At 39.1% G+C, this 72,089-nt stretch overlaps 3 non-coding genes and 1 pseudogene across 3 annotated transcripts; 3 read left to right on the top strand and 1 right to left on the bottom strand.

Moving 5' to 3' along the window:
• Window positions 1-12,428: 12,428 nt before the first annotated feature.
• LOC145580357 (small nucleolar RNA R71) lies at window positions 12,429-12,534 on the top strand. The gene has a single exon (XR_014099419.1). It is a non-coding gene; the product is annotated as a small nucleolar RNA R71 (small nucleolar RNA).
• A 25,856-nt stretch (window positions 12,535-38,390) lies between these two features.
• Window positions 38,391-38,497, top strand: LOC145580356 (small nucleolar RNA R71). Its single transcript, XR_014099418.1, has one exon. It is a non-coding gene; the product is annotated as a small nucleolar RNA R71 (small nucleolar RNA).
• Window positions 38,498-46,199: 7,702 nt separating this feature from the next.
• LOC145580405 (small nucleolar RNA R71) lies at window positions 46,200-46,298 on the bottom strand (annotated as a pseudogene).
• A 17,714-nt stretch (window positions 46,299-64,012) lies between these two features.
• LOC145580433 (small nucleolar RNA R71) lies at window positions 64,013-64,118 on the top strand. The gene has a single exon (XR_014099479.1). It is a non-coding gene; the product is annotated as a small nucleolar RNA R71 (small nucleolar RNA).
• Window positions 64,119-72,089: the final 7,971 nt, after the last annotated feature.

Below are 72,089 nucleotides of genomic sequence, written 5' to 3'. Positions count from 1 at the left end.
GTGTGCTAGCATGGGCAGCAGCAGGCCTCGGCCAGCAGCCCGCGTATGCGCGTGGCTTTCTGGGCTGAGGCAGCAAGCACGAGCAGGCCCAGCCAAGCCCAAGGTCGCTAGCTGGGCACGCCTTGGTGCCCAAGGCTGGCGCCACGTGGCGCGCGGGGATTGGCCCGTGTGCCATGAGAAGGGCGGCTAAGTGAAACAAGGAAAATGTAGGTCGTCCTCTACCCTTTCCTAGAGTCAAAGAGAATTTATAAACAATCGACCAACCTAATACGAGTATATGATAAGTCAAGGGTCGAACCCAAGGGAATGAATAGGTGTAAGCTATAGCCTAGGTCAAGCTACTTCGAAGTTTGCGGAAGATGCGTTTGGTAACTAAGGTATCAAGAAATCTAGATGAATAGAGAAATTCAATATACTAAACACTAGGGATATGGGTTCCACATGCAAGCTCAATGATTATGCTAATTGAAAGATCACTCAATCAGTTCAAACATTGCAAAGGACAAACAATAGTTGCAATCAAAGGAATTCAAGGGCTATCTCCTATAAGCCTAGCTAGGGATCACTATGAATGGCTCGCTAGGAAAATCACAATCAAATTCAATCAATTAAAGCAATTCTCAAATCAAGGGTTCATGTCATTGAAATTTGCAATGCAATCTAGATTAATCTTATAGGTTGATCACTCCTAATCTAATTAATCACATGCACAACTATGTCAACCAATTTAATTGCACCATTCAAATCAATTTAGCATCATCAACTAGCAAAAATCATCTATCAAGCATGCTTCCCCTTCTCCCTAGCAACTAATCTACTCACTAAACATGGTGGAATTAAGAAACAAAACAAATTCAATTAAATTCATATTCATTTAAAGCTAAATCAAAAGAAAATCAATCAATCAACAATTTCTAAAGCAAGGGATGTAATCTCAATCAAAATCCAAGAAACTAGAACGAATTTCAATAAAAGTAAATCAAGGGAAAGAAATCTTACAAACATTCATTGAATTGAAGAAGGAATTACAAAATTAAATTGAAATCTAAGATCAAATTTAAGTACAAACAAGTAAATCTTAAGCTTCTCTCTCTACTTTCTCTCTCTACTATTTCTGGAAAAATTCTCTCTTTAGTACAAAGTTAAGTCGTCCTTCAAAAAGAAAGTCAAAAGCTATAAATAAGAAAAATCGAGCGAAGAGGGCCGCACAGGCTGAGCGCACGCACAGCCCAGCCGCGCGCGTGCACACTTGGGTCTGCGCGCACGCACCCCTGTGCCGCGCGCGCACCCTTGTGCCATGCATAGGCTTTGGCTCCTTCGCTTGCTTGATCAAACTCCGCGCTCCCGAGCATCCCCATCATCAGTGCATTCGAGATGATGCCCGCGAACATGGTAGTCCCAAAATGAGCAAATTGACTTGATTATTCACCTACAAAACACAAATAAAACAAAGAGAGGAAGCGTAGCAAGGTAAAACTAACACTAAAATTATGAATTATCAACTAAAAATATGAAAAACTCGTAAAAACCAATCGAGAACTAAAGTGAATTATAAAAATGGAAAATCAAATAAAACTAAAAGAATTATATGAAAATGATGAAAGAAAATAAAGAAAATGAACCTAAATCTTATTCTTTTGAGCGCCATAAACGACGCTCGTCAAATTCCCCCAAGCTAAACTTTTGCTCGTCCTCGAGCAAAACAAAATGAAACCCAAGGGAAAATGATGACACTACTCAAGAAAAGAAAGAAACAAGAAAATTAGGGAAGATGAGAATATACACTAACTCACTTTCGTAGGAATCACGGTCAATTTTAGCAACTAAAGACAAGCCATTTAAACCCCTAGATCGCTCTAGAGGACGAGTGATGCTCTCGTAAAGGTTTCCAAAGAGGTAAACCTATAACTCTTTTTATTAAAAAGGAGGCAAAGTAAAAAGAAAAGAAAAGAAAAAAAAAGGTTTAAAACCTTCAAAAGAAAAGAAATGCTTATACATAGGCCTTTTGCACATGATCAAGGCACAAAGGATATCAAGCTTTCTAAAACAACAATGGTAAGCACGTTATAAGATATCGAGGGTTGATTGAAGCATAGGGTATGCTAAGCGTAGAGAACTAATGAGGCGCAATCCACTTTCATCCCAACCAATATAACCGCGTTCTCCCTAATGGCCTCAAATCTTCCCTTAGTAAGCTTCTCTATGGTTCCACGAAGGAACCGGAAAAGAATAGAATTTGAGGGTACTCGACATCTCAACCTTGCATCCTTTTTCCTTAGGCTTTAACTCATAATGCCCTCCCTCGGTGTATGACTCAACCACTAGGTCGAAAGGACTTTCCCAAAGGTTGTAACGTAAGGGCAAAAGGTTAGGGGTAGGCTTAAAATTTAGAATTTGGTGGTACACCTAGATTACGAAGCAAAGGTTGGCCACACTTCAACACCAAAACCAAGAAGTCACCAAACAAAAACAAATTATGACCCCCAAGATTATTCAAAGCTATATCCACAAGCATATATACAAAAAGCGTAAACTCTTCTCCCCCAAGCTAAAAGGAAGCATTGTCCTCAATGCGAGAAAAGGGAAAAGAAACAAATCATCTTTTTTTTTTTTGTGTAATTTTCATTATATCAAAGCAATTGTCCTCGCCTCTTTTAATTTTGGACGGCTTTTTCGAGGATATTCAATTGCCATTATTTACAATATGTACAAAAGACGAGTTCGCATACAAATAAAACCAATTTCCAACTTTATAGATCACAAACTCCAAAAGCATGACCATTTGCTTCACAAAAACAAATAAAGGAACGAAAAGAAACAAAAGGTGCAAAGTTCTAAAGATGTGCTTTGAAAAGAAGGGGAATGACTCAAATGGTTAGCAAGATGGGAAATGTAAACCCAATGAACTAAAAAGAAAGAAGAAAATCCTAGAAATGAAAAATTACCACCCCGAAAAATGGCCTTTGTCCTTCCTAGTTGGTTCGGTCTCGTGTTTGAGAATTATGAGTCAAGATTCAAGATTAGGGATGCAAAGGTGGAGGATCCATGCCGCACAATCAAGAGTGATGAAGGCTTGAAAAAGAGAAACCTCACACGGTTGTAGCAAAAACTTACTAAAGGTGTCAAATCCACCAAAGGAAGCAACTCCGTGTTACCACAAACCAAAAGAATCCGGCTTCAAGGCCCCAAAAGATCTAAACCGCTACCTTAGCATACTCTATCCTAGAATCAACCAAAGATACTCTCAAACCGTGCAAACCATTGTATTTAGGAAGAAAAATAGCCAATGTGCAAGTTCAAGTGGTATTAAATCCAAAGTAAAAGCAAAAACATTTATTCATATTCACAAAAACAAGGTCTTTTTTAAGTTTTTTTTTTTTAAGTTTTTTGTTTTGTTTTGTTTTGTTTTTTTTTTTACAAGAGAAAAGAGATAAAAAGAAAAGAAAAGAATAAGAAAAAGAGAAGAAAAAAAAGGAAGGCAAGAAGGAAGATGAAAATAAAAGAGAAAGAAAAAGAAAAAGAAGAAAAGGAAAATGAAATGAAAAATAGAAAGATATAGGAGAAGCAGAATGCAAAAAGGAAATAATGCTAACACACATAAATCCCAATCAACAAACAAGTGAACATTCGGCCACAACGCCAATGTTCCCAAACACACTAGGGTGTTAAAAAGCAAACAACCTCGAACCATTCAACTTCTCCTAGAACTAATCCTAGACTAAGCAACCAAGGAAAGAAAAAGAAAAGAAATAGAAAGATCTCACCGGGCGCCAAAGCTTTTGCACAGTAAAAAGGTGAAAGAGCACCTTTATGAATCGTCGAAATCCAAAGCATAAGCAATAGAGCAAGGTGAGAAATAACAAAAAAAAAACTATATACAAAGAAAATTGTTAGTAACTTCAATACAAAAGAAAAGAAGAAAATAGAAAATAAAATGTAGAAAAATAAAGAAAAAGCCAATAATAGCAGCAGCAAGGGTGAGAATCAACAGACTAAAATAGTAACAGGAGATAAGAAATCAGACATGCATCATCAGGAATCATCATAATAAAGACACAGAGAAACTCAGCGGACAACAATCAGCGAAACAAACAACAAACCAATAACCGGGCAGAGGAATCAGCAGAAATACAGCAGCATCATCATAAAACCGAACAACAGAAAGATCAATACCAGAAACATAGGAGACTAGGAATGAACTACAAAAGCAGGGGGGAAAATATGGGGAAGCATAGAAAAAGATGCAGAAAGCACCCCCAAGCTTAGACTGGACCACCCCCCTAACTCTAAACCTAAGGGCATTTAGGCAATCGAGAAACATCATAAAAAGCACAGAAGAAGGGGGGGCATGGTAGTATCACTCCGCACTATGGTAAGGGGTAGAATGAGAACTCCCCTCACCGGTCTCCATCACATGACTAGAGCTAGCAATTTCACTGACGTTCATGGGAGCCTTACCCCTTAACCTACCATTCCTCCTAGCTCTATCATCCTCAAAATAATGAGACCAATCATCTAAGACCGGCTCACCCGACCTACCCCACCGCCCAAAAGTCTCAGGGTCCGGAAAGGGCGAAGGATTAGCCGGATCATATGTGTAATCACAACCACCAGGCCGCCGATAATCGTCAGGATTAGCCTAGCATGAATGGTTGACAAATCAAAAGTAGAAGGAGTAGAAGAGGGGGAAGGAATATGTGTACCTTCCGGTTCAACTGTGGGAATAGTTTGATCATTCGATGAGAGAGCATTGGTCGAGCGGCCTCTCGTTTGATTCGTCCTACGTCGAATAGAAGGAGCAATATCTCGCATTGGAGACCTCCAAGATAAGGAGTCTTTCACTCTTGGTCGGGTGGTTGCCTCTTTGCATGGGATTAAAAACCATTCTTTAACCCGAGAAACTTTCCAAATGAAGACATCATCCTTCTTCGTACGATCGAGGAACTTTTGGTTCACAAGGGCGGAGATGTTGAGGAAATGGGAAGAAGATTTTTCTCGAGGATCAATAATTGGGGGAAGCTCATTTAACAAAGTCTTATAGTCTTCATTGATGCACAGAGCTAGGATAGAAATCATCCCTCCCAATTGGATGCTCCCCGATAGGCTAACTCCATCTTGAATATCCAATAGTCGATTGATGAAGTGCTCTGTGAAATCCACCAACTTAATCTCAAAGTCATTTTGGTCGGCTATCCATAACAAACAAAGCTCCTCTCGAGAGATAGCTCCCAAAGAGTCTTTGGAGCAAAGAGCATAAGTGAGGAGACGGTTGAAATACCGCATAGCCGGATGAATCATTGAGGCGGTCTTGGAATTTTGAGGTTCATACTTCCCTTCCTCCGAGATACTTCTCCACCAACGTTGCTCATTATATCCATGATCCTCTGCCATTCTATCATGTGCCGGGTAGATACATTGTTCCGCGTCTGCGGCCCAAGGAAACTTGAAGTAAGAACATAGTTGAGAATCCGTCAATGAGTGATCATGATTGAAAATTTGGAATGTCAAAATCCTTGAGGAACCGTCACTCGATTCTCGGACTACCTCAAGAGAAGAAAGAAATTCATAGGTCACCCTAGCATAAGTAGGGGGGCTCAAATCCAAGAACTCTAAAAGATGAAGGCCCTTTACAAGAAGCCGAACATCCTCATCTATGCCGAGAAACTTGGTTGTTGCTTGATCGTAAAATCTTGTTGGTCTAAGCTTCCTCTTGGATAAACGCTTGAAACGATCCCAATGTGATTCCTTAGAAAACTCAATGCCATATGTCTCTTCTACCTCGGGTGGAGGTGGAACAACATGCCTTGGTTTGCTAGAACTTGATCTTGCCCGCTTCTTGTGACGGATTGGAGCCATCTACAAGAAGAAGAACAACTCATGAGCAAATCTTACATATGTTATATTTCAATAAGAAACATAAGTAATTGCTCAAGAATCAAGCACAAAAGCAATTATCTTAAAGTAGAAACAAGTAAGAGACCAAATCATGATATGGCTACATATGAACAAAATGCCATCAATATAGAATCATAAATTTGAAACAAGTAAGCATGGATTAAAGGCAAAAATGAACATAAGAGACCAAATCATGAGTCAAATTGAGTAAAATAACCTCAAGCATTGAATTATGAAAGCAATAAAACCATTATGAAGAATACCCATGAGAGAGAAAATGACCAACAATGGTGAATCAAGGAATCAAGCAAATTATACAAATTCATCATGAAAAAGCTTCAATTTAACACTCAATGATATCATTCAACACAAATTACAAGTTAAAGGAACCAACAATGGAGTTCTACCATGAAAGCAAAAACAAGGTTTCAAGCTTGAACAATGAGGAAGAAGATGACTAGAAAATAAGAAATTATACCTCAATGAAGCCTTTAATTACTTGCAAATTGCCCAAAATGAAGATTTAAGAACAAATAGAACACCCAAAGACAAGTTCCAAACCTCAACACAAATCCTCAAAATTCCGAAAATTAGCCCAAAATTTTCGAATTTTTTTGGTTCGAAAATCTGGAATTTTTTGTTAAAATTCGAAAATGTGATGTGTTTAATGTAATTTGATGTTAAAATGAAAATAAAAGAGGTGAAATTGATATGATTTTGCAAGAGAAATAATAGGGTTTGATGAGAGAATAGAGTAGGGAAAAAAAATCGGGGAGAGAGAAAGGGGAAATAAGGTGGAAAGCTTGGGGTTATAAGAGGGGCGCGCGCCAGGCTGCTGCGGCTGGTGCGTGCGCGCAGGAGCCTGGTGCGTGCGCACCAGCACAGGGGCTGGTCTTCGTTGGCCGGCGACAGAAGCTAAAAACCCCTGCCTACCTGGTGCGTGCGCACCAGGTAGGGCTAGTTATGCTCAATAATTCAGGCCAAACTCTAACCCCTATGGTGCGCGCGCGCAGGGATGTGGTGCGTGGGCACCAAGGGGGTACGGGGATGGTTCAAAAACCGGCAATTTTTGCCAAAATAAGTGAAAAATTTCTGACCCCTTTGGTGCGCGCGCGCAGCCTTTGGTGCGCGTGCACCAAGCAATAATATGTCATCCATGAATATACTCTCGTGTTTACATAAGAGGATATTTGAAAGCGCATTCGAAAAAGAGAAGAATAAAAATGCAAACATGAGAGCATAAAACCCCAACAATATTCCACCTAAACTTAACCAAACCTCGAGAAAGCTTGAAATAACATCAAAATTGTTGGAAATAAGAAAACAAATAAAAAGAAAGATAAATAAGAAAAATAAAAAGATAAAAGAAATATAGAAAAATGTAAAATCAAAAGAAAAAGGTTAGAAAACCGGGTTGCCTCCCGGGTAGCGCTTGTTTAACGTCATAGCTCGACGTCCTCCACCAATTAAGGTGGTTGCTGGAAAAGCAATGAGTGAACAAGGCCAACAAAAGCACCATCGAAATACTTCTTGAGACGATGGCCATTGACCTTAAATGGAGAAGAAGAATCCATCATTGAGAACTCTACAACACCACTTGGAAAAACACTCTTGACCAAATATGGACTGCTTCATCTTGACATGAGCTTTCCGGGAAACAACTTCATATTTGAATTGTAGAGAAGAACCTTATCGCCAACACAAAAATCTTTCTTCTCAATAAGCTTGTCATGTGTTTCCTTGGAACAAGCTTTATACACACTAGCACAATTAAAAGCATCAAACCGAAGCTCCTCTAACTCATGAAGATCTAACCACCTTTTCTCCCCCGCACTTGCCAAGTCAAAGTTTATCTTCTTGATTTCCCACAAAGCACGGTGTTCGATTTCAACCAGGAGATGGCATGACTTGCCGTAGACTAGGCGGTATGGAGTGGTACCTATGGGGGTCTTAAAAGCCGTTCGATAGGCCCAAAGAGCATCATCCAACTTATCCGACCAATCCTTTCGATTTCTCGCAACCGTCTTTTCAAGAATAAGTTTGATTTGACGATTAGAGACTTCCACTTGACCGCTTGATTAAGGATGATATGGGAGGCCGAATCTTTGATGGACCCCATGCTTTCTCAACATCTTTTGAAAGGCATGGTGAATAAAATGAGAACCATTGTCGCTTATCATCGCCTTGGGAACCCCAAATCTTGGAAAGATTATCTTCTTAAACAACTTCATAACCACCTTGTGGTCATTAGTTGGGGAGGCAATGGCCTCAACCCACTTAGACACGTAATCGACCGCCACAAGAATATATTGATTTCCGAAAGATGAGGGGAATGGTCCCATAAAATCAATACCCCACACATCAAACACTTCCAACTCAAGTATGGGTTGTTGAGGCATTTCATTTCTCTTGGAGATGTTCCCAACTCTTTGACATCGGTCACATGTCTTGACAAAGTCCCATGAATCCTTAAAGAGATGTGGCCACCATAATCCGCATTGAAGGACCTTAGTGGCGGTCTTAGAGGCACCCATATGGCCCCCGCTTGGATCCGAATGGCAAATTTTCAAGACACTAGCCACTTCTTCGATTGGCACACAACGTCTAAGTAAACCATCGACCCCATGCTTGTATAAGATGAGATCATCCCACACATAATGCCTTGCCTCTCTCTTGAGCTTCTTTCTTTGATTCTTAGAAAAAGAAGGAGGAAACTCCTCACATGCGAGAAAGTTCACTAAATCGGCAAACCATGGGAGTTCCCTTGCTTCAATAGCATACAAGAAATCATCAAGCATTCTATCCTCAATTGGAGAACCATCATCTTGAATTTGAAAATCTTCCAAACGAGAAAGATGATCCGCTACAACATTTTCTGCTCCTTTTTTATGCCTAATCTCAATGTCAAAGGTTTGGAGCTCAAGGACCCACCGAATCAACCTTGGCTTGGACTCTCTCTTGGCAAAAAGATAATTGAGAGCCGCATGATCCGTGAAGACAATCGTTTTGGAACCCAATAGATAACAACGGAACTTCTCAAAAGCATGAACTATAGCCAAAAATTCCTTCTCCGTTATAGTGTAATTCCGTTGAGCTCCATTTAGAGTCTTGGACATATAATAGATCACATGAAGTTTCTTGTCCACTCTTTGACCCAAAACACCTCCTATTGCCGAATCGCTTGCATCACACATCAACTCAAATGGTAAATCCAATCTTGGAGCTTGAACAATAGGAGTAGAGATTAAAGCTTTCTTCAACTGATTGAATGCCTCCAAACACTTATCATCAAACACAAAACCGGCATCTTTTTGAAGAAGATCATTAAGAGGCTTTGCAATGAGCGAGAAATCCTTGATGAATCTTCTATAAAACCCGGCATGCCCTAAGAAAGATCTCACTCCCTTTACGTTCACCGGAGGTGGAAGCTTTTCAATGACTTCAATTTTAGCTTTATCCACCTCTATCCCCTTATGAGAGATCTTGTGGCCAAGGACTATGCCTTCCTCCACCATGAAGTGACATTTTTCCCAATTCAAGACAAAGTTCACCTTCTCACACCTTGCAAGGCATTTTTCAAGGTTTTTAAGGCATGCCTCAAATGAAACACCTCCTACGGAGAAGTCGTCCATAAAAACCTCCATCTCCTCTTCCAACATATCTCCAAATATACTCATCATGCATCTTTGAAATGTCGCGGGAGCATTGCAAAGGCCGAATGGCATTCTCCTATAAGCAAATGTACCATATGGACAAGTGAAGGTTTTTTTCTCTTGGTCATCCGGGTGGATAGGGATTTGGAAAAATCCCGAATAACCATCAAGAAAATAATAGAACTTGTGCCTTGTTAGTCTTTCAAGCATTTGATCAATAAAAAGAAGGGGGAAATGATCTTTCTTTGTTGATGTGTTTAGATGTCTATAGTCTATACACATCCTCCATCCCGTGACCGTCCTCGTCGGAATGAGCTCACCTTTCTCATTCTCAACGACAGTCATACCTCCCTTCTTTGGGACAATGTGGACGGGAGAAACCCACCTAGAACTAGAAATGGGGAATATGATTCCCGCATCCAAAATTTTGGTGATCTCCTTTTTCACTACCTCTCCCATTTGGGGGTGTAACTTTCGTTGCCTCTCAATAGAAGGTAAAGCACCCTCCTCAAGAGTTATGTGATGTGTACATAAAGCGGGGCTTATACCTTTGAGGTCATCAATGGTATAACCCAAATCACTTCGGTGCTTTTTCAAAACACCACACAACTTTTGAGCTTGATGTTCACTCAAAGAAGAGCTAACAATCACGGGAAAGTGGAGTTGGGTCCCAAAAATTAATACCTAAGGTGGGATGGAAGGGGTTTGAGCTCAACCATTGGAGCACCTTTACCTTCCTTCGATGTTGCCACTTGCAATGCTTCTTGGCTAGAAAGGCTCAAACACATTTGCCCTTCATCATCCTCAAAGCTTCCATTGAGAAAATCTTCATACAAACCCATCTCCTTGTTTGGGGTACCTATCTTCTCCTTATTTAACAAAACATTCTCAAGAGCATCGTTAGAAGTGAGCAATTGCTCATGCATGGAAGACACAACATGATCGTGAGAATCAATTAGCATACAATTTTCTAGAGAAGAACTTGGATACTTCATGTTATCATTCAAATCAAATTCTATCACTTCATCCCCTACTTTGAGCGAAATTTTAGCACTTTTTACATCTATCAAAGCACCCAAAGTAGCAAGGAATGGTCTCCCTAGAATGATGGGGATATTAGCATCTTCATCCATCTCAAGCACAACAAAATCCACCGAAATAACAAATTTCCCGACCCTTAAAGGAACATCCTCTACCTTACCCTTAGGGAACTTAATTGACCTATCGGCCAATTGCAAAGTGATGTTAGTAGGTAAGAGTTCTCCTAGCTCAAGTCTTTGGTACACCGAGTATGGCATAAGGCTAACACTAGCTCCTAGGTCACACAAGGCATTCTCAATTTGCATTTTATAAATGGCACAAGGGATAGAAAAGTTTCCGGGGTCTTTTAGCTTAGGTGGCATCTTGTTCATTATGATAGCACTACAATTCTCGGTTAAGTTCACCATCTCTACACCATCACATGTTCTTTTACCCTCAAAATGTCTTTGAGGAATTTTGCATTGGGCATTTGGGTGACAACTTCGGTAAATGGTAAAGAGAGATGAAGTTGCTTAAGCATGTCTATGAATCTTCCAAATTGTTCATCTAACTTGTGTCTCATGAATTTTTGTGGATAAGGAAGCTTAGGTTTCACAATCTCTTTCTCCACTCTCACCTCACTAGGCTTCTCAATCTCAACCTCACTCATCTTCAACCAAAGCCCCTTTTGTGCCCTCTTTAGTCTCACTCATCCTAGGAAAACTCTCCTCAAGGATCTTACCACTCCTTGTGACAATAGCAGTAACCGGTCTCTTAGGATCTAGGCCTTGGGAAGGTAAAGAAGAAGGACTAGCATGGTCTTTCAAAGCATTAGCAAGTTGAGAAATCTGATTTTCAAGCATCTTATTATGAGTCATCATTTCATTAAATTTATTATCACTTACGGTCATGTAAGTGTTCAACAACTTTGTTTGATTTTCAATGATTTCTTCCAAATTTGTTCTATGTTAAGAAGAAAAGGATTGAACATAGGAATTATCATTTTGGGCCTTTGGAGAAAATCCGGGTGGAGGGCCTCTTTGAGCATTGTTTTGAAAATTGCCTCTACCTTGATTGTTCCAATTGCCCCTACTTTGATTTTGACCATAACCTTGATTATGGTTAACACTTCCTTGATTATGATTCCCATAACCTTTGTTTGGATTACCATAATTTTGGTTTTGATTTTGGCTACTATAACCTTGATTGTTATAGTTACCTCGAGAACCTTGGTTCCCTTGGTTCCTATAACCACCACCTTGGTTACAGTTGTCAAAATTGCCATGATTGTTGTAATTCCTATTCCATTGACCTCTTTGATTCTCAAACCTAGAATCATGATTATTTGACACATAGTTCACATGCTCATTCACATTTCCATCTTGATCATCACAAACATCCATACATGCATGAGGGCAACTAGAAACATCATGCTTATACGACCCACAATCATCACAAAACAAGCATCCACTAGGCATGTTACTAGAAGAAGGAAGGGGTTGAGAATTAGAAGATGTACCTCTCCCCTTAGTTTGGGAGGGAAGACTTGAAACTAAGTAGGTAGCACTTTCCAACTTTGCCTTGATAGCGGACATCTCCTTCCCCAAGTTCGTCATTTGAGAGGATAAATTGTTGATTGCATTTAGATGATCAACCGAGTACACCGAAGAGCTACTCTTGCTAGTTGACTCTCTTTCTCCATCTTGCCAATCTCTATAATACCTCAATACATCCTCAATTATGTCCACCACTTCCTCTTCCGTTTTGTTCATGATAGGACCTCCGGCTCCTCCATCTAAAAATGATTTTCCTTGAGGGCTAAGACCTCCATAGAAAATTTGAATGATTTGATAGGTTGGAATTCCGTGATGAGGACATTCTCTTTAATACTCCTTGTATCTCTCCCATGGTTCATAGAGGCTCTCATTTGGCTTTTGCTTGAAACCTTGAATCAAAGCTCTAGCTTCCGCCGTTTTCTTTTGAGGATAGAAACGGGATATAAATTCCTTGGTGACCTCGTCCCATGTCCTTAGAGAATTCGGCTTTACCTCCTTGTCTAGCCATTCCAAAGCACGACCTATGAGAGAAAAGGAAAAGAGCTTGAGGCGGATGAATTCTTGGGAAATTCCGTTCACCTTGATAGTATTGCAATACTTCTCGAACTCCTTGAGATGGTTTAGTGGGCTTTCATGCTTGGCCCCACTAAATTGTCGCCTCTCTATCAAAGTGATCATTGCCGGCCTTATTTCAAAATCATTTGTCGGTATTGTAGGTGGAGCAATCCCACTCTCAAATCTATATGCACCGGGAATCCCCAATTCTTTCAATGCCACTCTCGAATTTTCTCCCATTCTTGCTTGTTCTTCTTGTTGTGGCTCTTCTTCACTTGAAATGCTAGGGCTCAAAGACCGTCTAGCACTCCTCAACCTTGCAATAGTTCTCTCAATTTCCGGATCAAATGGCACTAGTGAATGATCACGTGCTCTATGCATAAAATCTCAAAAGAAATGGTTAGTAGCATGGCTGCAAATGTAGCCTTACAGAAAATCTTTTTGTATTTTCAATTAACGGTAAAATAGACTCAACAACTATAATAAAGAACCAATATCATTCCCCGGCAACGGCGCCATTTTTAACACGAGGAAAATGTAGGTCGCCCTCTACCCTTTCCTAGAGTCAAAGAGAATTTATAAACACTCGACCAACCTAATACGAGTATATGGTAAGTCAAGGGTCGAACCCAAGGGAATGAATAGGTGTAAGCTATAGCCTAGGTCAAGCTACTTCGAAGTTTGCGGAAGATGCGGTTGGTAACTAAGGTATCAAGAAATCTAGATGAATCGAGAAATTCAATATACTAAACACTAGGGATATGGGTTCCACATGCAAGCTCAATGATTATGCTAATTGAAAGATCACTCAATCAATTCAAACATTGCAAAGGACAAACAATAGTTGCAATCAAAGGAATTCAAGGGCTATCTCCTATAAGCCAACCTAGGGATCACTATGAATGGCTCGCTAGGAAAATCACAATCAAATTCAATCAATTAAAGAAATTCTCAAATCAAGGGTTCATGTCATTGAAATTTGCAATGCAATCTAGATTAATCTTATAGGTTGATCACTCCTAATCTAATTTATCACATGCATAACTATGTCAACCAATTTAATTGCACCATTCAAATCAATTTAGCATCATCAACTAGCAAAAATCATCAATCAAGCATGCTTCCCCTTCTCCCTAGCAACTAATCTACTCACTAAACATGGTGAAATTAAGAAACAAAACAAATTCAATCAAATTCATATTCATTTAAAGCTAAATCAAAAGAAAATCAATCAATCAACAATTTCTAAAGCAAGGGATGTAATCTCAATCAAAATCCAAGAAACTAGAACGAATTGCATTACAAGTAAATCAAGGGAAAGAAATCTTACAAACATTCATTGAATTGAAGAAGGAATTTCAAAATTAAATTGAAATCTAAGATCAAATTCAAGTACAAACAAGTAAATCTTAAGCTTCTCTCTCTACTTTTTTTCTCTACTATTTCTGGAAAGATTCTCTCTCTAGTACAAAGTTAAGTCGTCCTTCAAAAAGAAAGTCAAAAGCTATAAGTAAGAAAAATCGAGCGAAGAGGGCCGCACAGCCCAGCCGCGCGCGCGCACAGCTTGGTCTGCGCGCACGCACCCCTGTGCCGCGCGCGCACCCTTGTGCCATGCATAGGCTTTGGCTCCTTCTCTTGCTTGATCAAACTCCGCGCTCTCGAGCATCCCCATCATTAGTGCACTCGAGATGATGCCCGCGAACATGGCAGTCCCAAAATGAGCAAATTGACTTGATTATTCACCTCCAAAACACAAATAAAACAAAGAGAGGAAGTGTAGCAAGGTAAAACTAACACTAAAATTATGAATTATCAACTAAAAATATGAAAAACTCGTAAAAACCAATCGAGAACTAAAGTGAATTATAAAAAATGGAAAATCAAATGAAACTAAAAGAATTATATGAAAATGATGAAAGAAAATAAAGAAAATGAACCTAAATCTTATTCTTTTGAGCGCCATAAACGACGCTCATCACTAAGGGGAATCTTGGGGAGGAAGGAAATGGTCCCCTCCCCTTGTAGTCCTCACCTACCCTCTCCCTCCATGTTGCCACTTGTTGATTAATTATTTGTTTGGGATTTCTTTTTATTTTTGATTTAAAAATAAAATGAGAAAATGGATTTTACCAACTCTCCCACGTTGATGGAGAGTGGAATTCTCATGTGACATTCTCTATAAATACCCTCGAAAATTGGAGAAAATCACTTGAGTAGGAACTCAAAAAGGCATTTCCACTTGAGAGAAAACCTTTAAGTTCATATAATACTCGAGTAGTATTTTGGTCCAACTCGGCTAAACTCCGAGTAAGAGACCGATCGGGTCGAGTTACGGGTGGATACCGTAGGAGGTCTTTGCACTTGCAATACTCGGCTTTTCAAGTAAGAGCTCTGTGGTGTGAGCGAAGCACGCGACAAGGGTAAGATCGTCTTTTCTCTCTTTCTTGTTATTTATGTCATTAGTTCTTGGGGTCGGGTTTTGTTCCGCAGAAAGTCAGACTTTCCGAAATCCAACAATGCCTTACTTTCCAAGCTCCCCAAAATCGCCTCATCCTTTCTCTCGGCCCCAACCAGCTGCTCCCAGCTAGCGCCTTGCCTTGGCATGTTGGCTAGGTGCTGGCTTGGTGCGGGCAGCTGCTGCCTCGGCCCAGCATGCCTCGCATGCTTGCGGGCTGCTGGCCGAGGCCCTTGCGTGCTATTGCCAGTAGTGCTAGCTCACTAGCACGCTGCTATCTTTCTAGCCATGCGCGCGCTAGCATGCTTGCTAGTAGTGTGTTGCTAGAGATGCTAGCATTGCTAGCATTGGCATGCTAGCATGCTGTGCTACACACCAGCCATCACTGCTAGCACCCTTGGCATGGTGCGGTGCGCATGCTAGCTACCATGCTAGCACCACTTGCCCCTAGCACTTGGTTTGCTCGGGGCATTCCGATGCTAGGGGTATTTTGGTAATTGTTGATTAATTGATTTTTACCGTCACGTTGTTTTATTAATTCGACTTAACTTGTGACGCTCGGTCTCGACACTCCTAGCTTGATATCCGACGTCTATGTTTATAATACTCGAGCGACTCATTAATTCCTTTTGGATTAATTCGTCGTGACGGATCATTAGTTTGCTTGGGTGTGACCCGAAGGGTTCTTGTCAAGATTAAGCTGTAATATTTATTATACATTAATATTACTGATCGGAAGCGGCCTCCAACTAGGCATTCCGATCACTTGACCTCATTGAATAATTAGCTTTCTAATAATTCCGAACCCTTTATCGGAATAATACACTTGTTCGAAGGACACCATACGTTCAAGTACTTAGAAGATAAAGGAGCTGCCCTTCTCACGAGCATCGCCTCGAGTGCACCAACGATAGGGATGCTCGGGAGCGCGGAGATTGATCGAGCAAGCGAAGGAGGAAAGGCCACGAGCACCAAGTAGGGGTGCGCGCTGGCGGCACAGGGGGTGCGTGCGCGCAGACCCACCTGTGCGCTTGCGGCCTGGTGGTGCTTCTTCTATTTATAACCTTAGACTTTTCCTTTTTCAGGGGGACGACTTATTTTGTACTTGACAATTATTTTCCAGATATAGTAGAGAGAGAAAGTAGAGAGAGAAGCTTAAGATTACTTGATTATACTTGAATTTGATCTTTGATTTCAACTTGATCTTGGATTTCTTTTTCACATCAATGAAAGTTTGTGAGATTTATTTCCTTTGAATTTACTTTTATTGAAATTTCCTTTAATTCTTGAATGTTTGATTTGAATTTCATTCTTTGCTTTAGAATTTGTTGAGAGATTGAAAACCTTCTTGAGTAAACTTGAAATGAATATGATTGTGATTGAATTTGTTTTGATTTTCAATTTCACCATGATTAGTGAGTAGATTAGTTGCTAGGGGAGAAGGGGAAGCATACTTGATTTATGATTTTTGCTAGTTGATGATCCTTTATTGATTGAATTGTTGCAATTAAATTGGTTGACATAATTCTGCATGTGATTAATTAGATTAGGAGTGATCAACCTAGTTTACACTTGATTTATATAAAGTGCACGTCTTTGAGGTGATTGATGAATTGGATGGAGCTGCTCTATATGATTAACTAAAGATGAAATTGCAAAACATTTGTGTTTCAAATTTGGCCTCGGACTTTGTAGGATGAAATCCTGATAATAAAATATATAGATTAAGATTAATGATAGATTTTAATGTTCCTTCAACATGGAGTTTGTTAGTTCAGTTTGATTATGTCTGATGGGGGTCCTGTAATTGAGATATGTATTGGATACTTGCATTAGTTTCAAACTTTTGAGCATGTGAATCTTTGTGCCGAGCTTCAGTAACCTGTGTGGCCTATGTCCGACTCTTGACATGATACATTGGACAAGGGTGTGAGTGTTTGAACTTTGAAGCGTGGAACAATGAATTTGATCAATGTTATGGACTGCTTTCTGGACATTAGGACTTGTTTGGATCCCTACACATACATGATCATTGTCTCAAAGTTGAGATGTTGTGAATTTGGACTTTAGTATTGTGTTATTAAGTGGAAGTGTGATGTGCAGTGCAGGTGCCTCAGAGACTGTATACTTTGGATGAATTGAAGCTGAATGGAAATGAAGCTGCTTCTCTCTTATCACCCGTGGACACGACTCTTGGTTCAATTGAAAGGAACCTGCAGATTGCTGCTGTTTTAGGTGGTGTTGCTGCTTGGAACGCCTTTGAACTTAACCCCCAACAACTCTTTTATATCTCTTTGGGATTGTTATTCTTCTTCTAGACATTGGACTTGGTAACCTATTTTTTTTTTTGCCAAACTTGAGAATATTTTTTCTTATATTAATGGAATAATGGTAGAGGCTCATGAAAAGATTGTTCTTGGACTGAGTCACTATATTAAATTTTTGTGCTTAGAGAAATGCTTTGAATCATTTAAATGATGTGCTAATCTGTGGCTTCTAACAGATTTCTTTTGGTGGAGGAATTGCCGGCTTGGCTCTTGATACAATTGGTCATACCATCAGTCAAAAGTACCACAACCGGGTTATTGGTAGGTGAATAATCGGTCGTTGGACGATCACCCTAAAACCAAACAATATTTCTACCTAAACCAACCTAAGACAAGTCTAGGGTAAGTAGAGGATCGTATCCACAGGGAATGGGTAAGTACACCGAGAGTATGAAACGGTTGCAATCTAGTTCGGTCACAAATTGGGGGTTTTGATTAGATAACTACTATGGAGACAAACACTAGGGGGAAATAGGGATCGACTCCAACCAAACCAACGGATCAAATCAATAGGCAAGCATGAACACAAATTGGGTGATAAAGAGGGCACTCAACATTGCCTTCTTTCGAAGCCATAACACTAAGCAATCCTAAACCAAACTCAACTAACAAGATAGGCCAACCAAGTCTTAACAATGGGAAGTAGACTACTAACTCGGGTTTGTCTTTCAATCGGTCCAAGAAAGCATTAAGGCACAAACAATTGGGATTTCTCACCTAATTGTTGCAACTAAGACTACTACATCATTCAAACAAGGAACCATAATCAAGAGGAATTTAGCATAATCATATAAGAATAGGCTCACAACTAGACTCCATCTCTCAATGCAAGCATAGAAGTGAATACATGAGCAATAAGTGGCCATCCAATTACACATGCAATTAACCAATTCTTTAACAATCAATCATCAACCCAAAATGAACATGCAAGCACAATTAACAATAACCCATGGCTTGGTTGGGTCTTCACCCAACCCCTAGCTAATTAACTACTCACTAATCATGGTGGGAAACAATCTAACAATTAAATCTAGGGTTAACATGAATTCAATTAAACTAGGAGAGAGATTAAACAAGGATGGTTGGACATGCAAGAACAATTAACAAAGATTAAGCAAGAACTAAGATTAATAAAAGATAAAATCAGAAAATTAAATAGCAAAGGAGAGAGAAAGAGATTACTAATTGATGCTTCAAGATTGAGAATAATTGTTGTTGAAATTGATAGAACAAACTTCAAATAATTCTTACAATGATTGAGTTTTGAGGAAAACTAATCTAATTAAAGAGGGTTTAGAGAAACTAAGGGCCTAAGAAGTCTAAGGGGAGTTAAGAAGGAAGAAGAAGATCCGAAAACTGAAGCCAAGGGTCGTATTTATATGCCCAAAAGTTACATCGTAAAATCCGTCAAAATCGAGCTTCAGAACAGAAGGAGCGCCCGCTCCTATAAGGAGGAGCGCCCGCTCCTGGGTGTGGAGCGCCCGCTCCTGGGCTCTCTGCACGCCCTCTCCTCTTGCACCAGTTTGAGGCAGTTTGTAGGAAAACAGGGAGGAGCGCCCGCTCCTAAATAGGTGCACGCCCGCTCCTAAAAGTGCAGGGGAGGCAGAATGTGGCAGTTCAGGCAGGAGCGCCCGCTCCTAAAAGGCTGCACGCCCGCTCCTGCCTTCCTTTGCTTCCAAAGAGTATTTCTTCATGCTTATGCTATTAGCCCATTTTTCATCGTACCTACAAGCACGAGCACACACATAAAAAGACACGGGGAAGCCAAAAGATGCAAATTAGCACAAGAGGAGTTAGAAAAAGGGATTAAAGTAGGGGAAAGAGTACAAAATTGTGTTTTAAAAAGCCATGATAAGTGGACAAATAAAACACTTATCAAATTCCCCTAAGCTAGCCAATTGCTTGTCCCTAAGCAATTCACTTGGCGCAAAAGAAACCAATAGATTAGTCCGCTCAAAGAAAAGCACATGTAAAGATAAAAGAATCCTTAAGCAATAAAAACTCGAGTATGAGGTATATGCCTAAGATCAACCACGGTCATGACTAGCCAAGGCCTAGCTAACCTTCCCGAATGTACTCAACTTTGGTCCATTCAACCAATCTTACCGCGTCCCCAACACAAAGTTCAAATTCCCCCTAATGGTAGTGTCTCATGACTCCTCGAAGGAGCCGGAAGAAAGATAAACAAAAGAAGGCTTAGAACACTCGACATCTCAATGATAAGTACCCTCTCCATATGCTTGTGAACCAACTCCCTCCACCGACTATGGCTTCAACTACTCTACTAACATTACAAGACTCAAGGATTACGGCACAAAGTTAAGGCATAGAGAAAACTAGAAGTGCTTTGCAATTAAAGTCAAGCTAAGATATATAACACTAAGAGCAAACCTAAAGAGGTTTCTGACTTTGACCCGTTACAAACTATGAATAAACTTGAAACAAAAATGCACCCCCAAGCTTGTTTAATTGCTAGGGTGGTAGCTATTCATCACTTCTTTTTCTTTCTTTCTTTCTCTATTTTTTTTCTCTCTTTTTTTTTTTTTTTTTTTTTTCAAACTTGGCATTTACATCACAAACTATTATTTATAACAACTTAAAGATTGAACTAATGAAACAAGAATGACATGCCTTAACTTTGTGCGAATGAACAGTACATAACAACCTTCATAATCACTAAGAGTAGTTTAGGCCGCGATCTTGGGAGTTAAGACTCAAGTTCTCGATCTAGGTACTAAATCAAAGAGGATCCTTGCCACTCATTCAAAATGTAGTAGGCTTGAAAAATATTACAACCTCACTTTTGGGAACAATGTAGGATCAAATGCTACCTTTCGGGGTTCAAATTCCTTCGATATGGGCGACACCTACTGGCCAATTCTATGTTCAACCAAGGGCATCTAAACCATACTCGAAATTTTATTACCAAAAGAAAGAAAATATCCATCACATGCAATCCAATATCATCATTGAGGGCTATTCTAAAAGCAAAAAAATGTTTTTTTTTTTTTATTTTTTTTTATTTTTTTATTTTTTTTTTAAAGGGTAAAGGGACTAAAAGGAAAATATAAACAAGAAAAGAAAGGAAGGAGTTACCATTGATCTTGATGTAGTAGTGTCTCTTATATACAAGGTGATAAAAGAGTGGTGATTAGTAGCAAAGCAAACAAGGACTATTATGAGTGGATCATACACATACGAGTTAAACAATCATTCCACAATTCATAAATAAATCGTCATTTGCAAAACTAGGACAATTATATCACAAGCTCACTTGAATTCATTTTACCATCAAAGACACTAGTCGAATCATTAAGCCAAATGACTACAAGCAAAGATAATATATACAAAGTCTAAACTAATTAAAGGAAACACAATTTTTTTTTTTTTTTTTTTTTTTTTTTTTTTTTTAGAGGAAGGGAAAGAGGTACTAGCTAAAGAATTTGGATTAAGGGAGGAGGAACTAGCTAAAGAAGATTAGGAGAGGGAAGGAGAAAAGGAAGGAAGGAGAAACTAACTAAAGAATTTGGACTAAGGGCTTTGGATTTTTGGGTTTTGGATTTTTGGGAAGGAGAGGAGGCTCATCAACAAATATCATCATCAAAAATGAAGCACATAAACCAAACCAAGCTCATCAAAATGCAAACATTCAACCATTAACTAACCAATCAAGACAAACGGAGCATAATCAAATTAAGCACAAAACTAGCAACATCAAATCCCAACTCTATGCAAGGCCTAAATACTCCCCCAAGCTAGACATTTAGTCACCGTTTCAATGAAACAAAATAGGCAATGAAGTAACCTCCCCCAAGCTTGGGATTGGCACCGTCCTCGGTGTCCCAAGAAGTGAAAAGGGGCAATGAAACGGTGACTAGAATGCCTAGACCATCTAATTATGTCGGCGTCCCGGCGAATAGTGATAATTGTAGTTAATATCTACATCACTAGAAGTGGCCGGGGCGTCTACATAAGGAGGTAGATCATAGTTGGGGCAAGTGCGGTAATGGCCAAAGTCCGGCACACCTTGCTCACCCCAACCACCATCATAGCCGGGTGGAAACCCATAATGCCCCCTTAGGGGGGGATCGAGCACCTCCGAAGATGAACTATCTCCACTAACCTCGGGGACATAGTAATAGCTAGGGTCGCCCCTATAATCACTTCCCCCGGGTTGTGTGTAGTCATAAGGGGGAAAGGAGCGAAGCTCCTCAATTGAACTACGCGGGCCTTGCCAAAAGGGGTAGGTGGGTTGGCCATTGTTCCAACCCGCTACCGGCCCTTCTTGAACGGGACGGTTGGGATAGTTGAGGTAAGGGAGAAAGTCTCCCCTCTCAACTTGATGTTGGTAGCTTCTCTCCGCTACAAAACTTTGGTACTCATTTTGTTCGAGAAGTCTTTGATTGGTTAGATTTAATTGGTTGAAAGCAATTTCCACATCAAAGAGAGAAGAGGAGGAAGAGGAACCATCTACCCTAGATTGGGGAATGGAGGATGTACTCATACGACGGGGTACGGGTACATTCTCGCCACCACCGGCCATACCTCGTGGGAGTTGATCTCTTGGCACTTGCCATGTGTCCCCCACCGAGTTATTAACCGCCGGATTTGGGAGAGTGCAATAATGCACCCCATTGACCTTCCAACTATAGCGAAGATTTCGGCCCGGAATTTCACTAAGGAACTTCATATCACTAAGTGCCTTAAGATCAAGCATGTTAGAACTTTGGACCGGGGTCATTTGGTCTAGAAAAGACCCAAACCCTAACTTCCTCGCAATAATTGAAATCATTCCCCCGCATCTAATCTCTCCGCTCATCTCTCCACTTTCTCTTATTTCAATACATCTCTTGATGAACAAGTATCCCATGTTCACATTCCCTTCCACATTTCCTTCGAATCTTGAAGCTAGAAAGAGGCATTTGATCTCCTCTTTAGTTAGCTTCCCTAAGTCTTGTTTAGAAAAACAAGCATAGCTCATGATTCGCATGAAGATTCGAAGGACGGGGTGGATAATGTGGCTAGCATGGCTAGACCGGGTTGTGAAATTGGGATACCCCGCAATGGTATTCCACCACACTTGCTCCTCATAACTTGAGAAGTAAGTACCATTGGGGTCATAGACTTGGTTGAGGGTGGGCCATTCAAAAATTTCGTTCAATCTCGTCAAAGTTAAGGTTTTTTCGACATTGAACATTCTAAATTTTATTTCGCATTCCAATGGCTCATCCTCAAGGTTTATGCGTTTCATAGAAACCGATGAAAGGAATTCAAGAGTTAGGGAAGAAAAGGTTTCTTCCGCAAGGTCCAAGAAGTCTAGCCAACCGAAGTTTTCGGCTACTCTTCTAATTCCCTCATCGACCCCTAGAAGTCTCATTGAATGTTGATGATAGAATCGGGTTGGAATAATTTTTCGTTTGGAAAGGTCATCGAAAGGCTTTTTAAATCGTTTATCGATTTTTAAAGTTGGTGGTGGGTTAGGGTTTTCTTGTTGTGAAGGGGATGAGGATGTTTGAGGCTCACTTGTTTTTCTTTTCTTAATCCCTCCAATGAATTTCTTCATTTTTTTTTCTTTTTCTTTTAGTTTGGAAAAGGGGTAATTAGGAAAAACACTCAACAACAAACAACTCCACACACACCCTTAACTTCAAACCCCCTTTAAAAATCCAAAAGTACCTGTTCCACAACACAACCAACAATATATTCCAACACAAAAATTCCAACAACAATGCACTTCACTAATTTCACACAAACCACATTCACAAAATCACAATGTTTATGTAATTTTCAATCACAATTTTTTTCTAACAATTCTCCATAAACAACAATAATTGTTCAATTCTAACCAATCATGCAATTAACTACACAATTTGTATGAAATAAACAATAATTATGAAAATTTGAAAAAGAAAGTTGAGTAGAGAAGTGGATTATACCAAATAGAGTATGAAAATACTCTAAAATCCTCCAAGACTACCCAAATTTGCTCCTCCTTCTTCAAGCTTTCACCTTCTTGCTCTTGTTCTTCAATGGAGATTTTGTGGGTTTTCGAATTTTTGACCAAATTTGTGAATTTTTGTGATTTTTAGAAAGAGAATTGGAAGGAGAATAAGAATATGTGAATTTTGAGTGAAACAAATTGAAGGTTTGATGATGATTTTGATGAGAGAAGGTAGAGAAGATGGGGTTTTTAGAGTGAGAAAGAGGTGGGTAAAGAGGAGAGAGAATATGAATGTGGTGAATGAGAGGTGGGAGATGAAAGTGGGTAAAAAAAAGGGATAAGAGGGAAATCCCTTTTTTTTTCACGGCAGGGGTGGAGCGCCCGCTCCTAAGAAGAGGAGCGCCCGCTCCTGCCTTTGGAAGAACCTTCTGCTTCCTTTTCGTCAGTAGGAGCGGGCGTGCAGGGTGTTAGGAGCGCCCGCTCCTACAATTTCTGGAGTTTCTGCCAGTTTTTCCAAAACTCAAATATTTTTTTTTTATTTTATTATTTTTTTTTATTTTTTTATTTATTTATTTTTTTTTTTTCGAGAGCTGAATATAGGAGCGGGCGTGCAAGTGGTAAGGAGCGCCCGCTCCCACATTTTCTAAAGTTTCTGCCCAGTTTTTGATATAGAGGAGCGGGCGTGCACTCCTTCAGGAGCGCCCGCTCCTGAATTTGCTGGAGTTCCTGCCTGTTTGCTGCTAGTGGGAGCGGGCGTGCACTCGGGTAGGAGCGCCCGCTCCTATCTGGAGTTTCCGAATCTGCCTCTTTTTCTTTTCTCCAAGCAAATTACCTATATCAAAACAAAACACTAAACAAAGCATTCAAAATGTTAAGTGTTAGTTTAAGCTCATTCATCTCTCTCTCTCTTTTTTTTTTTTTTTTTTTTTTTTTTTTTTTTTTTTTTTTTTAGTAAAAGCAAAAATACTCGGGTTGCCTCCCGGGAGCGCTTCTTTAACGTCACTAGCTTGACGCCCTTCCGATCACATTAACCGGAGACATTGAATTCTTTGACCTTGATGGAGTGAACCACACCTTTCTTGTCACCCTCATAATAAATCTTGAGGCGTTGACCATTCACTTTGAATGCTCCGGTGCTCTCACTCCAAACTTCAATTGAGCCATAGGGAAATACCTTTACAACTTGAAAAGGACCACTCCACCTTGATTTAAGCTTTCCGGGAAAAAGCTTTAACCTTGAGTTGTAGAGAAGAACCTTATCACCTTCCTTGAAGTCCCTCTTGATAATGTACTTGTCATGAAACTCCTTAGACTTTGCCTTGTAAGAGCTTGCATTATCGTATGCATTCATTCTCAATTCCTCTAGCTCATGCAAGTCTATCATTCTTTTCTTTCCGGCACTTTTGAGGTCAAAATTCAAGGCTTTAATTGCCCATTGAGCCTTGTGCTCCAATTCCACGGGAAAATGGCAAGACTTCCCATAGACTAACTTGTAAGGAGTGGTCCCTATGGGTGTCTTAAAAGCTGTACGGTATGCCCATAAGGCATCATCAAGTTTTGCCGCCCAATCCTTCTTACTTCTAGCCACGGTCTTCTCCAAAATGAGCTTGATTTCTCTATTTGAAACCTCCGTTTGGCCGCTTGTCTGAGGATGATAGGACAAACCCACCTTATGGTGTACTCCGTACTTAGCCAATAAAGCTTTGAATGTTTGATGAGAAAAATGAGACCCTCCATCACTTATCACAGCCCGTGGAATGCCAAATCTTGGGAATATGATCTTTCTAAACATCTTCATCACCACCTTGGAGTCATTCTTTGGTGATGCAAGAGCTTCCACCCATTTGGACACATAGTCCACCGCTACTAGAATGTAGAGATTACCGTAAGATGAAGGAAAGGGACCCATGAAGTCAATCCCCCAAACATCAAATACCTCCAATTCTAAGATCGGATTTTGAGGCATCTCATTTCTTTTTGATATGTTCCCGGTTCTTTGGCATTTGTCACAAGTCTTCACAAAGACCCATGCATCCTTGAAGAGAGTAGGCCAAAATAACAAACATTGCAACACTTTTGCCGCCGTTTTGTTTGCTCCCATATGACCACCACATTGTGATGAGTGGCACATATGAAGCACACTTTGAATTTCATCGTCGGGAACACATCTTCTCAAAAGATCATCCACCCCTATCTTGTACAAAATAGGATCATCCCATATGTACCTTTTCGACTCATGCTTCAATTTTCTTCTTTGTTGAGGGGTGAACTCCGGTGGAATTTCCTCACAAGACAAGTAGTTCACTATATCGGCATACCAAGGCAATGACTTTGCTTGGATGGCATACAAAACATCATCTTTGAGCTCATCATTGATTGGAAGTTGATCAACATCTTCATCTCGGATTTCCAACCTTGACAAATGATCCGCTACCGAATTTTCCGTCCCCTTTTTGTCTTTAACCTCTATATCAAAATCTTGCAAAGCAAGCACCCATCTCATCAACCTAGGCTTTGAATGCTTCTTGGACATGAGATATTTGATTGCCGAATGATCGGTGTAGACAATGGTTTTTGAACCCAAAAGGTAGGAACGGAACTTGTCAAAGGCGTAGATTATCGCAAGAAGCTCCTTTTCGGTCGTGGTGTAGTTCTTTTGTGCATCATTCAATGTCTTGCTTGCATAGTGGATCACGTGCACCCTCTTTTCTTTCTTTTGCCCCAACACGGCACCAACCGCCGTGTCACTTACATCACACATTTGTTCAAAGGGGAGGCTCCAATCCGGAGCTTGCACTATTGGTGCCGAGATCAATGCTTTCTTCAACCTACAAAACGCATCTAGACAAGCACCATCAAATACAAAATCACACTCCTTTTGAAGAAGTGTAGTAAGAGTTTTGGCTATTTTAGAGAAGTCCTTGATGAAACGCCGATAGAAACCGGCATGTCCCAAGAAAGATCTCACCCCTTTCACATTAGTAGGGGGTGGGAGCTTCTCTATTACATCCACCTTAGCCCTATCAACCTCAATCCCCTCATGGGAGATCTTATAGCCAAGAACAATGCCTTCTTGAACCATAAAATGACATTTCTCCCAATTAAGGACAAGGTTGACCTCTTCACACTTTTTCAAACATCGCGTGAGATTAATTAAACAATCATCAAAAGAACTTCCCCCAACCGAGAAGTCATCCATAAAAACTTCCATTTCCTTTTCAATCATATCCGCAAAAATTGCCATCATACATCTTTGGAAGGTAGCGGGGGCATTGCATAAGCCAAATGGCATCCTACGGTAAGCATAGGTGCCATATGGACAAGTGAATGTTGTTTTCTCTTGGTCATCCGGGTGAATTGGGATTTGAAAGAACCCGGAATAGCCATCAAGATAACAAAAATACTTGTGAGATGCTAGCCTTTCCAACATTTGATCAATAAAAGGCAATGGGAAGTGGTCTTTCTTGGTGGATGTGTTTAGCCTACGATAGTCTATACACATCCTCCAACCGGTAATAGTTCTAGTAGGGATGAGTTCACTTTTTTCATTTTTAATAACCGTCATCCCCCCCTTTTTAGGGACTACTTGCACCGGTGCCACCCATCTACTATTAGAAATAGGATAAATGATACCGGCGGCAAGTAGTTTAAGAACTTCCTTCTTGACCACTTCAAGCATTGGAGGATTAAGCTTTCTTTGTCTTTCAATTGATGGTTTAGCATCATCCTCCAATGAAATTCGATGCATACAAAGCGTTGGGCTTATACCTTTCAAATCATCCATTTTATATCCCAAAGCTTTGCGATGCATCCTCAATACATTCAATAATTTCGAGGTTTGAACCTCATCCAATGAAGCATTAACAATAACCGGAAAAGTAGAAGATGGACCAAGAAACTCATACCTCAAGTTGGATGGTAGAGGTTTTAGCTCTACACTTGGGCATTCCTTACCATTGTCGTTCATGAGTTGCTTCTTCACTTCTTCTTTTCCAATTACTAGGTTTGCTTCTTCCTTGTCCATGGGGGTGGAGTCAAGAATCTCCTCAATTGGCTCCATCTCCATGTTTTCATTGCAAATCCTATCTTTGCTTTCAAGTTCATACTCAAATGCAATTGTATGGATTCATTAATAACATTCTCAACAATATCAATACTCATACAATCATCCATGTTGGAAGGACATTTCATAACTTGGTTCAATTTGAATTCCACTTTCTCTTTTCCAACAAGCAAAGACAATTTACCATGTTTCACATCAATAATAGCCCCCGCCGTGGCTAAGAAAGGCCTACCTAGAATTATGGGGACATTCAAGTCCTCATCCATATCAAGCACAATAAAATCCACAGGAATGTAAAGTTTGCCCACCCTAAGGGGGACATCCTCTAATTTTCCCAAAGGCATCTTAACCGAGCGATCGGCTAATTGAAGGGAAATGTTGGTGGGCTTTAACTCTCCTAGGCCAAGTCTTTTGCACATAGAAAGGGGCATCAAGCTTATGCTAGCACCAAGATCACATAAAGCACGATCAATTACCATTTCACCAATAGCACATGGAATAGAAAAACTACCGGGATCTTTAAGCTTAGTGGGCAACTTATTTTGAATAATTGCACTACAATTTTCCGGCATATTGATTGTTTCCACAAAGTCAACTTCTCTTTTATTACTCAAAATGTCTTTAAGAAATTTAGCATAAGTTGGCATTTGTTTAATAGCATCGGTGAATGGAATGTTAACATAAAGCTTCCTCAAGACTTCCAAAAACTTAGCAAATTGTTCATCAAGTCTAGACCCGGCAAACCTTCCCGGAAAAGGAAGCTTTGCCACATGTAGCGGGATTTCACTCTCTTTTTTTTCTTTTTCAACTTCTTTCTTTTTGTTTTTTCTTCTTCTTCTTCTACTCTCAACTCTCCATGGGAATCACTCATTTCAATCACTCTTTCCTTTGACTTCTCACCTTCTAAGTCATGTTGCATTCCCTTTCCTTGAACTTCCCCCAAGCTTTTTCCACTTCTAGTTACAATGGCATTGGCTTGCTCTCTAGGATCTAGACCTTGGCTAGGCAATGAGGTACTAGACTTGCCTTTAAGGGCACTAGCTATTTGGGCCATTTGATTTTCCAACATTTTATTGTGGGTTTGCATTTGCTTTAAGCTTTCCTCTAAGTCATTTGTCTTTTTAGTTTGGGAGTTCATGAATTGCTCCAACATGCTTTCTAGATTAGACTTAGGAGGAGGGGGAGCTTGAATTTGAAGTGGTGGTCGAGGGATAGGAGCTATGGTTGGTCTTACTCCTCCATTAAAACCGGGTGGGTTGTGAGTGGAAGAATATTGGCCTTTTTGTTGGTATCTATTGTCATTTCTATAATTCCGTTGGTTATTAGACACATAATTACCACTACCACTAGCTTGACCTTGACCACTACCTTGCCCTTGGTTCTGGCCACTTCTCCAACAAAAATTAGGGTGATGTTTCCATCCCTCGTTGTAGGTGTTGGAATAGGGGTCAAACCTAGGATTAGCATTCACGTTATTGACTTGTTCCATGGAAGGGGAAGGGGAACATTTCTCATTCAACAAATAACAATCGGAAGACGCATGGTCTTCACCACCACATACATCACAAGACATCAATTACTGATAAGTGATATTTATGTCACTCCTAAGGAGTAGTTTTAGAGTCTTTTCCGTGTTTATTTTCTCTTATTTTCCTTTTATTCTCTTGTTTTCTCTTTAATAAAGTTTCTAGTTTATTTTGGTAATTTTGGAGTGTTTAAGTTTATTTTCTTTATTTTATTTAGTTTTAGTTTATTTTCGTATTTTATTTTATTCTATTTGCTTGCGTAGTTTTAATTATTTTTAGTTTAGTTTTGTGCCTCTTATTTTCCTATTTTATTTTATTTATTCCTATTTTATTTATTTTATTTTATTTGTCTTGGTTTTATTTTTATTTTCGTCGTTTATTTATTTTCATTTTATTTTATTTCCATTTTATTTATTTAATTTTTCTTTATTTATCCTAATTCCTTCCTTCGGTTTTGTGTGTAGGGGTTCGGGATTCATGTCAAGTGAGTTTGGGGTCCAATTTGAGTCAAACGCCAAATGCCCGTTTCACAAGCATGCTGCCCCTTATCCGTCACCACACCCTACCTTATCCTCCACCACAAGCCCACAGCAACCCCTGCTCCACAACTCTCCTCCCCTGCTGCTCCAACCTCAACAACACCTCACACACTCATCTCCCCTGCTCCCTTGCTTCACCCCGCAACACCACACAACACCACCAACAGCAACACCAATCACAACCAGCAGCAACCCCTGCTCCAATTCACACACCTCGCACAACCCCACAACAACCACCAGCAATCACAACCGCATCAATCAAACCACCAACAACAGCAAGCACGACTCCACTCATCAAACCACCAACAACACCAGCAGCAACAACAACGAACACAACCCACATCGCCAACCCCTGCAGCCGCGCCTAGCAGCGTAACCAACACCACAGCCACCGCCAAAACCGCCAACAATCACCACTAAACCACCTCCGATCACACTAATTTCCAGCCACGCATTCCCACAAATTAACCCATGCTTCACCTTGCACCAATTACAGCAGCCACCACCTCCAATCACCACCACTGAACTACCATCAACAACCACCGCAACAGAGCAGCCCGCAGCCCAGTCGCAACTCCAATTCAGCTCCATTTTTGATACCCTTTAGAGCGGACGCTCACTCAACCGAAGCGGCCGCTCCATTTCACTCAATTTTACCAATTTGAGGCAGAAGCTCAGAGCGGACGCTCCAATGGGTATGAGCGACCGCTCCATCAATATCGAGCTTAATTGTACGGATTAATGAGCCTCAACGGTCATGATTGCTTCGACTAATCCAAGGGCCACGATTGAAGGCGATCGATGGTGATGATTTGAAGGTTCATGCTTGAATGGTGAAGATGAGAATTCAGAGCAGCCAAGAAGATCGAAGAATGGGGTTTTGGGGTCTGATGTTTTGGGGGATTTTGGGTTTTTATTATTTTTCTTTTTCTTTTAGTTTTATTTTTTTATTTTCCTTTTTCCTTTTCCTTTTCTATTTTCCTTTCCTTTTTCTTTTGTTTATTTTTTTATTTTATTTTCTATTTTTATTTCTCTTTTCTTTTATTTTCTTAGCTTAGTATTTATACCCATTTTCTAGGGTAATTAGACAATAATTATTGTCCATTATTCCATTCTCTAATTTAGTTTTAGGAGAGCTTCTCTCTCTAGGTTTAGATTAGATTAGAGTAGTTTAGAGAGAGAAAGTAAGGGTTTTTCCATTGATGAACTTGGATATTGAAGAAGGAGCTTGATTGAATCTTTGCAAATCTTCATCTTCTATTAATGAGCAATCTCTTACTCTCTTTCTTTATTTTTGTATTTAGTTTTATTTGCTTATTTTGATTTCCCTTCATTGCTTGTTGATCATGTTAATTCTTGATTATTTGTTGATTAATCTTGTTATTATCATGATTAGTGAGTAATTTTCCCCATTGAGGGGATGGTTGTGGTGTAGTTGGATCTTGAGCATGTTCTAGGTTTAGAGTTGATTTATTTGTGATTAAAGTCTTTATATGCTTGATATTCTTTAATCTACTTGCAAAATGCATGTTGTTAGTTGATTAAAGGTGAAACTTTGCTAACAAGGAACGGAAGTTGACTTAGTTAAGGTTCATTAGTATCGATTGTTATTTAATAGTACCTCCTAGTATATGGTTCTAATGTGGAAACATAGAGGCTATGTTAGGAGAAGCCAATTGACCCCGGAAGGCGGCTATATTGGATCTTTTATTTCGATATTTGAGCATGTTTAGTTCATAATTAATTCAACTTCTATGCTTTTGTTTATGTTCAAGTGAATGCTATACCTAAACCATTTCCCTTAATGTTTTATCTCTAGTTTTAGTTTGTTTAGACCTTTAGTTTACCTTCCCTTATTCCGGACTAGCTTAATTGTTGATAGCATTTGGTAGTGTTTAATCGTTCTCTGTGGTTCGACCCCTATGCTTGCCTTATACTCGTATTAGGTTTGTTTAGGTTGTATAAATTGTATTTGATCTAGGTGTAGTCGTTTGACGACGCGATTATTCCCTTGTCAAATTGGCGCCGTTGCCGGGGAACGGCTTCCATTACCGTTGTGTTATCTTATTGAGACTAGTCCATTGTATATATTTTCTTTTGATTTATTTTTTGTTCTCTTTGTTTTGTTTTTGTTGATGAAAAATGGCACGTTTTTCTTTTCCTCAATATGATGGTGAGCCTTTTTATGTCTATTTCCATAGACTTGTAGAGTTTTTGAACTATAATGGTTGTAATCCTTGTGAAGCTTGTGAGATTTGTTATTGTGGCATGAATGAACAAACGAGATATGAAGTTGAAAGTAGGTTTAATGGTGAATTTCAAGCATTAACGGTTCATAATGCTTGGAGCTTTTTTGTACGGTTCTCTAAGGATGTGCGCAATAGGGCATGTAATGTTGCTAATTTTGATTCTCAATGTGATAATAGTTTTATTGGTGGCATGAATCCCCATAATTTGTCTTGTGATCCTATATGTGAACCTAGTACAAGTGATTTCAACTCTTTTTCTCCTATTGTTGATAATGAATCTCATTTGCTTGATTATGCCCCCTTTCCCCAATATGATGATGCTCATGTGTTATAATGTGAATGATCCTCCCTCCTCATCTTCTTGTTCTTACATGGCTCCAAATGATTTCCCTTATGCTCCTAATGAATCCTTTTATGAGGGTAATTCTATGGAAAATTTGAAGGAAGAGAAGATAATGAAGATAATGGAGATGATGGAGAGGTATAACGAGATGAGGGAAGTTGAGAATAGGGAGAGGGAAGTTGAGAATAGGGAGATGGAAGCTAGAATGAAGATGCTTGAGAGCCAAATTCTCCAATTAGCCAACTCTCAAGAAAATGCCCTTCCTTCTTCTTCTTTTCCCCATATGAGTGAGGATCCCATTAGAGAGCATTCGAGTGATGGTGAAGGAGTAGAGAATGAAGAGAGTGTTGATTTTGAAAATCCTAATTCTCTTTCCCATCTTGATGAGTCTCAAGTGTATGTTTGTGACCCTTTAATCTACGAGTATATAGACTCTTTTGAGGTAATGTCCCACATATTTTTCGAGAGTCATATGAGGACTTATAGATTATTGGATGATTTCATCGAGAACGCCTCTTTGGACTTAGATGAGTTTGAGATGAATCTACCTCCATTCATGCATGATTTTGGGACCTTGGGTTTTGAGATAGTTGAAGGAAAAGTTGTCTATTGTGGTGAAAAGGATGATAAGGTTGATTTCCTTGGAGTTTTTGAGCTTGAGGGAGGTGTAGATCGTGAGTGCCCTTCATTTGAGGACTCTATGATTGATTTTCATGCCCTCATTGGCGATGTGAGGTCTTGTGGTGAGGGAGTAGCTACCCCTTTTCCCGTTTCTCATACCCCTTTTTCTCTAAAGTTTGACCACATCCTTCCTTACCCTATTTCTCTCCCTTCCTATCTCAAAGAGCTTATTGGGGAGCCGCCCTCTACGGATGATTTTCATGTCCCTCCTTCCATCATTGTTGAGGATAAGAGGAATTTTGCCAACCAAAAATTTTGTGATGAGGATTTGCCTTTTACCTTTTCTTTCCATTCTTCTTTTCCTTCTTCTACTTCTTACTTTCTTGAGTTTCCTTTCGATCCTTCTTCTTCTTTCTTTTGGCATCTCCCTCTTCACTTACGTGCAATAATTTTGTTGCACGTTCTTATCCCGTCATTTGCCTATTTACACCCTCATGAAATGTGTAGTAGTGCATTTGACAAGCTCTTGCGTGCGTTGAATTATTATTTCCTAGAGCGGTCTCGCTTGGACGTTAAACAAGCCTTTGCGGGAAGTAACCCGTGTTTTATTGCTTTCATTTTCTTTTGTTTTTAGATTAGATTTTCTCTCATGGACGTGTTTGTGTTCCTTGCTAGGTACACAACTTGATATACTCTTGCGCATTGGTGATGATCAAGAATCAAGGAAATGTGCCTCAACTTACCTATCATGTGGAATTCAAGCCTTATTTGTAGAGATTGTGGCTCATATGAGGTTATTTCGGGTTTTTTGTGTGATTTTGCATTTATCCCATATCCGGTAATATCCTTCTTTTCCCTCTCTCTCTTACTTATTGTGACTTGAAGATCATGTGTTGGTAATGTTGGATTAATTTGTCCTTGTTTTCCCCTCCTTGGTTTCATTGTTTATGAATTGAGAGCTTGGTTTCATTCAAGCTTGGGGGAGGGTATTCTATCATGTTTGGTGGGATGTTGATTCATTTATGTCATGCACTTGAGTATATGCATTTTCATGTTTTTCTTGCTTTTGGAAAATCCAAAAATATTTTTGTTTACTTCAAGGCAAGTTTAGCAAATTGTGTTTTGTTTGTTCTTATTTTGGACATTATATCTTTTGGATTTGTTTACTCTTGAATGCCTTTCTTCCTAAGTGGTTAATGTGTGCACGGTTTGAGAGTGTCATTGGTTGACTCTAGGATATTACATGCTAAGGTAGCCGGGTTAAGAACTTTTAGGGCGCCATGAAGCCTTAGTTCACGGGTATGTGGTAAGATGGTGTTGCTCTCTATAGTGGATTTGGCACCCTTGGTTGGTATTTGCTTAGTTATGATCCCGTGTGAGGTAACATTGTTCTAGCCTTCATCACTTTGTTGTGTGGCACATTTGGATCCTTAGCTATGCATGTCTTGATCCTTGTTTTGACTTATAACTCCCAATATCGTGACCGAAGCACTCTAGGGGAGGAAAAGGGCACTTCTTTCTCATTTTTCTTTATCTTCTTTTTATTTTGTTACAAATTTGATTTTCTATTTTGCATAAACCTACTTGCTAACCAATTTGAGCCTTATGTTTCCCGCTCTTGTTTAAACCACATTACAAACCTAATGGCCTACGTTTACCAACTTTTTAGTTAGTGAAGCATTGGCATGTGAGGTTTGAAGTTTTGAGTTGTTGATCATAAACAAGAAGCACTTTGAGATTTGGTTAGAGTTGAGCTTGTAAAGAAATATGCAAATTTATGAAAGTCAAGTGAAGTTTCAAGAAAAAGCCGTCCAAAGTTTAAAAGGCAAGGACAATGAATAAAGTTGAAAAAAAAGAAAAAAAAAATTGAACAAAACAAAAACAACAAAAATATTTTAGATGGTTTCATTTTCTTCCTTAGTTTAAGCATTGAGGACAATGCTTTGTTCAAGCTTGGGGGGAATATTGTGTTTGTGTTGAATAAGCTTTGGGGAATGGCATTATTGATATTTTTGTTTGATATTTAGTGAATTCTTGAGTGTTTTTGAGTGTCGGCCGCACTTTTTGCTTCACTTAGGAAATATCACCAAATTTTAAATTTTTACCTCGCCTTAACCCTTAGCCTTACGTTACAACCAATAAAAAGACCCTTAGACTCTAGTGGGTTAGGTCAAAAGAACGGTGGAGGGAGATAGACTTCAAACCTATGGAAAGAGTATGCATAGTTGAGACGTCGGGATTACCTTCTCAAAGTTTTTCATTTCTTTATCTTTTTCCGGTTCCTTCGTGGAATCTTGAGAAGCTAGCTTAAGGGTTGATTTGAAGCTAGTGGAGAGAACGTGGCCCGATTGGTTGGGGCTAGGGTGGATTGAGTCCTAAGTAGTTCTCTATGCTTAGCATGTGTTATGTTTCAATCAACCATTGACATCTTGGAACGTGCATACATTTGTCCATTTAGAAAGGTTTGCATTCATTAGTACTTGTCCTTATCTCTTGTCCATATATGAGCTTGTGTTTTGCTTTTTCTTTCCGTGTTTCTTTTTCTTTACCTTTGGTTTTGTTGCCTTGCCTTGGTTTTTGTCGAGAGTTGTGGGGTAAGCTCTTAGGAAACCCTCACGAGACCTCACTCGTCCTCATAGGCGACTTTGGGGTTTTAAGGGCTTGTTGTAGCTAAAAACAACCGTGATTCCTACGACAGTGAGTTAGTGTACATTCTTTCTCTTTGTTGCTTTCAATAATTCCATCTTGTTCTCTTTTGCCTTAGCTTTGCTCGAGGACGAGCAAAGGTTTAGCTTGGGGGAATTTGATAAGTGATATTTATGTCACTCCTAAGGAGTAGTTTTAGAGTCTTTTCCGTGTTTATTTTCTCTTATTTTCCTTTTATTCTCTTGTTTTCTCTTTAATAAAGTTTCTAGTTTATTTTGGTAATTTTGGAGTGTTTAAGTTTATTTTCTTTATTTTATTTAGTTTTAGTTTATTTTCGTATTTTATTTTATTCTATTTGCTTGCGTAGTTTTAATTATTTTTAGTTTAGTTTTGTGCCTCTTATTTTCCTATTTTATTTTATTTATTCCTATTTTATTTATTTTATTTTATTTGTCTTGGTTTTATTTTTATTTTCGTCGTTTATTTATTTTCATTTTATTTTATTTCCATTTTATTTATTTAATTTTTCTTTATTTATCCTAATTCCTTCCTTCGGTTTTGTGTGTAGGGGTTCGGGATTCATGTCAAGTGAGTTTGGGGTCCAATTTGAGTCAAACGCCAAATGCCCGTTTCACAAGCATGCTGCCCCTTATCCGTCACCACACCCTACCTTATCCTCCACCACAAGCCCACAGCAACCCCTGCTCCACAACTCTCCTCCCCTGCTGCTCCAACCTCAACAACACCTCACACACTCATCTCCCCTGCTCCCTTGCTTCACCCCGCAACACCACACAACACCACCAACAGCAACACCAATCACAACCAGCAGCAACCCCTGCTCCAATTCACACACCTCGCACAACCCCACAACAACCACCAGCAATCACAACCGCATCAATCAAACCACCAACAACAGCAAGCACGACTCCACTCATCAAACCACCAACAACACCAGCAGCAACAACAACGAACACAACCCACATCGCCAACCCCTGCAGCCGCGCCTAGCAGCGTAACCAACACCACAGCCACCGCCAAAACCGCCAACAATCACCACTAAACCACCTCCGATCACACTAATTTCCAGCCACGCATTCCCACAAATTAACCCATGCTTCACCTTGCACCAATTACAGCAGCCACCACCTCCAATCACCACCACTGAACTACCATCAACAACCACCGCAACAGAGCAGCCCGCAGCCCAGTCGCAACTCCAATTCAGCTCCATTTTTTATACCCTTTAGAGCGGACGCTCACTCAACCGAAGCGGCCGCTCCATTTCACTCAATTTTACCAATTTGAGGCAGAAGCTCAGAGCGGACGCTCCAATGGGTATGAGCGACCGCTCCATCAATATCGAGCTTAATTGTACGGATTAATGAGCCTCAACGGTCATGATTGCTTCGACTAATCCAAGGGCCACGATTGAAGGCGATCGATGGTGATGATTTGAAGGTTCATGCTTGAATGGTGAAGATGAGAATTCAGAGCAGCCAAGAAGATCGAAGAATGGGGTTTTGGGGTCTGATGTTTTGGGGGATTTTGGGTTTTTATTATTTTTCTTTTTCTTTTAGTTTTATTTTTTTATTTTCCTTTTTCCTTTTCCTTTTCTATTTTCCTTTCCTTTTTCTTTTGTTTATTTTTTTATTTTATTTTCTATTTTTATTTCTCTTTTCTTTTATTTTCTTAGCTTAGTATTTATACCCATTTTCTAGGGTAATTAGACAATAATTATTGTCCATTATTCCATTCTCTAATTTAGTTTTAGGAGAGCTTCTCTCTCTAGGTTTAGATTAGATTAGAGTAGTTTAGAGAGAGAAAGTAAGGGTTTTTCCATTGATGAACTTGGATATTGAAGAAGGAGCTTGATTGAATCTTTGCAAATCTTCATCTTCTATTAATGAGCAATCTCTTACTCTCTTTCTTTATTTTTGTATTTAGTTTTATTTGCTTATTTTGATTTCCCTTCATTGCTTGTTGATCATGTTAATTCTTGATTATTTGTTGATTAATCTTGTTATTATCATGATTAGTGAGTAATTTTCCCCATTGAGGGGATGGTTGTGGTGTAGTTGGATCTTGAGCATGTTCTAGGTTTAGAGTTGATTTATTTGTGATTAAAGTCTTTATATGCTTGATATTCTTTAATCTACTTGCAAAATGCATGTTGTTAGTTGATTAAAGGTGAAACTTTGCTAACAAGGAACGGAAGTTGACTTAGTTAAGGTTCATTAGTATCGATTGTTATTTAATAGTACCTCCTAGTATATGGTTCTAATGTGGAAACATAGAGGCTATGTTAGGAGAAGCCAATTGACCCCGGAAGGCGGCTAGATTGGATCTTTTATTTCGATATTTGAGCATGTTTAGTTCATAATTAATTCAACTTCTATGCTTTTGTTTATGTTCAAGTGAATGCTATACCTAAACCATTTCCCTTAATGTTTTATCTCTAGTTTTAGTTTGTTTAGACCTTTAGTTTACCTTCCCTTATTCCGGACTAGCTTAATTGTTGATAACATTTGGTGGTGTTTAACCGTTCTCTGTGGTTCGACCCCTATGCTTGCCTTATACTCGTATTAGGTTTGTTTAGGTTGTATAAATTGTATTTGATCTAGGTGTAGTCGTTTGACGACGCGATTATTTCCTTGTCAATTACATAGACATATTATCATTCGAGGAATTAGATGCACGTGAATTAGGGAGGGGGGAGATAGGAGGGGGAGAAGATTGCATTTGGTCAAATTTAGAAGACAAGGCATCCAATTTTGAACTAAGCATGTTAATAGCATTTACCTCATACTTTCCCCCTCTCTTAGAGGTGCTTCTCTCATCGGGGCTCCAATCGGTGTAGTTTTGGACTACATCTTCTATGATCTTTAATGCCTCCGCGGGTGGTTTGTTCATGAGTGGCCCACCCGAAGCTCCATCTAAGAGTATGCGGTCCGATCTCAAGAGACCCCTATAGAATCCATGAAGCAAGAGCCAATCTTCCATCTCATGGTGGGGGCATTGTTGTTGATAGCTTTTGAATCTCTCCCAAGCATCGTAGAGAGACTCATCGGGCTCTTGTTGGAAGTTTGAAATCTTGGACCTCAACTCCGCCGTTTTTCCAAGAGGAATGAACCTCCCAAGGAATGCTGAAGTTACCTCATTCCAAGTTGTCAATGAATTCGGAGTCAACCTATCGAGCCAATCACTTGCACTCCCCGAAAGAGAAAATTTGAACATGCTTAGAAGAATGTACTCCGGAGTCACCCCATTTGCCTTCACGGTGCTACAATACCGTGTGAATTGCTTTAGATGCGCAATGGGGTCCTCATGCTTTGCCCCGGAGAATTGATGACCCTCAATCAAGGTGATAAGGGCGGGCCTTATCTCGAAATTATTTGCTTCGGTAGTGGGAGTAACAATCCCACTTGCTTCTTGATACGGAGGAGGGACACCAAATTCTCTCAAAGTCTTATTTGGAAGAGCCATCTCAAATTGGTGAAGAGGTGGAGAAGTTGGAGAATTTGTCCTTGGTGACTCTAGTGGAATGGTTTCTCCACTAGTCTCACTAGAACTAGATTGATCGGACTCAACTACCACTTGTGGCTCACTTGATGTGGCACCACTAGCCTTCGCCCTCTTTTCTCTTCGATTTGCCCTTACTACCTTTTCAAGCTCGAGATTCAACGGCACAAGAGGAAGTGTCCTATTGCTGCGTTTGGGCATAAACAAAGAAGACTAGAAGGGAGATTAGTAGGTTAGTCAAAGAAAACAGAGAAAAATAAAACTATACAAATGAACTAGTCTCACATATCTCATAAGTAACTCAATGCTTAACGCCTTTCCCCGGCAACGGCGCCATTTTGGTAGGTGAATAATCGGTCGTTGGACGATCACCCTAAAACCAAACAATATTTCTACCTAAACCAACCTAAGACAAGTCTAGGGTAAGTAGAGGATCGTATCCACAGGGAATGGGTAAGTACACCGAGAGTATGAAACGGTTGCAATCTAGTTCGGTCACAAATTGGGGGTTTTGATTAGATAACTACTATGGAGACAAACACTAGGGGGAAATAGGGATCGACTCCAACCAAACCAACGGATCAAATCAATAGGCAAGCATGAACACAAATTAAGTGATAAAGAGGGCACTCAACATTGCCTTCTTTCGAAGCCATAACACTAAGCAATCCTAAACCAAACTCAACTAACAAGATAGGCCAACCAAGTCTTAACAATGGGAAGTAGACTAATAACTCGGGTTTGTCTTTCAATCGGTCCAAGAAAGCATTAAGGCACAAACAATTGGGATTTCTCACCTAATTGTTGCAACTAAGACTACTACATCATTCAAACAAGGAACCATAATCAAGAGGAATTTAGCATAATCATATAAGAATAGGCTCACAACTAGACTCCATCTCTCAATGCAAGCATAGAAGTGAATACATGAGCAATAAGTGGCCATCCAATTACACATGCAATTAACCAATTCTTTAACAATCAATCATCAACCCAAAATGAACATGCAAGCACAATTAACAATAACCCATGGCTTGGTTGGGTCTTCACCCAACCCCTAGCTAATTAACTACTCACTAATCATGGTGGGAAACAATCTAACAATTAAATCTAGGGTTAACATGAATTCAATTAAACTAGGAGAGAGATTAAACAAGGATGGTTGGACATGCAAGAACAATTAACAAAGATTAAGCAAGAACTAAGATTAATAAAAGATAAAATCAGAAAATTAAATAGCAAAGGAGAGAGAAAGAGATTACTAATTGATGCTTCAAGATTGAGAATAATTGTTGTTGAAATTGATAGAACAAACTTCAAATAATTCTTACAATGATTGAGTTTTGAGGAAAACTAATCTAATTAAAGAGGGTTTAGAGAAACTAAGGGCCTAAGAAGTCTAAGGGGAGTTAAGAAGGAAGAAGAAGATCCGAAAACTGAAGCCAAGGGTCGTATTTATATGCCCAAAAGTTACATCGTAAAATCCGTCAAAATCGAGCTTCAGAACAGAAGGAGCGCCCGCTCCTATAAGGAGGAGCGCCCGCTCCTGGGTGTGGAGCGCCCGCTCCTGGGCTCTCTGCACGCCCTCTCCTCTTGCACCAGTTTGAGGCAGTTTGTAGGAAAACAGGGAGGAGCGCCCGCTCCTAAATAGGTGCACGCCCGCTCCTAAAAGTGCAGGGGAGGCAGAATGTGGCAGTTCAGGCAGGAGCGCCCGCTCCTAAAAGGCTGCACGCCCGCTCCTGCCTTCCTTTGCTTCCAAAGAGTATTTCTTCATGCTTATGCTATTAGCCCATTTTTCATCGTACCTACAAGCACGAGCACACACATAAAAAGAAACGGGGAAGCCAAAAGATGCAAATTAGCACAAGAGGAGTTAGAAAAAGGGATTAAAGTAGGGGAAAGAGTACAAAATTGTGTTTTAAAAAGCCATGATAAGTGGACAAATAAAACACTTATCAGTTATTCAAGTAAGTACATAGATTATTATCTCGTTTCCTGGAGCTAATATGTTTAGTCTTATTGGATAAATTATCTTTTAGATGTATATCAAGCCAAAGCATTGCTTTTAAGGCCCTCAAGCTTGCGGAGCTACCTTGAATTGCATATTTGGAATCCTGAACTTAGCTCCATCAACTTTCTTGAATGCGCTCGAGCTTTCTCCTTGGTGATCAAACCTCGGGAAACTCAACACTCCTACAAAACAAGTCAAGGAAACAAAGAAGCGAGAGAAATAGTCGAGAAATTAACAAAATGATAAGAAAACTATTAAAAGTACGCATTTCTCTAGACTTAGACACAAACATGCAAAGCAAGCATTATTATATAAAAAAACGGCAAAAAGGACTAAAACGAGAGTAAAACTATAAAGAAAACCTAGCCTAAGAGTGCCATAAATGACACGTGCCATAAATGACACTCATCAAATTCCCCCAAGCTAAACCTTTGCTCGTCCTCGAGCAAAACAAAATCAGGCTTAAAGGAAAATGATGACATTATTTAGGTAAGTAAGAAACAAGAAAGAGTAGAGAATAGAAGAATGTACACTAACTCACTTTCGTAGGAATCACGGTAAATTTTAGCAACTAAAGACAAGCCATTTAAACCCCTAGATCGCCTTAGAGGACGAGTGATGCCCTCGTAAAGGTTTTCTAAGAGATTAACCCATAACTCTTTATTAAAAGGAGGCAAAGCATAAGAGGAGAAAGGAGAAAATTAAAACCTTGAAAAGAAAAGAGGTGCTTATACAATGGACTTTTGCATATGATCAAAACACGAGAGGATATCAAACTTTCTAAAACAACAATGGTAAGCACGTTCTAAGATATCGAGGGTTGATAGAAACATAGGACATGCTAAGTATAGAGAACTACCAAAACACAATTCACTTTCATCTAAAAACAATTTTAGCACATTTTCCCAATTGGCTTCAAATCTTCTTTTAGCAAGCATCTCTATAGTTCCTCGAAGGAACTGGAAAAACAATAGATTTGAGGTTTTCTCGACATCTTGACTTTGCGTCCCCTCTCCTTAGGCTTTAAGTCATAATCCCTCGGTATATGACTCAACCACTAGATCAAAAGGGCTTTTCCAAAGGTTGTAACGTAAAGGCAAAAGGTTGAGGGTAGGCTTAAAATTTAGAATTTGGTGGTACACCTAAGTTGTGAAGCAAAGATTGGCCAAATCTCAACACCAAAACAAAGTAGTCACCAAACAAAAACAAACTAACACCCCAAGCTTATTCAAAGCTATAACCAAAATCATATATACAAAAAGTGTAAGGCGCTTCCCCCCAAGCTTGAACAAAGCATTGTCCTCAATGCTTAAAATAGGGAGAAACATTTACATCAAAATATTTTGAACTTTTTCATTTTTACATTTTTTTTTCAATTTTTGCCAAAGCTTTTTGAATTTGCTTTGCTGTTTCTCAATTTTTCAATTTTTCATTTTTCATTTTATTCAATGTCGTCGCCTCTTTTAACTATGGATGGCTTTTTCATTTATTTACTTGCAATTATTCACATGAAATACAAAACACAAGCTTGCTTACAAATAAGAACCAGTATCCAAACTCATATACCACAATCTCTAAGAATATGATCATTTGCTTCATAAAAACCAAAAATGGAACAAAAAGAAACAAAAGGCTCAAAGTTCTAAAGATGTGGCTTGAAAAGAAAGGAAAAAGCTCAAATGGTTAGCAAGTAGGCAAATGTGATCCCAAGAACTAAAAATAAAGAAGATTAACCTAGAAAAGAAAAATTACCACCCCGAAAAGATGCCTTTGTCCTCCCTAGATGGTTCGGTCTCGTGTTTGAGAATTATGAGTCAAGATTCAAGATTAGGTCCGCAATAGTCAAGGATCCAAGCCGCTCATTCAAGTAATTGTAGAAGGCTTGAAAACTATGAAACCTCACAAGGATGTGGCAAAAACTCACTAAAAGCTTCAAATTCAGCAAAGGGGAACGATTGCGAGTATTCAAAAACAAAAGAATCCGGCTTCAAGGTCCCAATAGTTCTAAACGACTACCTTAGCACGTTCTATCCTAGAATCAACCAAAGATACTCTCAAACTGTGCAAACCATTATTTTTAGGAAGAATAATAGCCAATGTGCAAGCTCAAGTGGTTTTTTCTTTTTCTTTTTTTTTGTTGGAAAGATGTAAAAGTAAAACATAAGAAAACAAAATGCAAAAAGAAATGTAAGAGAAAAGTGATAAAGAAGCAAAAGGAAAAAGGGAAAACAAAAAGGAAATATCCATTAGAAGAAGGAAAAAGAAAAGAAATAAAGAAGAAAGATTGAAAAGCAAAAGAGAAGTAGAAAGCATCAAGGAAGTAAGCTAACACATATATCCCGATCAACAAACAAGTGAACATTCGGCTACAACGCCAATGTTCCCAAACACACTAAGGTGTTAGAAAGCAAACATCCTCGAACCGTTCAACTTCTCCTAATCTAAATCTAAACTAAGCATCCAAGAAAAGAAAATAAAAAGAAGAAGATTAGAAGGATCTAACCAGGCGTCGAAGCTATGGTACATCAAACAAAGTGAAAGAGCACCTTAATGAAGCATCAATATCCAAAGCATAAGCGACGAAGCAAGGTGAGAAAGAAAATAGACTATATACAAAGAAAATTGTTAGTAACTTCAATACAAAAGAAAAGAAGAAATAAAAGATAAAATGTACGCAAATAAAGAAAAAGCAATATATGATAGCATTAGGAATAGGGTCAAGGAATGAAATCTAGAAGTAGAATCATCAGACAGAAGCAGAGTCAGGAGACAAGATATCAAACAATCATCATCAGGAATCATAATCATAGAGAAACAGAGATACAAAGCAGACATCGATCAGCGAAACAAGCAACAAAACCAAGAACTGGACAGAATAATCATCAGAAGTACAACATCATCATCATCAGAGAAGCAAGAGAGACACAGAGATCAATACCAGAAGCAAAAGAGACCAGGAGTGGACTTGATGAGTGACATTTTTGGCACTCATTTGGTTCCTTTTTGGATGATTTTTATTTCATTTTATATCTCTTTTCTTTAGTTTTCCTTAGTTTTATTCTTGTTTTCTTCATTTTATGCTTTTTGTAGTTAGTTTCTCTTTTTCATGTCTTTTTCTAGTTTACTTGTTATTTTTCTCTTTTACTTGCTTTTTATCTTTTGCTTGTAGGTGGTAATTGATTGTCCAAGAATTCCCGGGCTTCCTTTCTATAGTTTTCCATTGATTTTAATGCCTAAAGCTTGTGCAAGAAGTTTCAAGTCAATGAGAGGTTCAAGGAGCATGCTTCAAAGTCTTGTTTATGCCTTCCTCATGGCTCATTTTCTTCAAGAAATTCAAGGAAGTTGCTGCCTACCTTGTCCTCCATCATCATCATCTAGGATGCGTGCACCTCGTGAGCAAGGGAAAAGAAGAAAGGAGGAAGCTGCAGCTATGTGCGGGCGCACTTGAGGAGTGTGCGGCCGCACATCTATCGTGTGCGGCCGCACATCAGGTGTGTGCGGGCGCACATTCCTGGGTACACTCCTTCGAGCGCCCGCACTTACGAGGGTCATTTTTGGGCGTCATTACCGACCTCTCCTTTGTATATATAGTTATTTTTACCTATTTTTGGAGAGAAGGAAGTTTTAAGTTTTTAGTTAGTTTTTGGGAGAATTTTAGAGAGAGAAACTCAAGAACTAGAGAGAGAAACTCATGATCTTTGGTGTTTGTTCAAGGATTTCTCATTGTATTTGATCTTTGGATCAAAGTTTGGTAAGGATTTTCTTCTTGATTTCAATACAAGTTTGATTTTAGTTGATTTGATTAGTTTTTCATGTTATTGATGATTGATTTGGTTATTGATTGAATTTTGATTGATTTTGATTGATTGTTGGTTTAATCTTTGATTTCAAGTATGTTGATGATGAATTTGATGAATGTTGTAGTTTTGATCTCAATACCTATGGCTAGTGAGTAGTTTCCTAGCTAGGGAGATGGTGAAGCATGTATGAATGATGGAATAGTGTAATTTGGGGATAATTGATGGAGTTGATGATATGATTAAATTTGGTTGATATTTCATGTGCATGTGTGTGATTAATTGAGGTTTGGCCATCTTTGATTAATACACTAGATTGCATTGAAAGCTTGCTATGATACGGACCATTGATTAGTGAACTTGCAATTTCACGATTGAGGTGCTTTGTGACGTTCCCTAGTTAGTGTTTAGCGTAGTTGACGCTAGTTAGACCTCTAGGTGAACCACCTTAGTATGCTCTTTTGGATACATGATAATTTTCCTTCATATCGCTTGACTTAGTCGGTTTGACCTCCCAAATTACCGTTTCCATTATGATTGCATGTGGATCCATTGCCCTAGTGTCTTAGATTGATTTTATACAAGTTTGCGTTACCTAGTTTAGCCTTAGTTCTACCTCAAACCCCTTCTTGATTCCGAAATAGCTTGATTTAGACATCGTGCACTTGATATCCATTCCCTTGGGTTCGACCTTGACTTGCCACTACGCTAAATAGGGGTTAGTTAAGCTAAAAATATTGTTTGATAGGGTGGGGTGGTAGCCCAACGACCTACCGTTCCCATCCCCATCAAAATGGCGCCGTTGCCGGGGAATGGTGCTTGAGTGTATGTTGTTTTTGAGTCTATTTCATTTTGATAAAATACAAAAAAAAAAAAAAAAAAAAAAAAACAAATTTTTGTTTCTCTAGGCTACATTTGTAGCCGTGCTACTAACATTTTTGTGTGAGTTTTGCATGCATAGAACCCGCGATCGTCCCCTTGTTCCCTTTGATCCGAAAATTGAGAGGACTCTTTCAAGAAGAAGAGTGGATAATAGATCCTTGGCTTATAGCTCTTCAAGTGAAGAAGAAATTCAAGAAGAACAAGGAATGGGTGAAAATCCTAGAATAGCCTTGAAGGAGCTTGGAGTGCCCGGGGCATATAGGTTTGAGAGTGGAATAGCTCCACCTACTACCCCGGCAAATGACTTCGAAATCCGGCCGGCAATGATCACCTTGATTGAGAGAAGGCAATATAGTGGGGCTAAGAATGAGAGCCCATTGAACCATTTGAAAGAATTTGAAAAATATTGCAACACTATCAAAGTCAATGGGGTCTCTCAAGAATTCATCCGCCTCAAGTTGTTCCCTTTCTCTCTATTAGGAAGATCTTTGGAGTGGCTAGACAAGGAAGTGAAGCCCAACTCCTTGAGAACTTGGGATAATGTTACAAAGGCTTTCTTGTCCCGTTTCTATCCCCAAAAGAAGACGGCGGAGGCAAGAGCCTTGATTCAAGGGTTCAAGCAAAGGCCGAGTGAAAGCCTTTATGAAGCATGGGAGAGATTCAAAGAGTATCAAAGGGAGTGCCCTCACCACGGAATCCCCACATACCAAGTGATCCAAATCTTGTATGGCGGTTTAAGTCCCCAAGGCAAGTCATGCCTTGATGGAGGGGCCGGGGGCCCTATCATGAACAAAACCGAAGAAGAAGTTGAGGACATCATTGAGGACGTGGTGACATATTATAGGGATTGGCAAGATGGGGAGAGAGACTCTTCAAGCAAGCAATCTTCATTGTATTCGGTGGACCATCTCAATGCAATCAACAACCTTTCCTCCCAAATGACAAACTTAGGAAAGGAGGTCACCACAATCAAAGATAAGTTGGAGAGCACTTCTACCTCTTCTCAAGCTTCTAATCTTCCCTCCCAATTTAAGGGGAGAGGTACTCCTTCTAACTCTCAACCCCCTCCCTCTTCACATAATATGCCTTTGGGTTGCTTGTTTTGTGATGCATGTGGATCGTATGATCATGACTCTAGTGTTTGTCCTAATGAATGTGTTGATGAATTTGACAACAATGAGTGTGAACATGTTAATTTTGTGTCAAACAACAATGTTCAAAGGTTTGATAATCAAAAAGGCCAATGGAATAGGAATTACCAAAACCAAGGCAATTTTGACAACTATAATCATAATGGTGGTTATAGGAACCAAGGGAATCAAGGTTCTCGTGGTAACCATAACCAAGGTTATAGTAGCCAAAATCAAAGCCAAAACTATGGAAATCAAAATCATAATTATGGTAATCAAAATCAAGGTTATGTAAATCTTAACCAAGGTAATGGAAACCATAATCATGGTGGTGGTAACCATAATCAAGGTTATGGTTCAAATCAAAATAGGAGTAATTGGAACAACCAAGGAAGGGGAAATTTTCAAAACAATGCTCAAAGAGGTCCCCCACCCGGTTTTGTTCCAAAGACTCAAAATGAAAATATCTATTCACAACCTTCTTCTCCTAAGACAACCTTGGAAGAGTTGATTGATAATCAAACCAAGATCATTAACACCTATATGGCGGTTAGTGATAAGAAATTCAATGAGATGATGACCCACAATAAGATGCTTGAGACTCAAATTACTCAATTAGCAAGCACTATTAAGGATTTTGCTAGTCTTTCATCTTTGCCTTCCCAAGGTGTTGAACCAAAGAAACCCGTGTACTCTATTGCCACAAGTGGTGGAAATGATTTTGATGAGGGAGTTTCTTGTTCAAAAGAGGGAAGAGATGAGAGTGGTGCTAAGGAGAATGAAGTGGAAAGGGTTGAGTCTAAGGAAATCTATTGTGAGGTTGACAAAAGAGAAGAGTGTGTTGGTGAAAAGATGAGTGAGATAGAGAGATTTCCCCATCTACCATATCCCCAAAAATATTTGAGATTCAAAATGGATGAGCAATTTGGGAAGTTCCTTGAAGCTTTTAAGGATGTTCATGATTCTACACCCGCTACCGAACCAATTCCCGACATGCCTAAGTACTCCAAGTTTGTTAAGGAGATCTTAAAAGAGAGAGAGGATTTTGATGAGGGTAGTTCGGTGGAAGGAGGGAAGTGCTTTAGTGCTCTTATCCATGGTGAACTTCCGAAGAAGATGGAGGATCCGGGGAATTTTTCAACCCCTTGTCGAATTAAGGAAATGGTTTTTGAAAATGCTTTGTGTGACCTTGGTGCTAGTGTTAGCATTATGCCTTTCTCGGTCTTCGAAAGGCTTGATCTAGGTGAGCTTCAACCGTCCAAGATAACACTTCAATTGGCCGACCGTTCTATTAAGCTTCCTAAGGGAAGAATTGATAATGTCCCCTTAAGTATTGGAGAGTTTGTTTCTCCGGTGGATTTTGTTGTTCTAGAGATTGAGGAGGATGAACATATTCCAATCATCTTAGGGAGACCTTTCTTAGCTACCTCGGGAGCTTTAATAGATGTCAAAGGAGGTCAAATTACTTTGAGGTGTGGGAAATTAGAAGAGAGTTTTAAGTTAAAACCAATGCATGAGTCTTTATCTTGTGTCCAAGATATCGCATGTGCTAGTCTTTCTCGTTCCATTGATGGTATGTGCATGATTGATTCTTCTACTAACAATGTTTTTGAGATTGTTGATGATGTTTGTGCAAGTATTAATGACGTTAGTGAAGAAGAATTTGTGATTCAAAAGCCAAAGGATGAGAAAGATATTGGTTTTCCAAATTGGTTCAAGCTTAATTCTCATGAGGAAGAGAAAGCTTCCATGACTAAGGATGTTAAAGTCAAGCCGAAGAAAAAGGCCCGTGACTCGAAGAAAACAAGGAAAAGGAAGAAGTTGAGAAGTGAAAAAGAAGAATTTGAAAAGAATTTTGTGAGAGTTTCATCAAGCATTAATGAGAAGTTGCCCAAGGTTGAAGAAGAATTTGCTCTATCAACCACCTTGAAGAAGGTGGTGTTCTTTGATCCTCCATGATTAGGAGGAAGGGTCGAGCTTAGGACCTTAAGCAAGCGCTTCCCGGGAGGCAACCCGGAGTTTCTAACCTTTCTCTTTGATTTTTGAATTTTCTCATTTTTGTTTCTTTTATTACTTTGTCTTTTCTTTTACTTTTCTCCTTATTTGTATTTTTAGGATGTCCGTTTGCGGGATTGGAATTCAACAAATATGCATGATGGATGGAAGGTGTTCATGGCACAAATCATATTTTGTTCGATTCTAATCGAAATTTGAGGTAAAAGGGTAAGAATTTTATAGAGGTGAGATAGGAAATTCATATTTTGAAAGTTGGAGAAAATTGATACTTAGTGAATTTTGAGGTGTGCACATGAATTTTCAACTTTGAGGACTTTGAAAATGATTTTAGCTACTGCCTATGTTGTTCCTCATCACCATCATGATTCATGTGCGCACCCAAATAGGCAGTAAGTATCAAATTTTTGAGAAAAAAAGAAGGAAGGAGCACGCACAGGGATGTGCGGCCGCACACGAGGCATGTGCGGGCGCACAGCCTGCGTGTGCAGGCGCACATCAGTGTTGTGCGGCCGCATAGATGCTGGACGTGCATTTATCTTCTTCTTCCTCCTTTTTCCCCTCATTTTCTCACTTCCCTCATCTTCCTCACTCATACCCTCATTCAAACCCTCATTTGTGCGCACTCCTCCACCCTCATTCATCATCCAAAAACACTCAAATCCTCACCAAAATCACTACATTTTTACTCAAAATCACTCACAAATCTTTCTACACTACAAATTCCTCACAACTTGACCCAAATTTCACTCACTCTCTCTCCTACTCTTGGTGGCCGAAAATTGGGGGTTTTGTGTGGAGTTGGAAATGCTTGCTCAAAATTGGTTTATCTTGCTTCTTTTATGGTATAATCACTAATCCTTGCTTTACTTTTGCCAATTATATCATAAATTTGCATGAATTACAAATTTGTATGAGCATGAATAGTGTAGTACTGATTTTGTGAATTTGATGCTTGTTCTTGATTTTGGTTGTGATTTGGTGAAATTTGTTGATTGATTTTGCATGACATTGTGTTGTTTGTTGATTTTGTAGCAATTTTCATCAATTTTGGTTGAATTCTTGTGAGTTGAAATTTTGGAAAGTTGGTAGTAAGTGGTGATTTCGGTATTGGCTTTGTGTTTGCTCTTGGATTGATTGAAAAGGAATTTTTCTTGGTTCATTGATATTGTTGATTGGTTTGGAATTGGTTTGATTGAAGGGAATTGTGAAATTGGAGTTTGGTGATAATGGTAGTAAGTGGTGAATTTGGGTGTGGTGCTCTTGGTTCTTTGGTTTGCTACTTGATTGGTTGTTGGTGATCTTCTATACCTCTCACAATGTCTAAATACCTCAAGAAACTCACCAAAAAGCGAAAAACCGATGTTAGCATCGAGGAACCTCCCCGCCTAAGTACCTCCACTAGGCCTAGTACATCTTCTAGGCCTAGTACTTCCAACCCATCTTCCACTCAAACACGACCTCCTACCTCTCTTCCAAAGAAGAAAAATTTCACCGATAAACAAAAAGCCTTTTATCAAAATCTGAAAGATGAAAGAACCCTCAAACAAACCCGCCATTACTTTCAATCCGATATGCTGAAGTTGGGGATTGATAATGATGTGCGGTCATTGCTTTTGAATTTGAGATTGGGGACTTTCATCGCCGACGCCTACCGCACCTACAAGGAGCCTACCTTGGAGTTCTTGGCTACCTTGGAGCTTGTACCCATTGGAGGGGTATATAGGGTGCGGTTCCAATTGTTCAACAACATCTTTGACCAATCTTTAGAAGAGTTCAACGCCGCTTTGGATTTTGATCCCCATGGGGAACCCCATGCTTTTGCCAATGAAGATTTGAGGGCTCTTAGTGAGCAAATGAGTGGATTGAAAGTCCACGTAGACGGCATGTACGATCAAGACTTTGGGGCCCTCTATGACCAAATAAGAGGTATTCAAGAGATGCAACAAGGTATGTTTATACAACAACAACAACTTTATGATGCGGAAGTTAACCGTGGGAACATTACTCCCCCGGTTAACTATCCGTATTTCCCGCCCCAACAAGGTCCTCTACCTTCGTTTGGGCATCCTTATTGGTCGGGGCCTTCTAACCCCGACACCGAGCGTCACTATTACCCGGACGAGCATGGTAACTATGATTACAAGGCTCCGGGTGGTAGTGACTATAGGGGGGATCCTAACTACCCCCATGTCCATCCCAACCACCCTTTTGAGCTCACTTTGCCCGATACCTACACCCTTCTTGCTCCTTGGCAACACGATCTTTTCAAGGGGCATTATGGGTGGCCCGAGGGGTACACCGGAGGATGGGAGCCTTACCCTCATCCCTTCGATGACCCCGAGCGCAACAGAGACCCCGATGGGGCCGGGCCAAGTGGGAGTGGTGGTGGTGATGGTAGTAGTTATTAGTTCCCTTTTAGCTTCTCATGCTTTTTACCTCCATCCCTCATATTTTTGATACTTGCTTTGTTTTGATCGGGATGTTGAGATGTATTTTCTATCTAGCTTGGGGGAACTAGTAACTTGCTCGGTGACCTTGTTGTTGTTGTGTACATATCTTAGTTGCTTGCATGTTTATTTTCATTCCTCTTTTTGGTTTCCTCATTTTCTTGATCTCTAGGCTACTTTTCTTGTAGCTAGCTTGTTTGCCCTATTTTCTTGGATGTTTGTTGTTTGTGGAGTTGTTTTGCTTGCCATGTTGTTGTTGATGATCCCTTATATCCAAATCCCTCAATCCAAATCCCTTAAATCCAAATCTTGTAGTTTAGAGTAGCTCTTTAGTTAGTCTAGATTTTATTTCTTTTATTCTTTATTTTCTTTGGTAGTTTAGCTTCTCTTTCCTTTAGTTGTATATACTTCTTGCTTTGTTTATTTTCTTTTATTTGTTGTTTTCTTTTATTTGTTTTGAAGTTACTAACCTTTTTCTTTGTTCATAGTTTCTTTTATTTCTTTTTTTTCTCACTTGGTTCCTTGAAGAGCTTATGGATATGGAATGCTACGAGGTGGTTTCTTATTGCTTCGTTTGTTTTTGCTATGCTTGGAATCCCGGTGAGACCTTTCTTATTTTTCTCTTTATTTTCCTTGGTTGCATAGAATAGGATTAGTTTAGGAGAAGTTGAATGGTTCGAGGATGGATGCTTGTTAACACGTAATGTGTTTGGGATCGGTGACTTTGTTGTCTATCGATCACTTGTTTGTCGATTGGGATTTTTATGTGTTTAACATGCTTTCTAGTCCTTTGCATGCTTTTCTCCTATGTTTTCCTTTCCTATGTCTCCATTTCTTTTCTTTTACTCTCTTTTATTTTACCTTTTTCTCTTACTTTCTTTTATTTTTCTTTTTATTTTTGATGTGATTTTGAGGCATTGTTTTTCATTTCTTTTCTTTTGAAATGAACATTGTACTTTAGACTTGTCTTTTGCATGATTTTCTTCCTAGGTTGTAAAGGTATGCACGGTTTGAGATTATGTTCGGTTGACTCTAGGATAGTTTATGCTAGGGTAGTTGGTTTGAACTAGGAGGATCATGAAGCCGGATTCTACTTGTTTGTGGTATGTTGGTAGTTGCTTCCTATAGTTGATTTGACACCATTGGTGAGTTTTTGCCACAACCTTGTGAGGTTACTTGTTTTTCAAGCCTTCAACATTCCTTGTTTGAGCGGCGTGGATCCTCGACTATGCAAACCTAATCTAATAAAGCTTGATGTATGATTCTCAAACACGAGATCGAACTATCTAGGAAGGACAAAGGCACATTTTTCGGGGTGGTATTTTTCATTTTTACTATATTGTGTTATTTTCTTTTGTTTTTGGTTTACATTTGCCTTCTTGCAACCATTTGAGCCTTATCCCTTCTTTTCAAGCCACATCTTTAGTTATTTGACCTTTTGTTTCATTTTCTACCTTTCTTGATTTTTGTGAAGCACTATGATCATTTGAGATGAAGTTTGTGGTGGTTACGTTGGAATTTTGGTTTTTATGAAAGCAAGATTGTGTTATGATTTCTTTGTGAATAATGGCAAATGAGTATGAGTAAAAGCCGTCCTTTAAAATAAAAGGCATGGACAAATAAGTGCAAAAGTTGTAAAAGCTGTCCGAATTTAGCAAAAGGCAAGGACTTTGCAATTACAATATAAAAACACAAAAAAAAATGAAAAGTGAAAAATTCAAAAATATTTTGATGTATTCTTTTCTCCTTCTAAGCATTGAGGAAAATGCTCCATTTTAGCTTGGGGGAGAAGCGTGTACGCTTTTTGTATATATTTTTGTGAGTATAGCTTCAAGTAAGCTTGGGGGTGTTGTTTTTGTTTGGTAATTTCTTGATTGTGGTGTTAAGGATTGATCACCCTTTTGCTTCACTTTTTAGGAAAATCACCAAATTTTTAAATTTTAGCCTACCTTCACCCTTTATGCCTTACGTTACAACCTTGGGGAAAGACCTTTCGACCTAGATAGTTGAGTCACTATTCGGGGGAGGGCATCATGGGTCATTGCCTAAGGAAAGGGGATGCATAGTCAAGATTGTCGAGTAGCCTTAAAATATTTCTTTTCCGGTTCCTTCGAGGAATCATTGGGACACTCACTAAGGGGAGATTTGAGACTAGTGGGAAGAACGCGGTAAGATTGTTTGGGATGAAAGTGAATTGTGATAACTAGTTCCTATGCCTAGCATACCCTATGTTTCAATCAACCTTGGATATCTTGAAACGTGCATACCTTAACTACTTGAGAAAGATTGTCATTCACATGCTTTATAGTCTTTATGTTGATTCATTTCGTAAAGATTTGTATCTATTTCATTTTCTTTCTTTTAATTCTATGGTTTGCCTCATTGATGTTTGGTGGAGAGTTATGGGTCAAACTCTTAGGATACCCTTACGAGACCTCACTCGTCCTCATAGGCGACTTTGGGGTTTAAAGGGCTTGTTGTAGCTAAAAACAACCGTGATTCCTACGACAATGAGTTTTAGTGTATATTCTTATCTTGAGTCTTTCTTTTTCGTTTTTAATAAAATTTTAATCCTCTCTTTTTCTTGCTTTGTTTTGCTCGAGGACGAGCAAAAGTTTAGCTTGGGGGAATTTGATGAGTGACATTTTTGGCACTCATTTGGTTCCTTTTTGGATGATTTTTATTTCATTTTATATCTCGTTTCTTTAGTTTTCCTTAGTTTTATTCTTGTTTTCTTCATTTTATGCTTTTTGTAGTTAGTTTCTCTTTTTCATGTGTTTTTCTAGTTTACTTGTTATTTTTCTCTTTTACTTGCTTTTTATCTTTTGCTTGTAGGTGGTAATTGATTGTCCAAGAATTCCCGGGCTTCCTTTCTATAGTTTTCCATTGGTTTTCATGCCTAAAGCTTGTGCAAGAAGTTTCAAGTCAATGAGATGTTCAAGGAGCATGCTTCAAAGTCTTGTTTATGCCTTCCTCATGGCTCATTTTCTTCAAGAAATTCAAGGAAGTTGCTGCCTACCTTGTCCTCCATCATCATCATCTAGGATGCATGCACCTCGTGAGCAAGGGCAAAGAAGAAAGGAGGAAGCTGCAGCTATGTGCGGGCGCACTTGAGGAGTGTGCGGCCGCACATCTATCGTGTGCGGCCGCACATCAGGTGTGTGCGGGCACACATTCCTGGGTACACTCCTTCGAGCGCCCGCACTTACGAGGGTCTATTTTCGGGCGTCATTACCGACCTCTCCTTTGTATATATAGTTATTTTTACCTATTTTTGGAGAGAAGGAAGTTTTTAGTTTTTAGATAGAATTTGATAGTTAGTTTTTGGGAGAATTTTAGAGAGAGAAACTCAAGAACTAGAGAGAGAAACTCATGATCTTTGGTGTTTGTTCAAGGATTTCTCATTGTATTTGATCTTTGGATCAAAGTTTGGTAAGGATTTTCTTCTTGATTTCAATACCAGTTTGATTTTAGTTGATTTGATTAGTTTTTCATGTTATTGATGATTGATTTGGTTATTGATTGAATTTTGATTGATTTTGATTGATTGTAGGTTTAATCTTTGATTTCAAGTATGTTGATGATGAATTTGATGAATGTTGTAGTTTTGATCTCAATACCTATGGCTAGTGAGTAGTTTCCTAGCTAGGGAGATGGTGAAGCATGTATGAATGATGGAATAGTGTAATTTGGGGATAATTGATGGAGTTGATGATATGATTAAATTTGGTTGATATTTCATGTGCATGTGTGTGATTAATTGAGGTTTGGCCATCTTTGATTAATACACTAGATTGCATTGAAAGCTTGCTATGATACGGACCATTGATTAGTGAACTTGCAATTTCACGATTGAGGTGCTTTGTGACGTTCCCTAGTTAGTGTTTAGCGTAGTTGACGCTAGTTAGACCTCTAGGTGAACCACCTTAGTATGCTCTTTTGGATACATGATGATTTTCCTTCATATCGCTTGACTTAGTCGGTTTGACCTCCCAAATTACCGTTTCCATTATGATTGCATGTGGATCCATTGCCCTAGTGTCTTAGATTGATTTTATACAAGTTTGCGTTACCTAGTTTAGCCTTAGTTCTACCTCAAACCCCTTCTTGATTCCGAAATAGCTTGATTTAGACATCGTGCACTTGATATCCATTCCCTTGGGTTCGACCTTGACTTGCCACTACGCTAAATAGGGGTTAGTTGAGCTAAAAATATTGTTTGATAGGGTGGGGTGGTAGCCCAACGACCTACCGTTCCCATCCCCATCAGAACTATAAAAGCGAGGAAGGAAACAGTGAAGCACACAAACAACATAAATCACCCTCAAGCTCAGAATGAACTACCCCCAAACTCTAACACATAGGCAAAAGAGAACATCATATAAAGAATATAAGAAAGGGGGGGGGGGGTTTAGCCACAATAGTCTCACTCTACACTATGGTAAGGGGTAGAATGAGAACTCCCCTCACCGGTCTCTAAGACATGAATCGAGCTAGCCATCTCACTCACCTCAATAGGAGCTTTCCCTTTTAACCTCCCCTCCCTCTTAGCATGGTCTATCTCAATGAAATGAGACCAATCATCTAAAACGGGCTCTCCCGATAATCTCCACCTACCAATAGTCTCGGGATTTGGGAAAGGCATAGGGTTCGCGGGATCATATGTATAATCGCATCCACTGGGCCGCTTATAGTCGTAAGTGGCCGGGGTGGTGCCTATGATAGCACTTGGAGGGATATGAGGACCCTCCCAATAGGGTTAACAAGGTCTAGGACCCACGGTAGGGTCAAAGGGTTCCCATTGAGGGATAGGTCCTTGTTGGACCGGGAGGTATAGGTAGTTCAAGTAAGGTTCACTCTCCTCCCTCTTCACATGATAGTCATACAATTAATTAGCATGGAAATCATAGCCAAGAGAAGAATCCCGCCCTAAAGGCATGGAAAACAAGACATTAGTGATTGAATCTAATTTGACATGAATAGTAGATAAATCAAATGTAAAAGAAGAAGTAGAAGGAGGGATAGGAGTACCTTCCCGTTCAACCGGGGGTAAAGCTTGGAAATCCGTCGAGAGAGCATTATTAGAGGCGGTTCTTGTATGATTTGTCTTCTTCCGAGGAGAAGGGTCAATGTTGCATCTTTGAGGTCTCCAAGTCAAAGAATCCGTCTTTGTCTTACAGTTTGTAGCCTCCTTACTCGGAATCAAGAACCAATCCTTCACTCGGGACACCTTCCATATGAAAATATTATGCTTCTTGGTACGATCAAGGAAGTTTTGGTTCACAAGGGCATAAACATTGAGGAAATGAGAAGGCATCCTCTCCCGAGGGTCGACTACCGGAGGGAGCTCGCATAGCAAATCTTTATATGAATCATTGAGGCAAAGAGCGAGGATAGAGATCATGCCTCCAATTTGGATGCTACCCGAAAGCGATACACCATCTCGGATGTCTAGAAATCGGTTGATCAAATGTTGAGTAAAATCTACAAGCTCGATCTCATGCGACTCTTAGTCGGCAATCCATAGCCAACAAAGCTCCTCAAGGGAAATGGCTCCCAAAGAGTCCTTAGAACATAGGGCATATGTGAGAATACGATTAAAGTATCTCATAGCCAGATGAACGATCGATGTGGACTTGGAAGTTTGAGGCTCATATTTCCTTTCATCAGAGATACGCCGCCACCACTTGAGTTCATCATATTCATGGTCGCTAGTAATTTTACCATTGGACGGATAGACAAGATGGTCTTCATTGACGGCCCAAGGAAACTGGAAGTAGGAACAAAGTTGTGACTCCGACAACCGGTGATCATTGTTGAAAAGTTGAAAGGTCAAAGTTCTTGAAGAGTCACCACTTGACTCTCGGACCACTTAAGGGATGATAGAAACTCATACGTCACCCTAGCATAGGTAGGGGTGCTCAAATCCAAGAACTCTAAGAGACCGAGGTTCTTGGCTAGGTAGCGAACGTCATCATCAATTCCAAGTAGCTTGGTTGTTGTTTGATCATAGAATCTTGTTGACTTGAGCTTCCGCTTGGATAGTTGCTTGAGCCGATCCCAATGTAATTCCTTAGAGAATTCAATGACGTATGTCTCTAACGCCTCGGGAGGAGGTGGAACAACGTGCCTAGCTTTGCTTGAACTTGTTCTAGCACGCTGCTTATGACGGATAGGGGCCATCTACAAGAAGCAAAGCAATTCATTTACAATTATCATTGTTCAAGAAGATTCAAAAGAAATTGCTTTAAAGTCAAGCACAAACATTATTTATTTAAAAATGAAGCAAGAAATGGTCACACATGAACTATGCCTTGAATATTGAAACATAAGTTTGAAACAACTAGTTATGAAGTGAAGGAAAAATTGGACACAAGAGACCAAATCATGAATCATTATGAGCAAATTAATCCCAAAACATTGAATTATCAAAGAAATGAAGCTATCATATAGAATACCCATGAGAGAGAAAATGACCAACAATGGTGAATCAAGGATTAAGCGAGGTATACAAATTCATCATGAAAAAGCTTCAATTTAACATCCAATAACATCATTCAACACAAATTACAAGCTAAAAGAACCAACAATGGAGTTCTACCATGAAAGCAAAAACAAGAGTTTGAAGCTTCAAAAATGAGGAAGAAGATGACTAGAAAGTGAGAAATTATACCTCAATAAAGCTTTTAATCACTTGAAAATTGCACAAATGAAGAATATAGATTAAATAGAACACCCAAAGATAAGTTCCAAGCACCAACATAAACCCTCAAAAATTCGAATTTAGCCCTTAATTTTCGAAATTTCAAATTTTTTTTTATTTTTGAAAGATTTGATTGTGGTTAATGTAATTTTATGATGTTTTGAAAATAAAAGGATGAATATGCTTGACTTTACAAAGGAATAGAAAGGGTTTGATGAGAAATAAGAGAGTAGAGGAATGAAGGGAAGTCGAGGTGAGAGAAAGGGGTGAACTAGGGAGAAGAGGGCACGAAATAGGGGGCGTTGCTGTTGTCGCTGGTGCATGCGCACAGCTGGGTTGGTGCGTGCGCACCAGCTACGGTGGGGGTTGGGCTTGCTGCTCTGAATCACGCAACAAAGGCCACAAACGCTGACCTACCTGGTGCGTGCACGCAGCCAGGTGGTGTGTGCGCACTAGGTAGGGTCTTGGGGGGCTGAAATTGCTTGAGACGCACCAAAACAAAGCCAAAAATCTGACCCTTATGGTGCGCGTGCGCAGGGAGGGTGGTGCGTACGCACCAGGGGGGTATAGGGGGGTCAAAATCGGTCAAATTTCATCAAAATAAGCTTAAATTTCTGACCCATTTGGTGCGCGCGTGCAACCTATGATGCTTGCGCACCAAACAAGAAAATTCTGCTCATTAACATTCTCTCGTGCTTGCGCTCTCATCGGCGATAACAAACTCCATGATCAAGCCCTTAAAAATCACACACAAAAATTAGTTCGAAAATCTCTCGATCATAAATAAAAAGTCATGAAAACTCAAACACGAGAGCATGTAACCCTACGAATCCCTTCATCTAAGCTTAACAAAACCTCATGAAACCTTGAATTAGCACTGAAATTGTTGGAAATTTTCATCGATCCAATCTCATGGCACGTAAGATCAAGAAAACAAAGAAGAATAAGAAAAGTTCTCAAAAATAAAAGAAATATAGAGAATTGAAAAATCAAAAGAAATAAGGGTTAGTAAACCGGGTTGCCTCCCGGGAAGCGCTTGTTTAACGTCATAGCTCGACGTTCTCCACCTATTAAGGTGGTTGTCGGAGAAGCAATATGTGAATAAGGCCAACAAAAGCGCCATCGAAATACTTCTTGAGTCGATGGCCATTGACCTTAAATGGAGACGAAGAATCCATCATTGAAACCTCTACAACACCACTAGGAAAGACATTCTTAACCAAGTAAAGACCGCTCCATCTTGACATGAGCTTTCCTGGAAACAACTTCATTTTCGAACTGTAGAGAAGAACTTTATCACCAACACAAAACTTTTTCTTCTCAATAAGCTTATCATGAGTGTCCTTGGAACGAGCTTTGTAAATACTAGCACAATCATAAGCATCAAATCGAAGTTCCTCTAGCTCATGAAGATCTACCCACCTTTTCTCCCCCGCACTTGCCAAATCAAAATTTATCTTCTTGATTGCCCACAAAGCACAGTGTTCAAATTCTATTGGGAGATGGCATGATTTGCCATAGACTAGGCGGTATGGAGTGGTACCTATAGGTGTCTTGAAAGCCGTCCTATAAGCCCAAAGAGCATCATCTAACTTGTCCGACCAATCTTTCCTATTTCTTGCAATCATCTTTTCAAGGATTAACTTGATTTGACGATTGGAAAACTCAACTTGGCTGCTTGTTTGAGGATGATATGGGAGGCCAAATCGGTGATGAATTCCATGCTTTCGCAACATCTTTTGAAAGGCATTGTGAATAAAATGAGAACCATTATCGCTTATCACCGCCTTTGGGACACCAAACCTTGGAAAAATGACCTTCTTGAACAACTTCATTACAACCTTGTTGTCATTCATTGGGGAAGCAATGGCCTCAACCCATTTAGACACGTAATCCACCACCATAAGAATATATTGATTTCCAAAAGATGAGGGAAATGGTCCCATTAATCAATTCCCCAAACATCAAATACCTCCAATTCAAGAATAGGTTGTTGAGGCATCTCATTTCGCTTGGAGATATTCCCAACTCGTTGACAACGGTTGCATGTCTGAACAAAACCCCATGAATCCTTAAAAAGATGCGGCCACCATAAACCGCTTTGAAGAATCTTGGTGGCGGTTTTAGAAAGACCCATATGGCCACCACTCGGATCCGAGTGGCACATCTTCAAAACACTAGGCACCTCTTCACTTGGAACACAGCGCCTAAGTAAGCCATCGATTCCTCGCTTGTACAAGATGGGATCATCCCACACATAGTGTCTTGCCTCTCTTTTGAGCTTCTTTTGTTGATTATTAGAAAAGGAAGGTAAAAACTCTCCACATGCAAGGAAGTTCACTAAGTCGGCGAACCATAGGAGCTCCTTTGCCTCAATAGAATATAATAAGTCATCAAGAATCCTATCCTCAATTGGAGAACCATCATCATGAATTTGAGAATCTTCAAGACGAGAGAGATTATCCGCCACAACATTTTCCGCTCCTCTCTTATCCCTAATCTCAATATCAAAAGTTTGAAGTTTGAGCACCCACCGGATCAACCTAGGCTTGGATTCTTTCATGGCAAAAAGGTACTTGAGAGCCGCATGATACGTGAAGACAATGGTCTTGGAACCCAATAAATAACAACGAAACTTCTTAAAGGCATGAACAATAGCCGTAAACTCCTTTTCCGTTCTGGTGTAGCTCCTTTGAGCACCATTTAGAGTGTTGGACATATAATAGATCACATGTAGCTTCTTTTCCACTCTTTGACCTAAGACACCTCCAATTGCCGAATCACTCGCATCACACATCAACTCAAAAGGTAAATCCCATTTTGGGGCTGGAACAATAGGAGTAGAGATTAGAGCCTTCTTCAGTTTATTGAATGCCTCCAAACACTTATCATCAAATACAAATCAGCATCTTTTTGAAGAAGATCATTGAGGGGCTTTGCAATAAGCGAGAAATCCTTGATGAATCTTCTATAAAACCCGGCATGTCCTAAGAAAGATCTCACTCCTTTCACATTAACTGGAGGTAGAAGCTTCTCAATAACCTCAATTTTTGCTTTATCCACCTCTATCCCTTTGTGAGAAATCTTATGGCCAAGGACTATGCCTTCCTCCACCATGAAGTGACACTTCTCCCAATTCAAAACCAAGTTCACCTTCTTACACCTTGCCAAACATTTCTCAAGGTTTTCAAGACATGCCACAAATGAAACACCTCCTACGGAGAAGTCATCCATAAACACTTCCATTTCCTCCTCCAACATATCTCCAAATATACTCATCATGCATCTTTGAAATGTTGCGGGAGCATTACAAAGGCCAAACGACATTCTCCTATAAGCAAACGTACCATATGGACAAGTGAAGGTTGTTTTCTCTTGGTATTCCGGGTGGATAGGGATTCGGAAAAACCCCGAATAACCATCAAGAAAACAATAGAACTTGTGCCTCATTAGTCTCTCAAGCATTTGATCAATGAAAGGAAGGGGGAAGTGATCTTTCTTGGTGGATGTGTTTAGACGTCTATAGTCTCTACACATCCTCCATCGCGTGACCGTCCTCGTCGGAATGAGCTCACCTTTCTCATTCTCGACGACGGTCATGCCTCCCTTCTTTGGGACAACATGAACGGGAGAGACCCACCTAGAACTTGAGATGGGGAATATAATTCCCGCATCCAAAATTTTGGTGATCTCCTTCGTCACTACCTCTCCCATTTGGGGGTGTAGCTTTCGTTGTCTCTCAATAGAAGGTAGAGCACCCTCCTCAAGGGTTATGTGATGTGTACATAAGGCGGGGCTTATACCCTTGAGTTCATCAATTGTATAATCCAAAGCACCTTGGTGCTTTCTCAAAACATCACACAACTCTTGAGCTTGGCGCTTACTCAAAGAAGAGCTAACAATCACGGGATAGGTGGAGTTGGGTCCCAATAATTCATACCTAAGGTGTAATGGAAGAGATTTGAGCTCAACCATTGGCACACCTTTACCTTCCTTTAATGTAGCCACTTTTAACGCTTCTTGGCTAGAAATGCTCATGCACATTTGCTCTTCAACATCCTCAAGGCTTCCATTAAGCACATCTTCATACAAAGCCATCTCCTTGCTAGGAGCACCCATCTTTTACTTATTCAACAAAACATTCTCAAGAGCATCGTTAGAAGTGAGCAATTGCTCGTTCATAGAAGACACAACATGATCAAGAGAATTAATCAACATGCAATTTTCTAAAGAAGAACTTGGATACTTCATACTATCATTCAAGTCAAATTCTATCACCTTATCCCCTACATTGAGTGAAATTTTAGCACTTTTCACATCTATCATAGCACCCGAACTAGCAAGGAATGGTCTCCCTAGAATGATAGGAATGCTAGCATCTTCGTCCATCTCAAGCACCACAAAGTCTACCGGAATAACAAATTTCCCAACACTCAAAGGGACATCCTCTACCTTACCCTTAGGAAACTTAATTGACCTATCGGCCAATTCCAAAGTGATGTTAGTAGGTAAGATTCCCTAGCTCAAGTCTTTGGTATACCGAATATGGCATAAGGCTAACACTAGCTCCTAGGTCACACAAGGCTTTATCAATTTGCATTTGTAAATGGCACAAGGGATGGAAAAGTTTCCGGGGTCTTTTAGCTTAGGTGGCATCTTGTTCATTATGATTGCACTACAATTCTCGGTCAAGTTCACCGTCTCTACACCATCACAAGACCTCCTACCGCTCAAAATGTCTTTGAGGAATTTTGCGTAGTTGGGAATTTGGATGACAATTTCGGTAAATGGTAGAGAAAGGGGAAGTTGCTTAAGCATGTCAATGAATCTTCCGAATTGCTCGTCTAACTTGTGTCTCATGAATTTTTATGGATAAGGAAGCTTGGGTTTCACAATTTCTTTCTCCACTCTCACCTCACTAGGCTTCTCAATCTCAACCTCACTCAAAGATGCACCCTCTCTCTCACCTTCTATCAAAACCTCTTTTGTGGCCTCCTTGGTCTCAATCTTCCTAGGCAAACTCTCCTTAAGAACCTTACCACTCCTTGTGACAATAGCATTGACCAGTCTCTTGGGATCTAGGCCTTGGGAAGGTAAAGAAGAAAGACTAGCATGGTCTTTCAAAGCATTAGCAAGTTGAGAAATTTGGTTTTCAAGCATCTTATTATGAGTCATCATTTCATTAAATTTCTTGTCACTTACGGCCATGTAAGTGTTCAACAACTTTGTTTTATTTTCAATGATTTCTTCCAAATTGGTCTTATGAGAAGAAGAAGAAGAGGTTTGAACATAGGAATTATCATTTTGGGCCTTTGGAGCAAATCCGGGTGGGGGACCCCTTTGAGAGTTATTTTGAAAATTTCCCCTATTTTGATTATTCCAATTACCTCTACCTTGATTATGGTTACCATAACCTTGGTTATGATTACCATAATTTTGGCTATGATTTTGGCCACTATAACCTTGGTTGTTATAGTTACCTCGGGAATTTTCGTTCCCATGGTTCCTATTACCTTGGTCGTAGTTGTCAAAATTGCCATGGTTGTTGTAATTCCTATTCCATTTACCTCTCTGATTCTAAAACCTAGAATCATTATTATTTGACACATAGTCCACATGCTCATTCACATTTCCATCTTGATCATCACAAACATCCATGCATGCTTGAGGGCAATTAGAAACATCATGATCATACGATCCACAATCATCCCAAAACAAGCATCCACTAGGCATGTTACTAGAAGAGGGAGGGGGTTGAGAATTAGAAGACATACCTCTGCCCTTAGATTGGGAGGGAAGACTTGAAACTTGGTAGGTAGCACTTTCCAACTTTGCCTTGATAGCGGACATCTCCTTCCCCAAGTTTGTCATTTGTGAGGATAGATTGTTGATTGCATTTAGATGATTAACCGAGTAAATTGAAGAGCTACTCTTGCTAGTTGACCCTCTTTCTCCATCTTGCCAATCTCTATAATACCTCACTACGTCTTCAATTATGTCTACCACTTCCTCTTCCGTTTTGTTCATGATAGGACCTCCGGATCCTCCATCTAAACATGATTATCCTTGAGGACTAAGACCTCCATAGAAAATTTGAATAATTTGGTAGGTAGGAATTCCGTGGTGAGGACATTCTCTTTGACACTCTTTGCATCTATCCCATGCTTCATAGAGACTCTCACTAGGATTTTTCTTGAAACCTTGAATCAAAGCTCTAGCCTCCGCAGTTTTCTTTTGTGGATAGAAACGGGATAGAAACTCCTTGGTCACTTCATCCAATGTCCTTAGGGAATTCGGCTTGACCTCCTTGTCTAGCCATTCCAAGGCACGCCCTATGAGTGAAAAGGGAAAAAGCTTGAGGCGGATGAATTCTTGGGAAATTCCATTCACCTTGATTGTATTGCCATACTTTTCGAACTCCTTGAGATGATTTAGCAGGCTCTCATGCTTGGCCCCTTTAAATTGTCGCCTCTCTATCAAAGTAATCATTGCCGGCCTTATTTCAAAGTTATTTTCTGGTGTTGTAGGTGGAGCAATCCCACTCTCAAATCTATATGCACCGGGAATCCCCAATTCTTTCAACGCCACCCTTGGATTTTCTCCCATCCTTGCTTGTTCCTCTTGTTGTGGCTCTTCTTCACTTGAAATGCTAGGGCTCAAAGATCGTCTAGCACCCCTTAACCTTGCAATAGTTCTCTCAATTTCTGGATCAAATGACACTAGTGAACGACTACGTGCTCTATGCATAAAATCTCAAAAGAAATGGTTAGTAGCACGGCTACAAGTGTAGCTTAAAAGAAAATCTTTTTGTATTTTCAATTAAAGATGAAATAGACTCAACAACTATAACAAAGCACCAATATCAATCCCCGACAACGGCGCCATTTTTGACGTAGGGAAAAGTAGGTCGTTTTCTACCCTTTCCTAGAGCCAAACAAAATTTATAAACACTGGACCAACCTAATACGAGTATATGGTAAGTCAAGGGTCGAACCCAAAGGAATGAGTAGGTGCAAGCTATAGCCTAGGTCAAGCTACTTCGAAGATTGTAGAAAGATATGGTTGGTAACTAAGGTATCGAGAAAGCTAGATAAATCGAGAAATGCAATATACTAAACACTAGGGATATAGGTTCCACATGCAAGCTCAATGATTATGCTAATTGAAAGATCACTCAATCAATTCAAACATTGCAAAGGACAAACAATAGTTGCAATCAATGAAATTCAAGAGCTATCTCCTATAAGCTAAGCTAGGGTTCACTATGAATGGCTAACTAGGAAAATCACAATCAAATTCAATCAATTAAAGCAATTCTCAAATCAAGGGTTCATGTCATTGAAATTTGCAATGCAATCTAGATTAATCTTATAGGTTGATCACTCCTAGTCTAATTAATCACATGCACAACTATGTCAACCAATTTAATTGCAACAATTCAATCAATAAAGGATCATCAACTAGCAAAAATCATCAATCAAGTATGCTTTCCCTTCTCCCTAGAAACTAATCTACTCACTAATCATGGTGAAATTGAAAAACAAAACAAATTTAATCATAATCATATTCATTTCAAGTTTACTCAAGAAGGAATTCAATCTCTCAACAAATTCTAAAGCAAAGAATGAAATTCAAATCAAACATTCAAGAATTAAAGGAAATTGCAATAAAAGTAAATTCAAAGGAAAGAAATCTCAAAAACTTTCATTGATGTGAAGAAGAAATCCAAGATCAAGTTGAAATCAAAGATCAAATTCAAGTACAATCAAGTAATCTTAAGCTTCTCTCTCTACTTTCTCTCTCTACTATATCTGGAAAATAATTGTCAAGTACAAAATAAGTCTAAGAAGATAAATAGAAGAATCGAGCAAAGGGGGCGGGGCGCCTGGTGCGTGCGCACCACCAGGCCGCGCGCGCACAGGTGGGTTTGCGCGCACGCACCCCCTGTGCTGCCCGCGCGCACCCCTGCTTGGTGCTCGTGGCCTTGCCTCCTTCACTTGCTCGATCAATCTCCGCGCTCCCGAGCATCCCTATCATTGGTGCACTCGAGGCGATGCTCATGAGAAGGGCAGCTCCTTTATCTTCTAAGCACTTGAACGCCTCAAGCCAAAGCATTGCTTTTAAGGCCCTCGAGCTTGCGGAGCTACCTTGAATTGCATATTTGGAATCCCGAACTTAGCTCCATTAACTTTCTTGAATGTGCTCGAGCTTTCTCCTTGGTGATCGAACCTCGGGAAACTCAACACTCCTACAAAACAAGTCAAGGAAACAAAGAAGCGAAAGAAATAGTCGAGAAACGAACAAAATGACAAGAAAACTATTAAAAGCATGCATTTCCCTAGACTTACACACAAACATGCAAAGCAAGCATTATTATATAAAAACACGGAAAAAAGGACTAAAACGAGAGTAAAACTATAAAGAAAACCTAGCCTAAAAGTGCCATAAATGACACTCATCACCCCATTCCTATCACAAGCAATAATACAGGAGTAGCAGATGAATATTTTGGAAATTCGTCTTCCTTGTTTTCACGAGCAATACAAGAGGTTGGGAGGGTGGTTTTCCGAGCGGGGTTATTTCGCGAATGGCAGGGAGTTGTTTAAGATAATTTCGAGGGTAGGGGGAAGGGAGGGAGCAGTTTTGGGGAAGGGCTGGGGAAGGTGGTTGCATTGTTTTCGTTGGATTGGAAGAGGGTAAAGGATGTTTCCTGCGAGGTGGTGGCGGATTCTGAGTGGCTAGGGGTATTCGGGTGGCTGGTAGGGAGGATAGAGTTTTTTTTATTTATTTTTCAGCTTTTTAGTTTTTTTTTTTAATTTTTTAAACCACTCTTGTGATGCCACATGTCAAAGCAACATGTTATATTAGGTAGATGACCGGCTGGGACTACTAGTGACAAACTGACCTAATAGTTAAGATTATTAAAAAATAAACCTTAGTTGGGATTATTAGAAGTAAATCGCTCATTAGTTGGGATTATTTAAGTGTATTTATCTTTAAAAAATATTAAGTTAAAATAATTTCAGTTTAGTGAAAATCAGTTGTAATCAGTATAATTAATTTAAATACAATAAATATAACTTCAGTTAAGTAATAATAATTTCATTACAAAAAAATAATTTCAGTTTAGTAAAATTAATATCAGTTTAGCAAAAATAATTTCAATTCAATAAAAATAATTTCAATTCAGAATAATTAATTTAACATTTAGAAAATTAATTTAAGTTCAGGTACATTGATGCTTTTATTTTACTTCGATAATTTTGTATGTAGATTATCTTTTCCATATATTGAAAATTATTGAGTATGAGAATTTTTTTAAGACTTTTGATAGGTTGCCGAACACCTGTCAAAAATAAATTCCTAACAAATTCAACTAACAATGTAGTAGGGTAAGTAGGGTCAAATCCACAAGGAGATGGTATTCGATCTAACCTCTAAGAAATTGGAGAACTAAACAAATCACGAAATTTGGATAGAAAAGTAATCTAAATTAAAATAGTAATAAAACAATTAATAAAAAAACCTAGGGTTATGCATGGTTCACCATATTTATTATTCTAAATCTATCAAATATCAATAACAATTCAATCAATCAATTATCTAGAGAAATTGCTAAGCCTATGGTCGGGTCTTAATGCTCTCAATTCAACATATGTACTTCAATCGCTAACATAATCAGAATTGCTAATTGTAGTTAAGCCTCTAAAACTAAGATCTTTTGATTCAAACTCTTACTAACAATAATTAATCAAATAATTGATCAAGTTGCAAGATTAACAATAAAACACTATCATCAATTAGAGAAATCAATAATCAAAATATCATTAATATCAATCAAGATTCATCATATAAACATGGATTCCCAAACCCTAGAAATAAAACTACTCAAGCATGAAATAAGTAATTAAAACTAAAAGTAACAAAGAAAACATAATTAAAGTAAAGAAATAAAATTACCTTAATAAGTTGATGTATCAAACTCAAGGACACATCCATGGAGGAATCCATGAAGTTGTCCATGAAAAACTGGGGCTAGAGAGAAAACTAAAAAGAACGTAAATAATAAAAGGTATAAAAAGCATAAGGGTAAATAATAATCCCTTGAGTATTTATATTATCCTAAAACTAATATAAAGATAAATAAATAAAATAAAATTAGAAAATAAGCAATTACATAAGTCATATTATGATTGGTTGATTGAAAGAGTTATAATCAATGTAGAATTCTTCATAGTTTGTGCGTTAACCCCACCCATCGGGCGATGGGTGGGCGATGGTCGGAACTCCACAGCTAGCTACGACTCTCGACCATTGGGCTATGGAAAACCAGCGCCCCAATCAGCAGATCACGCACGAATGCACATCGTGGCCATCGCCTGAAGGCTGGGCGATGGGTTGGCAGCTTCACAAGGTCGACTTCAAAGGGTTGTATCTCTCTTTCTAGGAATCTTATAGGAGCATGAGACCTATCGTTAGAAATCTCTTCAAGTCTAGTTTAATTTCCAACGCAACTTGAATCACTCCAATCCGATATCTATAACTCAAGTTATGATCAAAAGAGTGAACAAGGGTCATTTTTGACACTTTGCAAATGATCCACTCTTATATCCTTTTTATCTAAGGTTTTTCCCCTCATTTGTACTTGTTTGAGCCTCTTCAAGGCATTTTTACCTTCGTTTTTGTTATATATGTCTTTCCTCGTGTTTTCCCCTTTTTCTCTCTTTTCTTGTGTTTTCTTTGTTTTCTTTGCAGTTTTTGTAGGTTCTCGGCTCTTATGATGAAGCTTATAGAGCATTTGGGGATAAGGATGGGAAAGAGATGTTCAAAGGAGTAGGCGTGCAGCTTAGCAGGAAGCCGCGGGCACGGAATCAGATGTCGCGGGCTCGGTCAGCTGAATTGAAGTTCTGCTTTTAAAACAGGAGATGCCTCGCCGCGCCCTGGGAGAAGGCTCTCCTCAGTTAGCCGTGGGCGCGGCGCCTTAGGCCGCGGTCGGGTCCCTTTGATAAGCTTTTTTCCCCTATTACCAAGCCGTAGCCTCTCCTCAACTGCAGAGGCCTCTCTACTTTTCTCCCGCGGGCGCGACATTCTTGGTTGTGGGCGCGACTCTAGGTGTTTGCGTTTCCGTACCCAAAAAGGAGAGGGCGCGGTATGGCACGAGAGGGCTCCCCCTGGGTTGATGTTCTATCAATATAAATAGTCCTCTTTTTAATTTTAAAAGTTTAGCTTATTTTTTGAATATTATTGAGAACATTTTTAGAGAGAGAAACTATTGGTAATTTAGAGAAAGAAAAAGTTGTTTCAATCTTTAATTTCATCTTTGTAATCAAATTTCTTCAAGGTTTCCTTTAATTCAATTAAAGAATTTCATGTTTTCTTCCTCCTCAATCCAATTTGAATGGTAGTAATCTCTTACTCTACGTTGGTATTTGGTTTAATTGTTCTTGGTAATATTGATTTCCTTTTAATTCATTGATTAATCTTGTTTGATTGCTTTCTCTTGAATTTGGAATTATGTTTAGTTTGGTTAAGTTTGAATGCTTGCTTAGATTAGATGTAATGGCTCTCTTTTTCCCTCTAGCTTAGATTTTAGCTAGGGAAAGGGGCGAAAATTGTGATTGATTAGGATCATATTGATAATTGATTGGATTTGGCAATGATTTGATGATTTTGTGTTTAGATTGGTTGGAGTTATTGATGTGCACCTTTAATTCTAATATTTGAAGTTCTAAATTAGATGCATGGGAATGATCTAGTTTAGGTTGGGTCTAATTCATCAATTTACTTGAGTAATGGGAATGAGTTATTTGAGTAGAGTTTGAATTCCTTGGCATGAATCTATGTTGATTATCATTTTTGTCTTATTTGATCATGATTGAAACCCCCTCTCCCTAGTGATTTGATCATATTTCTCTCAATTCTAGTTTTTCATTCCTTATTTGAGTGTTTCTAGTTTGAACTTTCTTAATTAGCTTGCTTTAATCTTTACAGTATTTAATTTGATCATCGATATTCACAAAAACCAGTCAATATACCCCTTGTTACTTGAAATAGATTCTTAATTTCATTTGATTTTGCAATACACCGTTTCCTTGAGGATCGACCCTTTACTTCTCACTAACTAGCTTAGTATAAGTTTAGGCTATAAATTTCTAATTTGATTTAGGTTAGTAGTCCCAACGACCTACTTTCCCGTGATCAACAAACCATTCTTTTTCTTTGTTTCTAACTCATATTGAACTCCCAAAGGTGCATAGCGACCCTTGTGAATGCTATATTCATTCATCATGCACATAAATCTCAAAAGCAACATCCACGAACATGGGATGTTCGATTAATTAACTCAATTCATCGGCTTCCATCTAAATATCATCCGAATCAACTCTAAACACTTCGAAAGCAACCAAATGACTATGAAATCACCTGAACATTAAGAAAAACACAAATAGAGCGTAATAGAGTAAAAAACAAACAATTTCTGCATTTGCGACCTAAAAAGCGACAATAAGATCTAAAAAGCAACTACAAACTAGCATAAATGTGCCTATAAATCCTATATAAATGTGAGTCATCAACTTTACATTTCTTTTTTGGAAATTTTGTCTAAAATAATACAACCTTGGCCGGTTCTTCTTTAATAATACAACCTTTGGATTATACATGAATTCTACAACCTTTAACCCCCTTCTTTTTTAAACATGCAAAAAAAAAATGAGGTATGTTAGAAGAGGTAATTTGATGACATGACAGTGATACTTTTGACGTGTCATTAACGTTGCACAGTGTATTCAAATATCCAATATTCTTCATAAATAACCCCTATTCTCCTTTTTCTTACGTCTTCTTCCCCAAATTCACACCTTCTCTTTTCATTTTTCTCTCTGATTTCTTCCCCAAATCTTAATTCAACTCACTAATTTTCTTCTCCATATCTATTTTTTTATATTTTGGTAATATTTGGGAGGAGACAACCATCCCATTTTGGTAGATCTGAAAATACAATAAATTCGAGAAGGGGGGTTAACCCTAGAATTCGAGTTCATGTGGGAAGGATGTTGTTGTTAGGACTGTTAAAAAATGGTCCAAATATGGGGATAAGATTTTGCGGTTATCTCTTGTGGCTGGTAAGTAAGTTTTTTTTTCTACTTATGTGTACTCAATGTGGTTTATTTTGTAATGCAGGATACTCAATGTGAGATGTTCAAGTCTATTCATATGGGGGATCTGGAAATGAAGATTTTGGAGAAGTATACAGAGATTTGTGAATTGGAGTATGAGCAGAAAATGAAGGATGACAAGATTAAGAAAACTACAATTGAAGAAGGATAAAGTATCTGAGATTGTTGTTGGGAGGATGACAAAAATGAAAAAAATTAAAGAATCAGATTAAGAAGTGCAGAAAGATTGAGTAAATTATGTATTTCTTGTTGTTGTTTTCATGGAATATGTTTGATTTTGTTATGTTTATGATTAAGTGGGTGATGTGTTGAGTGATGTATTACCACTAAAAGTAAACAAGTTGTATGACTGGTGAATTTTGGTAGGAATGGAATAAATTTGGTGAAATTGTTCAAACAAATTGTTGTTCTTTGCAATTTGAATGTGGTGCAAATTAAGCAAATGCAATTAGATAGATAAACATAGGATTTTGTAAACATAAGCATTATAGATACATGATCCCCAAAATACCACAAATTTGTTAAAAACTGACATTCATAAAAAATTCAGACTTAATACAAATTTCACAAATAAGTGTTCAAAGAAAAATAAATTGAAAGTTCATAACAGGATGCTACTACATTAATTTGCTATTGTGTAAGTTAATGCCTTGTGGATTGACTTGATTGTGTACCCATGGTTGGTTGTTTCTTCCTTGGTCTCCCTCTTCCTTTAGATTGAGCAGCCTATAAAAAATACAAAAAAAAAAAATAATAAAAGCTTAAGAATATTGAAAAATTATATATTAGAATATGGATTTTCACAACAATAAGCATACGTGCTGTGACATAGCTATGCCATCTACAACAATAATGACCCCAACCCCAGCTAGTACTAGGTTCTCCCTCTTCCCTGCCTCTTCCAGGTCCTATTCCCCTTTGACTACTCCCAACTCTAGCACCTCTGCCACCCAAAATAACCCTTCCCCCTATGCCTACCTGAGTTAGCTGAGCCGTTGCGAAATGATGTTAAGT

This window comes from Chenopodium album, chromosome 14, assembly GCF_948465745.1.
Source record: "Chenopodium album chromosome 14, dcCheAlbu1.1, whole genome shotgun sequence".
Classification (NCBI taxonomy): Eukaryota; Viridiplantae; Streptophyta; class Magnoliopsida; order Caryophyllales; family Amaranthaceae; genus Chenopodium; species Chenopodium album.
This window is presented reverse-complemented; position numbering and strand designations above follow the sequence as displayed.